This window comes from Ranitomeya variabilis, chromosome 4, assembly GCF_051348905.1.
Source record: "Ranitomeya variabilis isolate aRanVar5 chromosome 4, aRanVar5.hap1, whole genome shotgun sequence".
NCBI lineage: Eukaryota > Metazoa > Chordata > Amphibia > Anura > Dendrobatidae > Ranitomeya > Ranitomeya variabilis.
Window position 1 is genome coordinate 275,999,209 of NC_135235.1, and position 72,089 is coordinate 276,071,297.

General features: G+C 44.4%; 1 long non-coding RNA gene across 2 annotated transcripts; it reads left to right on the forward strand.

Moving 5' to 3' along the window:
• Positions 1-16,573: 16,573 nt before the first annotated feature.
• LOC143768817 (uncharacterized) lies at positions 16,574-51,312 on the forward strand. 2 transcript variants are annotated; one of them, XR_013214045.1, is made up of 4 exons: positions 16,574-16,681; positions 17,297-17,429; positions 49,050-49,148; positions 50,918-51,312. It is a non-coding gene; the product is annotated as an uncharacterized LOC143768817 (long non-coding RNA). The 2 variants fall into 2 exon arrangements; XR_013214044.1 differs by lacking the exons at positions 16,574-16,681; positions 17,297-17,429 and adding an exon at positions 33,113-33,852.
• The last annotated feature ends 20,777 nt before the right edge of the window (positions 51,313-72,089 follow it).

Below are 72,089 nucleotides of genomic sequence, written 5' to 3' on the forward strand. Positions count from 1 at the left end.
TCCATCCATCTATCTGTCCCTCCATCCATCCATCCATCTATCTTTTATCTATCTATCTATCTATCTATCTATCTATCTATCTATCTATCTATCTATCTGTCTGTCTGTCTGTCTGTCTATCTATCTATCTAGCTATCTATCTATCTATCCATCCATCCATTCATCCATCCATCTATCTGTCCAAAAAGTGGCAAAACTAATGAAATGAGACAGACTATAAGCTGATATATGTCCAAAGTGTAAGAGCACACTGTGGCTGTTTCACAGACCAAACCCCTCAAAAAAGCAAAAAAAAAGAGTATGTACCCTACATCACTTAAATAAGTAAATAGTAATAGTACATGTAGATAGCATAAAGTCTTAGGGTACCATTACACAAAACGATTTACCAACGATCACGACCAGCGATACGACCTGGCCGTGATCGTTGGTAAGTCGTTGTGTGGTCGATAGAGAGTTGTCACACAGACAGCTCTCCAGCGACCAACGATGCCGAAGTCCCCGGGTAACCAGGGTAAACATCGGGTTACTAAGCGCAGGGCCGTGCTTAGTAACCCGATGTTTACCCTGGTTACCAGCGTAAACGTAAAATAAAAAAAACACTACATACTCACATTCCGGTGCCTGCGTCCGCTTCCCTGCACTCCTCCTGCATCCTGTGTAAGCGCCGGCCAAAGCAGAGCGGTGACGTCACCGCTGTGCTCTGCTTTCACTTTACGGCCGGCGCTCACAGTCAGTGCAGGGAAGCAGACGGCCAGGGACCTGACGGACACCGGAATGTAAGTATGTACTGTTTGGTTTTTTTTATATCTACAATGGTAACCAGGGTAAACATCGGGTTACTAAGCGCGGCCCTGCGCTTAGTAACCCGATGTTTACCCTGGTTACAAGCGAACGCATCGCTGGATCGGTGTCACACACACCGATGCAGCGATGACAGCGGGAGATCCAGCGACGAAATAAAGTTTCAAACGATCTGCTACGATTCTCAGCGGGGTCCCTGATCGCCGCTGCGTGTCAGACACAGCGATATCATATGGATATCGCTGGAACGTCACGGATCGTGCCGTCGTAGCGATCAAAGTGCCAATGTGAGACAGTACTCTTAGTTTTCGCTATACTGTAAAAAAAAAGGCATTAAAACCATCCCACCATGACAAGGTGTACCCATCAGGTGGTCCTAACCTGTCACTAGTATTAAAACCTCACCTTGTATCAATCGACTTCACTGTGAATACAGGCAGAGCAGGACATGGTCCAGACAAAAGATAAAATGAAAACCTTGCACTCAACTTAGATGCTCAAGTGAAGAATTTAATGTAGTACACCACAAAAACGTTTCGGTCCAAAAGGCAGGACCTTCATCAGTTACGTACTATAGGAACAGTGGAGGGTAGACACGACTGGCGTGTCAGTAGGCACGTGCGACTGTAGTGTCTGTATGCGAATAATAGGTGAGAAGACCAGACCTACTGGTATCTGTTGTTGCTGGTGAGCGTGCCCAGTTCAGACGCGGTGTCCACCGAGCGGTGGACACCCCGTCTGAACTGGGCACGCTCACCAGCAACAACAGATACCAGTAGGTCTGGTCTTCTCACCTATTATTCGCATACAGACACTACAGTCGCACGTGCCTACTGACACGCCAGTCGTGTCTACCCTCCACTGTTCCTATAGTACGTAACTGATGAAGGTCCTGCCTTTTGGACCGAAACGTTTTTGTGGTGTACTACATTAAATTCTTCACTTGAGCATCTAAGTTGAGTGCAAGGTTTTCATTTTATCTATTGTAAGGTGTGGGAACCTACCTTTGCACCTCCATCCAGTGGTGCACGCATTCTTGTTCATTACATGGTCCAGTCAAAGACACCTAACCCTTTCTGAGCTAAGATGGGTGACTCTTTCAGGACCCTGTCCTGCTCTGCCCTTATTCACATTGAAGTTGTTTTACAGAAGGTGAGGTTTTAATACTATTGACAAGTGAGGACCATCCCAATGGTTACACCTTGTCGTGGTCAGATGGCTTTCATGCTTTTTTTTATCAGCATAGAGTTAACAATGTACCTTAGTTTATTTACGTGTACTATTATTATTCACTTACTGTAGGGTATATGTGGAGCGGCCCCCAGACGCAGGGCAGCGGGGTACTCGGTACCGGGTCTCTCTGTTCTGGGGATGTCACGGTGGCCTGACCCGGTCCGTGGCCCTGCTAAGGGGCGCCCAATTAAAGATGTAGATGACGGTGTAGGTCGCAGTAAATAACGAGAAAACAGGGTTGCAGTCTCTTTACCTCTTTACTGAAGGCTTCGGCATCCGCAATCCAGAGCACTGCTAACAGGGCTGGCTGAGACCGGCCGGTCCGAAGGCACATCCAGAGTTCCCTTTGCAGGTGGAAATCAGTAGCCTACCTACTAGCGCCTGGGTGTTGTAGTACTTCCCTGCTGAGCACTACGGGATAGTCCTCACAACTGTCGTGTATGTTTCTGTTCTTTCTCTCCGTCCCCCAGATGATATGGATAGGACGCACCCGTATGATGGGGTAGGCCTGGAGTTATTTTATAGGGACCCTAGAGACGCCCCTCTCCCACAATTGCCTCCGTTGTCTTCATTAGGTGTAAAAGGTGAGACAGCCAACCTATAGATAACTGCCCTGCCGTAGTTCAAAGTAATGCGTAGAGTCTATTACTTCCTCGGCGTTCCGTCCGCCGGCTACGCGCCTCAGTAGGATGTTGCCAATCTCGGGGCACGACTCCTTCTGGTTCTATCGCCTTTGTGCTGTGATCTCGTTTCTCACTTCTCCACAATATACTTCGCTTTGTCCTTTCTTAAGATGCCGCTGCAATGAGGTACAGGCATGGCTCTGTAACGATCTGTCCTGTGCTAGGCCACTGTCAGGATCCCACCCCTGACAGGGACCTCCCTGAGTCCTTCCAAGCAACCTCTTCTCTCACTAGATGTTACCTGGGCAAAACCCAGTCAGCTTCTCCCTAACTTCCTATCCAACCCCCAGTTTTACCAGAGTGTGAGGAATGGCCTAATACATAGAACCTTTTGCTCTCTCTGGTGGCCGGAGTGTGAAGTGTAATGTGTGACTGTGATACCTGGCCAGGTGAACTCCTTTAGTGCCATCAGACGTACCATCATTCTCCTTAGTGGCAGAGCGACATTACTGCAACGACTAGGTCTCTGGGGCGCTGCACTTGCTCATTTTATTTTATTTTTTCATTGGTTTTGTCTAAATAGAAAGTAGCAGTACTCAAACAAACTGTGCAAAAGGTGGACTTTTTGCAAAAGAGGCATTACACCTTTTGCTTAGCATTTTGCTGCTGCTCCATTGTATTTTTTATATATCTATTTATCCATTCATATATTAATCACATATCAAAAATGTTGACAGTGAAGGTGATCAATGAGTGGAACAGGCTGCCAGGAGACGTGGTGAGTTCTCCTTCAATGGGAGACTTCAAACAGAGGCTGGACAGACATCTTTCTGAGGTGGTTTAGTGAATCCTGCGTTGAGCCGGGGTTGGACACGATGACCCTGGAGGTCCCTTCTATCTATCTATCTATCTATCTATCTATCTATCTATCTATCTATCTATCTATCTATCTATCTATCTATCTATCTATCTATCTACAGTATCTATCTATCTATCTATCTATCTATCTATCTATCTATCTATCTATCTATCTATCTATCTATCTATCTATCTATCTATCTACAGTATCTATCTATCTATCTATCTATCTATCTATCTATCTATCTATCTATCTATCTATCTATCTATCTATCTATCTATCTATCTATCTATCTATCTATCTATCTATACACCTGTGTTGTGCCTTTATCCTGTTTGCCAGATACTTGGTGGTGAATACCTAATTTTCTGAATTTATTTAAAAAAATCATGGACAGCCAGCATTTGTATGTGGACACATTACAAAAAAAAATAATAACTTAATAAAATATAAAGATTATAAGGATAAGGTATGATCAGGCCATGTTTTTTTGATATGCACAAGTCGAATCTAACAAAAAAATTGAATTTGGATGAATCTGGATTTTTTTTAACAAAATTTGCTATTTGTTATTATTTAAAATATATATAAAAATGCATTTAATATATCTTCCTTTCTCTTCCCCTAGGAATCTTAAATTATAAGATCCATATATTAAACTTTATAGCAATATAAAAGTATGATGTTTTTCAGACATCAGGCAAATACTTCTCTCTACATGCTCCCCTGTCACAAACATCAAGGGCCCTATTTTGCTTTTTTATGTCTTGTGGTATTTGTCAAAACGGCGCACATGGTTCATAAATTTTGCACCATATCAGATATGCTCTTTTTATTTGCCTTTACCCTTTTGCAACTTTTTAGTGCAAGAAGTCTCATCATTTGTAAACTTGTCACAAAATGTAATAAAAAAATATATATTCAGGCATACATATATTCACCCCAAGAAGGGGTGAATTGACAAAAATTTTGCAAAAATTTTGCAACTTTTTAAAAAGTTGCAATTGATGTATCGGACTCAATCATCTGCAAATCAGAAAACACGCCTATAATGACAAACATAAAAACAAGCAAACAAGCGGATGCACAAAATAGACACAAATTAAAAGAAGTGTATGGGGCAAATGTAAAGCAGGTTAAAAAAAAGACAAAAATAGATGCAAATAGAACTTTACTGCATTTAGACAACTGGTGTTAATAATACGCCATTAGTGGAACAATCTAGTCTTCCTATGTTACAATGGTGTATAAAAACAGATCTATAGAAAAGATCAGATGTCTGAAGTCTTGTTAAAGGCAGAGTAATATAAAAAATACAGGACAAAATGGGACGAGAGGAAATGAAGCCTCTCTCCCGTTCTCCGCTCATCAGTTTTACTATGCTGCAGTATATAAATCCTGTACAGTGGAAATACCAAGTAGTAAGCATCAGCCCATGAATTTTCTACATTCGCGAATTATAAACAGTGAAGTCAGAGGAGAGAAGGCTTCACCTAGGAACAAGTAGTGAGAAAATGAACCTAGGCTTCTGTTTACAGTCATTTTATATATTGTATTCCATTGTTAATCCCCCAATGTGATGGAACAAAGAGGCACCTGAGCTCTGATTCTGGTCTAAAGTTGATATTTCTCTTTTGATATACAGTATAGACTGTCTCCTTAGCTAACACTTCTACAGATTCCATGGACAGCGAGGATCATCAAAGGAGATGTCTTGGACTAAGCCAAAACAGTCGATGGAAACTAAGATAACCAAACAAAAATTTGCAGATTATGGAGTCATTATGCAGAGTCAGTTTTTGGAGAAAGACATCATGCTTGAATCAGTCAGTGGCAGGAGAAGAAGAAGACGGCCAAGAACACACTAGATCGACACCATCAAGAGCGACCTGGGAATGACCAGCGGAGAACTGATAGAAGCAACGTATGATAGAACTGCCTGGTGAGCGATGACCGATAGAATGACCAAGAGTCGTACTTGACGGAACGGATAAGAGTGAGAGAGCTTAAAGGGAACCTGTCAGCAGGATTCTGCACAGTAACCTACAGACATTGTCAGGTCAGCGCCGTTATACTGATTACAAGGATACTTGGTGATGAAATCCGTCTTGTGGTTGTTGTGTAATCTTTATTTTCAGCTTTTAATTAATGATATGCTCGTGCTTCGGGGTGGGCTGTGGAGGGGTCTTCATGTAGTGCTTTGATTAGCTAGTCATAATGATGGCTCAGTGACTCGCCCCCTAGTATACATAATGAATATTATATATAAATACTAAAAAAAACCTTCTGCAGGCAGGTTACATAATTACATGTGTACTGTGTATAATTATTATGGTTGAGGGTATCCTGATATTAAAAAAAAAAATCCATTTGAAAATGGCGCCCATCGCACCTGCGCAGTAGCAGCTATCGGTGTATATAGATGTGATTTGATAGTTACTACTGCGCAGGTGAGTCGCCCACCAGGGAAGTGGGGTACTCAGTATCGGGCCTGTTACTTAAAGGGACGTGTCACGGCCGCAGCGACCCCGTCCGTGGCCCTGGGCGCCCATGTTAAAAGGATAGTCTTTAAAGGGATTTGCAAAATAATAAATGTTCGTGACGCCACCTGTGGTATTCGGTCAGGGATGACTAACGCTGCTCAAAGGGGTCCTCTGGGGTGATGTTATGGCAGCCAGATGGTATAACTTCCCACCGGTGAAGTAGGTCCCCAGGGCTCCTGGTGAATAGATGGAGGATGGCGAGTGGTGCAGTAAAGAACGAAGGGCACAGTTGTGCAGTCTGTTTACCTGGTTTGCTGATGGTAGCAGGTAGCCACAGTCCAGGGCACCAGATCACAGGTACAGGCAGGGTCCAGCCGGCTTGGAAGCGAGTTCAGAGTCCAGCTTTATCAGGTGGAGTTAAAAGCCTTTCTTCTAGCGCTGTGTAGTTACAGTCCCTTACTGCCTATGGCTTTGTAGCAAGGTCCTCTCAGTTATCTCTCTCCTTTGTTGAACTGGGACACAAATTCGTATGACAGGTGACTCGAGTCTTTTACAGGGTCTCTATCACGACCCGGGCTCTATGTGTCACTGTGTCTCTTGGGTGTTAGCGCGAACAGGTGATATATAATCCAGCTGTCCTGCCGGTTTCTGCTATGTGTCTTAGAGTCCCACAAAAGCCTCGGTCTTCTGGCTACTGGTGTCTGCGCTCAATCCGGGATGTAGCCCTGTCCCAGCTATTCTCCCCTGTTGTCACACTCCTGTGCTTTGCTCTCCGGCATGTTAGCTACAAGCTGTCATTCTGTCATGTCGGACGCTGTTCATACTAGGGCATCCGACAGACAGCGGTAAATCCACATACGTCCACTACACGCTCAGTGTCAAGCCTTGACTGGCTTGACAAAGGTCTTCGGACCGAAACGTTGCCGCAGAAGGCAGAATAAATATGTGAGCTGCTTTTCACTATCCGGTGTGGCGCTGTCCTTTTCTTCAGTTTGGATTTGGATGTTCTATCTGGGATGGACCCCCTGGTGAGGACGTGCGCCCTGATGTCCATAGAGACAATATAATTATAGGGTGCGGTTTTACTTTTTTTTTGAAACTTACTCAGTACTCCCGTGACATTATAATAGGCCCAAATAGAAAAAAAAAAGAAAGTTTTTTTTTTATGTCATGGATCCCATGACTTCCATAACCCGCCAGTTGGAGGCGCTGTCCTTACAGGTCACTGAATTGAAGGGGCAGTTCAGCAACAGGGTCTTGTGGTGTCTAATGTGCAAGTGGAAACTGCAGGTAGAGTTGCAGAGCCAAAAATCCCTTTACCTGAGCGGTTTGCTGGGGAACGCAGTAAATTTGTTGTTTTCCGTGAAGCTTGCAAATTATATTTTCGTATGTGCCTGCTTTCCTCAGGTAATGAGGCTCAGCGTGTGGGCTTGGTTTTTTCATTACTGAACGGAGATCCCCAAGCCTGGGCGTTTTCATTACCTTCAGATTCAGCTGCATTTAACTCAGTGGAGAGTTTTTTTTCTGCTCTTGGACTCATATATGATGATCCTGACAGATTGGCTGTAGCAGAATCTAAAATACGTGCTGTCTGCCAGGGGGAGTGAATGGCGGAGGATTACTGTTGTGAATTTTGCCGTTGGGCGGTGGACACACAATGGAATGACCCGGCGCTGCGGAGTCAGTTTGTATATGGGGTTTCGAGAAGGGTTAAACAAGCCCTTCTGATGTATGAGACTCCTGCTTCTCTAGAGTCTGCCATGAGTCTTGTTGTCCGCATTGATTGTCGTTTGCGTCAGGGGGCGCTAGAGACACCGCCTATGGGAGAGGTCGTAGGTGCACGTGAGGTTGCTGCAGGTGAGCCCACGGAGCCTATGCAAATCGCAGGGGTGTCACGTCAGCAAGCCCCCTCGCTCAGGAAGCAGGGAGCCTGTTTTTGCTGTGGTAAAAAGGGGCATTATGTAAATGCTTGTCCTCTGTTTTCTAAGAAAAGCGCAACGGCGGAAAACTACTAAGCTCAGAGGTTGGGGAGGAGGCCAATCTGAGCTTATGCATATCCTCCATGGTGGTCTCTCAATGTATGCTCCCTGCCAGAGTTATGGTTGCTGGCAGAGAGCTGCCAATCACTGTTTTTGTGGATAGTGGTTCGGCCACTAATCTCATTGATGAGGAATTTGCGCGCACGGCCGGGTTCATGGTTGAAAAATTGCCTCATCCTATCCAGGTGGTCCCCATCAATGCTACCTCTCTCCCACAGGGCGAGATTACTGAGTTTGTGGCTGAGGTGAAACTCCACATTGGGGTCCTACATTCTGAGCAGGTTACATGTAGGGTGCTCAGTAATCTTCCTGCACAAATGGTTCTGGGTTTTCCATGGTTATCTATGCACAACCCGGTTATTGACTGGAAAACTCAGGACATGATTCAGTGGAGCGGATTTTGCCAGGAGAATTGCCTGGCCACATGTGTGTCTGCTGTGACTCCAAGCATTCCTGAGTCACTGCTGGATTTTGTGGATGTGTTCTCAGAGAAGGGTTGCTCAGAATTGCCACCACATCGCCCCTATGACTGTACTATTAGGTTTAAACCAGGGGCCAAATTGCCGAAAGCTAGGATGTTCAACATCTCTGGTCCTGAGAGGCAAGCGTTAAAAGACTGCATTGCTGAGAGTCTGAGCAAAGGGCACATCAGGCCTTTGTCCTCGCCGGTGGCAGTGGGGTAATTCTTCATTAAAAAGAAAGATGGCGGACTACGCCCGTGTCTGGATTTCAGGGAGTTAAACCAGATTACGGTTCGTGATCCATACCCTATGCCACTGATACCTGATTTGTTCAACCAGGTGGCTGGTGCTAAGTGGTTTTCCAAGCTTGACCTTAGGGGGGCATAAAACCTCATAAGAGTCCATCAAGGTGATGAGTGGAAGACGGCTTTTAATACTCCTGAGGGTCATTTTGAAAATTTGGTGATGCCATTAGGATTGTCAAACGCGCCTGCAGTTTTTCAACATTTCATAAATGATGTATTCTCGCATGTTCTGGGGAAATTCGTTATTGTGTACCTAGATGACATTCTCATTTATTCATGCGACCGTTATACTCATTTAGAGTATGTGAGGCAGGTGTTACAGCTACTCAGAGAAAATAAGCTCTATGCTAAACTTGAGAAATGTGTATTTTCGGTTCAGGAGTTGCCTTTCTTGGGTTATATTGTGTCTGCTTCAGGGTTTAAAATGGACGCCGCTAAGGTGCAAGCGGTGCTGCATTGGGAACGGCCTGATAACCTAAAAGCACTCCAGCGGTTCCTTGGGTTTTCCAACTATTATAGAAAGTTTATCAAGGATTTTTCTACCATTGCTAAACCGCTTACTGACATGACGAAAAAGGGTACCAATTTCTCCACCTGGCCTCAGGCTGCTGTGCGCGCATTTGAATTTCTGAAGAACAGTTTTGCTTCGGCCCCCATTCTGGTGCAACTGGACGTATCAAAACCATTTACCGTGGAAGTTGATGCGTCTCAGGTTGGAGTGGGGGCGGTGCTGTCACAAGGCTCATCCTTGGACGAGTTGCGTCCTTGCACCTTCTTTTCCAAGAAGCTGTCGTCTGCCGAACGTAATTATGATATCGGCAACAGGGAGTTGTTGGCTATCAAGTTGGCTTTTGAGGAATGGCGACACTTTTTGGAGGGGTCGGTCCATCAGGTTACAGTTATCACCGACCATAAAAATCTGCTGTATTTGGAGTCAGCCAAGCGTCTGTCCCCCAGGCAGGCTCGCTGGGCATTGTTTTTCACGCGGTTCAACTTTTTTGTTACGTACCGACCTGGGTCTAAGAACACTAAGGCGGATGCTTTGTCCAGGTGTTTTCCAGGTTGGAGAACCTTGGGAAGATCCGGTACCCATCCTCCAAAAGGGTGTAGTGGTCTCAGCTCTCATGACCGAAGTTGAGGCTGAGATTGCTGAGGCTCAGGAGGAGGTACCACCAGAGCTTCCCATTAATAATTCGTTTGCTCCATCTTCGCCTAATGGTGTTGGGTGAGCATCATGATGCTGTCCTGGCTGGCCATCCAGGGGTTAGGGGTACCTTGGAGTTGGTGTTGCGTCGGTTTTGGTGGCCCAAAATCCGACAGGATGTGGTCTCGTACGTATCAGCATGTACCACGTGCGCTAGGGCTAAGACGTCCCGCTCTCGTCCTGCTGGCACACTACATCCTCTCGGGGTACCCAGTAAGCCATGGACGGAGATTTCCATGGATTTTATCACAGATTTGCCCTCCTCTGCTGGGAACACGGTCATTCTGGTGGTTGTTGATCGGTTCTCAAAGATGTCGCATTTTGTGTCTTTGCCTTCGTTGCCTAATGCTAAGACTCTGGCTCAGGTATTTGTGCAGGAGGTGGTCAGACTTCACGGGGTCCCATCTGACATTGTGTCTGAAAGGGGTACTCAGTTTGTGGAAAAATTTTGGAAAGCTTTTTGCTCACGTCTGGGGATCAAGTTGTCGCATTTTTCTGCGTTTCATCCTCAGTCAAATGGTTAGACCGAGCGTATGAACCAGAATTTGGAACAGTATTTACGCTGTTTTGTTTCTGACAATCAGGAGGAGTGGTCGACGTTCCTTCCTTTGGCTGAGCTTGCTATAAATAGTCACCGTCAGGAATCGTCTGGGGAGTCCCCGTTCTTTTGTGTTTATGGGCTCCATCCTCAGTTTTGTACTCTGCTTCAGGGGGGTTCTACTGGCGTCCCGGAGGAGGACCAGTTAGGAGCACAACTGGCATCCGTGTGGAGGAGAGTGAAAAAGTGCTTGCTAAGCGTAGGTGCAAGGTACAAACAAGTGGCTGACAGTAAATGTGTGACAGGTCCAGATCTGAGTTTGGGTGACTGGGTGGGGTTGTCCACAAAAAACATAAAACTCAAGATTCCATCCTTGAAATTGGGTCCAAGGTTTATTGGTCCATTTAGGGTTGCTGCCATCATTAACCCAGTAGCCTACCGTTTGACACTCCCTACGGTATATAAAATACACGTGTTCCACAGATCTTTATTAAAAAAGGTGGTGTGTTCTGTGGACACGGCGCCTATGCCGCCTCCAGTCTTGGTGGATGGCAATTTGGAGTTTGAAGTCTCCAAGGTGGTTGACTCTTGAGTAGTGCGCCGCACATTACAGTACCTGGTACATTGGTGTGGTTATGGGCCGGAAGAGAGATCCTGGGTACCAGCCTCGGACATACATGCGGACCGGCTGGTCAGCATGTTTCACCGCCGCCATCCGGACAAGCCGGGTCCTATAAGTCGTGAGGGCCCTGGGGTCCCTCGTTGAAGGTGGGGTACTGTCATGTCGGACGCTGTTCACACTAGGGCGTCCGACAGACAGCGGTAATTCCACATACATCCACTACACGCTCAGTGGTGTCAGCTAGATTTTATCCAGCTTGCTCGGGGTTAATCTAGCTGGTAATTTGGTTGGAGGCTGGGTCACGCCCACGGCCTTTAAATAGTCGTACTGGACTTTGGGTGTCGCCGATTATAGCTTGTGCTTTGTGCCTAGTGATTCCGGTCTGGAGTGGTGGTCTTGTTGTAGGAATATCGCATCTGGTGGTGTATTATCCTTTGTCATATTCCTCCTTCCTATATTTGTATTTGTTTTGCCCTGTGCACATTATAGTGTATTCCTGTGTGTCTGCGGCGTGGTGCGTTTTTCAGTTTTCCTGTCTGTGCTTTCTGTGTGGATTGGTGTGTGGTCTCTTCACTGGGTGGTGGGTGGTGGTTTCAGCTTAGGGGGTGAAACAGGAGACAGGGTCAAGCCTGGCAGCCCAGACATGCACACCTTTAGTGTAACTTCTGGGAAAGGGACAGACAGGGTTTCCCTAGCCTGAGGGATATCGCAGGGCCCGGGTAACCAGCCTTAAGGCTGAGTCACACATAACGATATCGTTAACGATATCGTTGCAACGTCGCGCTTTTGGTGACGTAGCAATGTTCCCGCTAACGATCTCGTTATGTGTGACAGCGACCAACAATCAAGCCTCTGCTGGGAGATCGTTGGTCGTTGGGGAATGATCAGGACCATTTTTTGGTCGCTGATCACCCGCTGTCATCGCTGGATCAGCGTGTGTGACGCCGATCAAGCGATGTGTTCACTTGTAACCAGGGTAAATATCGGGTTACTAAGCGCAGGGCCGTGCTTAGTAACTCAATATTTACCATGGTTACCATTGTAAAAGTGAAAAAAAAACCAGTACATACTCACATTCTGATGTTTGTCATGTCCCCCGGCATCCACAGGGTTAAAACTGCTTTCGGCAGGAGCGCTGCTAATGCACGCGCTGCTGCTGAGAGCTTCCCTGCACTGACTGTGTCAGCGCCGGCCGTAAAGCAGAGCACAGCGGTGACGTCACCGCTGTTACTGCCGGCGCTGACACATTCAGTGCAGGGAAGCTCTCGGCAGCAGCGCGTGCATTAGCAGCGCTCTTGCCGAAAGCGGTTTTAACCCTGTGGACGCCGGCAGGGGACGTGACAGACATCAGAATGTGAGTATGTAGTGTTTCTTTTTTTTTACTTTTACAATGGTAACCAGGGTAAACATCGGGTTACTAAGCGCGGCCCTGCAAATAGTAACCCGATGTTTACCCTGGTTACCCGGGTGCTGCAGGGGGACTTCGGCATCGTTGAAGACAGTTTCAATGATGCCGAAGTAGTTCCCCTGATCGTTGGTCGCTGGAGAGAGCTGTCTGTGTGACAGCTCCCCAGCGACCACACAACGACTTACCAACGATCACAGCCAGGTCGTATCGCTGGTCATGATCGTTGGTAAGTCGTTTAGTGTGACTCCAGCTTTAGTCTACCCAGTACTCCCATGACACCTTCCTTCTGTATCTCGCTATCTGGGAGCTACAGCACCTCAGGCTGTACGGCCCCTCACCCGTCCTTCTGCCTCAGACTGCTCCAGTCTGCTGTCTGGCACCAACTGTCTAATTCTTCCCAACTGCCTAGCAACTGCCTAGCAACTAACTCCTCCTCCCGACAAGAGAGAGCAGCTCCCCTGAAGTCGGGTGTAGAGCTCCCCCTTCTGGCCTGGAGTCAGAAGCGTGTTGTATGTGCTGTCAAAAAGGAATCCTCCATCACTTCCAAGCATGACAACACTCTCCCCATGAGGAAAGCAATGCCACTGTGACAACCAGGACCCTGGGGCATCACACTGACGTCGGCTGCACCATCTTGCCAGAGAAAAAAAATTCTCCTCAAAGATGGCGCCGCCGGTGCATGCCCAATAGCATCTATCGGTGTATATAGAAGTGATCGGATAGCTGCTACTGCACAGGCTATAGGTGACACCTAGTGAAGGACAATGTAGATACTAGTGGGGTGTACCTACTGTATATGTCAATAACATGTAAAGACACAGCACATGAACAGCTGCTTACTACAGCCTCCCTTGTGGCCTCTGACGAGCGTTTTACATGCTTGTTTCTCAAAGGAGAGTAGACAGCATGTCCTGTCTCATACCAGCATTATATACAAAATATACAAAATCCTTTTGTCTGCTGATTTAATAACCACAGTGTCTAATGATTGTAATTCTCTCAGAGCTTGTCTCTGCATGGTTGTGAGATTGTCATTCTGTATATTCTTGGGTATCTTTTTCAAATCCTGAGTCTTGACCTGTCGCTACCTCCTGTCCAGCCCTGAGCTAAGCCCCCAACCCCCCAGAAGGTGAACTGTAATGGAAACTACAGACAATGACAGACAGGGATAAAGTAAACTACACAACAAAGCAAATTATAAGGAAGACATAATATGTGAGTAGGGAGGAACACAATACAAATAGAGAGAAGGACAAACAACAAGGTATACTTCACCAGAACATAAATTAAGATATGAGTATCAACAGCTAAGCCAACACAGGTCCAGTATGCAAGAGGCACGCAAATGCTATATTCAGCATCCAGGGATGTTCTAAGCCATACTTAAAGGCAGAAGGCGTTCCCAGCAGCCTCAGTCTTCAATTGACACTAATCAAAAAGTTAACTCCTGCAAAGCTGAACATCAGAGAGCAAACCACCGCCGATGCCCAAACTCAAGCTGAGCATCAGGAAAGTCTAAAGGTACCATCACATTTAGCGACGCTGCAGCGATCTAAACAACGATGCCGATCGCTGCAGCGTCGCTGTGTGGTCGCTGGAGAGCTGTCACACAGACAGCTCTCCAGCGACCAACGATGCCGAAGTCCCCGGGGAACCAGGGTAAACATCGGGTTACTAAGCACAGGGCCGCGCTTAGTAACCCGATGTTTACCCTGGTTACCAGTGTAAATGTAAAAAAAAACAAACACTACATACTTACATTCCAGTGTCTGTCGGGTCCCCCGGCGTTCTGCTTCCCTGCACTGTAAGCACCGGCCGTAAAGCAGAGCGGTGACATCACCGCTGTGCCCTCCTTTACGGCCAGCCGGCGCTGACACAGTGCAGGGAAACGGACGCCGGGGGACCCGACAGACACAGGAATGTAAGTATGTAGTGTTTGGGTTTTTTTACATTTACACTGGTAACCAGGGTAAATATCGGGTTACTAAGTGCGGCCCTGCACTTAGTAACCCGATGTTTACCCTGGTTACCAGTGAAGACATCGCTGAATCGGCGTCACACACGCCGATTCAGCGATGTCTGCGGGAGATCCAGCGACTAAATAAGGTGCTGGCCTTCTAGCTCCGACCAACGATGTCACAGCAGGATCCTGATCGCTGCTGCGTGTCAAACACAACGATATCACTATCCAGGACGCTGCAACGTCACGGATCGCTAGCGATATCGTTGTTAAGTTGTTCAGTGTGAAGGTACCTTAAGACTGCACATCTGACTCCCTAGTGTGAACAGAGTCTGAAGCCGGCAGGACAGTAAGTGATTTGGGCACGATCGAGTGTGGAAAATTACCAGTAGTGTCAGATTGTTGTTCTGTTAGCAAATCCTCTAGTGCCACTTGCTGTTCCACAGTGCTGGTGAGGCCTGAATGTACCCCTGCCTGGTTATGAAGTTTCTTTAAAACCAGTTTACGGCAGAGGAGGTGCACGTCTTTCAGGGCTGTGATATCAAAGGTACATAATTTAAAGGGAATCTGTCACCCAAAAATCATATATGAGATAAGGCCACTGGCATCAGGGGCTTATCTACAGCATTCTGTAATGCTGTAGATAAGCCCCGATGTAACCTGAAAGGCAAGAAAAACAGGTTTTATTATATTATATAGGGCAGCACGGTGGCGCAGTGGTTAGCACAGCAGCCTTGCAGCGCTGGAGTCCTGGGTTCTAATCCCACCTTGGACAACATCTGCAAAGAGTTTGTATGTTCTCTCCGTGTTTGCGTGGGTTTCCTCCGGGCACTCCGGTTTCCTCCCACATTCCAAAGACATACTGATAGGGAATTTAGATTGTGAGCCCCATTGGGGACAGCGATGATAATGTGTGCAACCTGTAAAGCGCTGCGTAATATGTTAGCGCTATATAAAAAATAAAGATTATTATTATTATATTCACCCAGGGATGGTCCCGCTGCGATCCGGATCCGATGGGCGTCGCAGTCCAGGTCTGGGGCCTCCTATCTTCATACGATGACGTCCTCTTCTTGTCTTCCTGCTGCGGCTGCACAGGTGCCGGGAAAGGTCAGAGAGGCCCAGCGCCTGCGCACTGCAGTACTTTGCTCTGCCCTCAACAAAGGCAGACAAAGTACGCCTGCTCCGGAGCCGTGGCAGAAAGACAAGAAGAGGACGTCATCATATGAAGATAGGAGGCCATCGGACCCGGACCGCAGCGGGACTGCCCCTGGGTGAGTATAATATAACCTGTTTTTCTTACCTTCAGGTTACATCGGGGGCTTATCTACAGCATTACAGAATGCTGTAGATAAGCCCCTGATGCCGGTGGCCTTATCTCATACACGATTTTTGGGGTGACAGATTCCCTTTAAGCCAAGCTTAAGGAGTTCACATTGTATCAAATAATATTGCATATTGTTCTGATTTGTTAGCAAAAGGACACATGGCTTTGAATAGACATGCCTTTAAATAAAATTCTCATCGTATTTCTGTACGTTCTGCCTTGCAGCTATCATTACAACAGATTTTGCTGATTTCTGTCCTCAAAGTCTTTTGGGTTTTTATATATATATTTTTTTTTATAACTTATTATCCTGGCAGAACCTTTCACTGTAAACAAGTTCTGATCTATCCGGAATGTGCTACATTTTTCTCCTCTCTGAAATAAGCACAATAATAAAATTATGGGCTGTTATATTAAGGCAGAACATGTGCTCCCCTTCAGGGGTGATAGATATGTGGTTACAAAGGAGAGGAGCTTTCTGACCTTAACACACCTTTCATTTATACATCTTAGTGCATAAATACATGTCGAGAAATGAGAGGAAAAAGCTAGCAGTGTGAGGTGAAAGGCCCCGGCTGTTACTCAAAACTGTCATTCATCTGAGTGAGAAACCCGCCCACACACTGCAGAGCCCATTTAAGTACATGGATGAATCTTTAACTTCAGAAGTTTTTGGAATGAATTTGCCATATGCGATCTTACCCTTGCTTGAATCGGTCTGCAGTTTCTATTTGGTCCAAATTGAAATCTTCCTGATGGCTGTTATCATGCTCTGAGTTCACTGTAGGCTATAAGCAGGAACAATGGAGCATCAGGTATGATTTCAAATACAATGTTATGCCTACCTGTCCTAGTAATACAAAAACAATTAAAATATTCAGCTCACCCTTGATGGAAACCCGATAAGTTTCTGGTGTGGAGAAGCCTGGAGTCTCATCTCTGCCAGACATTGGTATTGTTTGTGAAGGAAGTGAATCCAGCTTTAATCTATAAACTCAAATCCTTTATTCCATTATTAAAATAGATATGGCAACACTAAGATATGCCTAGGCAAGATTGGGGATGAGAGGTGCAAGGAGGTGAAACCAGACGCATTTTGAATGACTGCTGCGTTTTTAAACTCGGTCCTTCACAAGCACTACCTGTCCTAGTTCCATCCCTCACCTGTCCTGCTGTTTCAGCTCTCTGCCCAATTCTCTGCTTGTTTCGATTCTTTGACCAATTCTTTGTTTTCTCATCTTTGATCTCGTCTTCGGTCTTCTCATCTTCAGTCTTCTTGACTTTGGTCTTTTGTTCTTCAGTCTTCTTGTTTTTCAGTCTTCATCTTGTCTTCTTTTTAGCTTTCTCATCTTCAGCCTTCTCTTCTTCTGTCTTCAGGTTTTTGGTCATATCTTTGGTCTTCTTGTCTTTGTACATTAATGTGTGTCTAGCCCCAGATGACCACTTGAGACATAGAAAAATTGAAAAAAAAAGAAAAGAGGAACAAAGACAGGAAGACTAAGAACTGAAGCAAGTAAAGGACTGGAAGCTACGTCCTCAAACATCTAATGGGACATAGGACAGGTGAGTGCAATCTTATATCATTTTTAAACCCTTCCTGGCCTTACAAAGCATCCATCCCACACATGTGCCATGGCATGGGTGCAACTATCATTTCTGAACCCCTTTAGCTAGGCCACCCTTTTATAAATGTTACTTGGAAGACAGGGGGCTTGTTATCAATTTTTAATTGGGGTAAAGGAGCTTCAAGTTTCACTTCTTACCTTTTCAACTCTGTAGGTATTCTTGACACTGACAAAACATTATTATCACTCTGTGATTATTATTATACAACACAAGTGTGTAGCGGAATACAAGTGTCTTCAGAGTGGTAAATATCACATTTATCATTTTTGGTCCTTCCATTCGCATGTTCTTCTTCTGCCACCTCGTTGCAGACCAAACTCCTTGAGGATTCACGGTTTATTCATTATTTGACAATAAACATTTATGGTCAGGACAGGTGTCCAGCCCTGGTCTGAGGAGCTCAAACAGACTGGCCTCTCAGCTTCCAACCTATGCATGTGTATGAGGCCTGTTTGCATACAATAAGAGAAGGCTGCATGTAAATGAATCAGCTTGGTGATTTTGGCAGTGGCGAATACAGCCTTATAATATCCAAATTTCTACTGGGATAGAAACATAACAAAGATGAAATGATTCTGCTTGAAGATTGATGTCATATTTTAGAAATGTCACTTTTTGAGGACTGACATTTAAGATTTTTAATAGATGAAAGTTCACACTTACACACGGGTTTAAGATTGTACATGAACCTTGTATATCTCTGTGTATACAGAAATGACTTTGTTTATTTCTTTGTAAATTATGTTTTTCACATAAAAAAATATCATTCTATAAAAACAAAGAATCAATATTCTTATGGACAACTTAATCTCATGTGATAATTAATGTGCTACATAGAACATCTCCAAAAAACTTTATCTTAAAATAATGTTGTTTTAGGGTACCGTCACACAGTGCAATTTTGATCGATACGACGGTACGATTCGTGACGTTCTAGCGATATCGTAATGAACATGCATGCTGGATAGTGAGGATGACCCATCTCCTATAGTGCTTTCAGAATGATAATAATGAGGGGACATTTACTCAAAGTGAGTGCATAGCTACATAACTTGAGAATTCGGACAGCTCCAGGACATATTAGATTGATATGTGCACCAAAAGCAGTTTTAATTTCTTATGGGTGATGAGGGAAGCAAAACTATGCTTTTCTGAACGTTTTGTGTAATAGAACAGGTACACTTTAAGTTTTCGAATTTTTAGTTCTAAAGTGGTCTCTATTGCAAAAGCAAACTATCCATACATTAAATAATACAAGCATGACATCACCTTCATTTGCACACTGAACATTGTCATATCTTGATTGACATTGCACAAGCCTGAATTCTGCAGTAATGCTCACATAGTGCCATTGCTGGCTCCGGAAAAAATGCTAGGATGATAAGACAGAGCAATAGAGCTATACAAGTGAGTGTGATGCACCCAGGGCCGGCATCAGCACCCGGCGCACCCGGGCAAGTGCCGGGGCCCTGACAAGACAGGGGGGCCCACTCACGCAGTCATACTTCCATCTGGCCACTTTAACCCTTTCTACCCTTTCAATTTGCCCTGCCTGGCACAAGCATCTTCTCAGTCAGTGCAGGGCCAGGCACATAGGGGTTAACGACACAGCTAGCGTGACATTGTGGGTGGAGAGTTCTCCTGCTCTGCTCTCCTGGCTGTGTGCACTGTGCAGTGCTGAACTAATCAGGCACAGGCAGATTCCGGACTGGAGGAGCTGCTACCGGCACCTGACTGAGTGCCATGCTATATCGCTGTATATTCTGACAGTCTGGGTGACCTGGGGCGGCCATGGGCTGGGCAGCTGCAGCTGACATATATATATATATACACTACAGCAGCCGCCCAGCCCAGGCCCCCAGCACAGCCTGTATAGATACAGTGTATATAATATATATACAGGGCAGGTGCTGGGGGCCTGGGCTGGGCGGCTGTTGAAGTATATACACCGCACAGTACCTCTCCCCTGTATATATACACCACACAGTACCTCTCCCCTGTATATATACACTGCACAGTACCTCTCCCCTGTATATATACTCCGCACAGTACCTCTCCCCTGTATATATACACCGCACAGTACCTCTCCCCTGTATATACACCGCACAGTACCTCTCCCCTGTATATACACCGCACAGTACCTCTCCCCTGTATATATACACCGCACAGTACCTCTCCCCTGTATATATACTCCGCACAGTACCTCTCCCCTGTATATATACACCGCACAGTATCTCTCCCCTGTATATACACCGCACAGTACCTCTCCCCTGTATATATACACCGCACAGTACCTCTCCCCTGTATATATACACCGCACAGTACCTCTCCCCTGTATATATACACTGCACAGTACCACTCCCCCTGTATATATATACTGCACAGTACCTCTCCCCTGTATATATACACTGCACAGTACCACTCCCCTCTATATATACTCCGCACAGTACCTCTCCCCTGTATATATACACCGCACAGTACCTCTCCCCTGTATATATACACCGCACAGTACCTCTCCCCTGTATATATACACCACACAGTACCACTCCTCCTGTATATATACACTGCACAGTACCACTCCTCCTGTCCTGTATATATACACTGCAGAATTTACAATAGCTATCACTCATGTAAGAAGTGAAATCTGGCATTGTACTCTACCTATATTTCTCTGCTGTATCTGGGCATCATGAATCGTGGTATGTGTTAAAGGGGGGGGGCCCACTGAGACTCTTTCGCCCGGGGCCCTCAAAAACCTGGAGCCAGCCCTGGATGCACCCCACACCCGACAGCACATTATGGGACACTGTTTGTATGTAAAGTGCCAGAGCGAAACCGGACAGCAGCTCGGTCATGCCTACCAATCTTGGACACTTTACACCACAATTCTAGGTAAGCCCAAATGCCGGAACTTCCATCCACAGTTACCAGTAAGCTCAGGAGGCACCAAAAACATGATTCCCATATTATTACTCCACCTCCACCAGTCTGCACTGTTGACACTTTTTAGGAAAGGTTCATGGACTCAAGTTGCTGGTGCTAAATTCTGACCTTCCAACAACAAAGAATAGGAATCAGGATTCATCTGACCAGACAATGTTTCCACTGTTCAACGATATAACGTTTGATATCTTTCACCCACTGGACTCTTTCCTTTTTATTGCATTTTATCAGTCGCGGTGCCTGAACTGGTCTGCTGCTATTATAGCTCATCAGAGTTAAGGACAAACCAAACTTTTGGACATATTAGTTTGACTAAAGTGCTTTATTTGGTCTCGGTTTTCTTGACTGCGCACGGCCAGTTCCCCACTTCCATTCTTGGTATCCTACTCTGATCCCTTTCCTTGACAACTTGTTTATATTGACAGATCCCTTTTGTTGGATGTTTTACCTTAAACACATCATTTTTGCTTTATTCTCAATACTGCTGCAAGGAAAAACTTGAAAGTTTATGAAAACCCTGTTAGTCTAGTACCTAGAACCATGCTTGGCTCAAATTTGCTCAGATCACTCAATTTTCTTTTTCTAATGTGGATTCACACTGAAACTGATCTGTAGAACACATGCTCTCCTGATTTTCTTATGTCTTCCAAGGTCAGGTGTCTAATTACCATATATGCAAATTACCTCTTCAAAGAGGAAGAGGACTTGAACTCTAGTGCCATCTCCTAGGAGTAGGAGTCCTGAAAGTCAATACTGACCTTTTAATAAGCCTTGCCATATGACTCATTAAAAAAGGTCAATATTGACTTTTAGGACTGCTACTTCTAGGAGATGGCACTTGAGTTCAAGTCCTCTAACTCTTTGAAGAGGCAATTTGCATATTTAATTCACAAGAATATCACTGCTTTGCCTATAAGTCTCCTTAAATTCATTGCATTGAGATGCCAAGTTAAATATGTCACTCTCCACAAAGAGAAACTTTACCCCTTAAAGGGTCAAAACCGATAAGTCTACAGTCTCTGTGTGACTGCAGACTTATGAATCCCCAAGCGCATGCATTGTGTGCTATGGGGAATCGCCGATTTTAGACCTGGGACCGGAGGGTATTATGAGTTATACATAACCCGTCCATTGTTCACAGGCTCCCTCTCCATACACTCATATGGAGAGAGGCTGCATCTTCTAGTCAGACACGCCCACTGGCCTGCCGCGTCACTAGAGCATGGAGCGAGGCTGCGCCCACTGGTCAGGGTATGTATAACTCATACATAACCTCCGTTCCTGGGTCTGAAACAGGCAAATCTCCACAGTGCGAGCCTTGGAGGGATTCATAAGTCTATAGTCATACAGAGTGACTGTACACTTATCAGTTTTGACTGGACAACCCCTTTAATTTTCATACAGAATTGATCTAATCGTGAAAACACAGGTGTCTCTAATAAAGTAGTCACTCAGTGTGTACAGTTAGGTCCATATATATTTGGACAGAGACAACATTTTTCTAATTTTGGTTATAGACATTACCACAATGAATTTTAAACAAAACAATTCAGATGCAGTTGAAGTTCAGACTTTCAGCTTTCATTTGAGGGTATCGACATTAAAATTGGATGAAGGGTTTAGGAGTTTCAGCTCCTTAACATGTGCCACCCTGTTTTTAAGGGGACCAAAAGTAATTGGACAGATTCAATAATTTTAAATAAAATGTTCATTTTTAGTACTTGGTTGAAAACCCTTTGTTGGCAATGACTGCCTGAAGTCTTGAACTCATGGACATCACCAGACGCTGTGTTTCCTCCTTTTTGATGCTCTGCCAGGCCTTCACTGCGGTGGTTTTCAGTTGCTGTTTGTTTGTGGGCCTTTCTGTCTGAAGTTTAGTCTTTAACAAGTGAAATGCATGCTCAATTGGGTTGAGATCAGGTGACTGACTTGGCCATTCAAGAATATTCCACTTCAGTTTACAGCTGCTTGAGAAAGGTCCACATCCTGGACTGAAACGTCGCACATGGGCCAATAAACCACCTTTATATTTTCCTTTGGTGTGCTGCCTTCATTTTTCTGTAATATATATATATATATATATATATATATATATATATATATATATATATATATATATATATATATATATATATATATATATATGTACATTTATAGTAATATCTTGTCCAGTGCAGTTGCATTATGATTCATTCTGAGGTTGCCGGTGACTGATCAGGCTTTCAGATTACAAAATATCAATAAATGTTTTGCATTAGCTTGGCACATTACAGTATGTTCAGTGATTGTGTAGGTCAAGGAAACCTGTACTGTGCATCCTCAGATAAAAAATAGCTACAGAATTACAGTTAGAATTAGTGTTGAGCATTCCGATGCTGCAAGTATCGGGTATCGGCCGATACTTGCTGTATCGGAATTCCGATACCGGGATTCCGATACTCTTGTGGTATCGGGTATCGGGTATCGCAACAACATTAATGTTAAAATGTGTAAAAGAGAGAATTAAAATAAAAAATATCGCTATACTCACCTCTCCGACGCAGCCGGGACTTCAGCGAGGGAACCGGCAGCGTTGTTTGTTTAAAATTCGCGCTATTACTTGGTTACGTGAATTCCCGGCTTGTGATTGGTCAGGTCGGCCACGTTGCCGGGACGCGGACCAATCACAGCAAGCCGTGACGAAATTACGTCACGGCTTGCTGTGATTGGTCCGCGTCCCGGCAATATGGCCGCCCTGACCAATCACAAGCCGTGACGTCACGGGAGGCTGGACACGCGCCCATTTTAAAATGAGCGCGTCCAGCCCCCCGGCTTGTGATTGGTTGACCGCGGCGCAACCAATCACAAGCCGTGACGTCACGGGAGGCTGGACACGCGCCCATTTTAAAATGAGCGCGTCCAGCCTCCCGGCTTGTGATTGGTTGACCGCGGCGCAACCAATCACAAGCCGTGACGTCACGGGAGGCTGGACACGCGCCCATTTTAAAATGAGCGCGTCCAGCCTCCCGGCTTGTGATTTGTTGACCGCGGCGCAACCAATCACAAGCCGTGACGTCACGGGAGGCTGGACACGCGCCCATTTTAAAATGAGCGCGTCCAGCCTCCCGGCTTGTGATTGGTTGACCGCGGCGCAACCAATCACAAGCCGTGACGTCACGGGAGGCTGGACACGCGCCCATTTTAAAATGAGCGCGTGTCCAGCCTCCCGTGACGTCACGGCTTGTGATTGGTCAGGGCGGCCATATTGCCGGGACGCGGACCAATCACAGCAAGCCGTGACGTAATTTCGTCACGGCTTGCTGTGATTGGTCCGCGTCCCGGCAACATGGCCGACCTGACCAATCACAAGCCGGGAATTCACGTAACCAAGTAATAGCGCGAATTTTAAACAAACAACGCTGCCGGTTCCCTCGCTGAAGTCCCGGCTGCGTCGGACAGGTGAGTATAGCGATATTTTTTATTTTAATTCTTTCTTTTACACATTTATATGGTTCCCAGGGCCTGAAGGAGAGTTTCCTCTCCTTCAGACCCCGGGAACCATCAGGAATACCGTCCGATACATGAGTCCCATTGACTTGTATTGGTATCGGGTATCGGTATCGGATTGGATCCGATACTTTGCCGGTATCGGCCGATACTTTCCGATACCGATACTTTCAAGTATCGGACGGTATCGCTCAACACTAGTTAGAATCTGTTATTGGCTTCAATCTGACAGAGTACAAACTCTCTCTTTTATTAGCTGAAGTTAAGCTTACTGAAGGTTTGCAACAAACAAAAAGCAGGAAAACAAAGTTTTAAAAGCCAAGTAGTGCAAAAAAATTTAATGTAAACTGGAAGAAAAAACTTTCTTTGAAAAGCAGTCTGGTACTCTTTAGGCCCCCATACACATTAAACCAAGGGCGGCTGAACCTGCCAATTATTATAATTATTTATTATTATAGCACCATTTATTCAATGGCGCTTTGCATGTGAGGAGGGGTATATATAATAAAAAAAGGTACAATAATCTTAATCAATACATGTCACGACTGGTAGAGGAGGAGAGAAGACCCTGCCCGTGAGGGCTCACAATCTACAAGGGATGGATGAGGATACAATCAATGGGTTTAGCTGATGGTACGGGCCTACTGATGGTCGGGAGAGCTGTCGATCAGGCAAGTCCAATTTCAGACTGCCGATTGCATGGTTTCCTTGAGATAAGGAGGCGGTCAAAGGGTCAAAGAACATAGGCGTGATCAGCTGAAACAGCACTCCTGTACATGTACTAATTCTAAATTTAAAGGCTATCTGTTAAATAAAAGTTGTTCTGTGTGTACACAAGGAATTACACAATTTCTAGCAATTATATTACTGTTAGGGTATGTGCACACGTCCGGATTTCTTGCAGAAATTTCCTGAAGAAAACCGAAAATTTTCTGCAAGAAATCCGCATTTTTTTTAGCGTTTTTTTCCCTTTTTTTCGTGTTTTTTTAGCATTCTGCAAGCGTAATTAGCTTGCAGAATGCTAAAGTTTTCCAAGCGATCTGTAGCATCGCTTGGAAAACTGACTGACAGGTTGGTCACACTTGTCAAACATAGCGTTTGACAAGTGTGACCATCTTTTTACTATAGATGCAGCCTATGCAGCATCTATAGTAAAAGATAGAATGTTTAAAAAAAAAAAAAAAAATGGTTATACTCACCTGCAGGCGTCCGTTCCTATAGATGCCGTTGTGGTTCAGGACCTTCCATGACGTCGCGGTCACGTGAGCGGTCACATGACCGGCCTCGACCAATCACAAGACAGTGACGTCATCGCAGGTCCTTCACCGCACACCAGCTTTAGAAACCGAAGCGGCAGCATGCACCTGAGAGGCGGGAAGACATCGAAGGTGAGTATAGGACTATTTTTTATTTTAATTCTTTTTTTTTACCAATTATATGGTGCCCAGTCCGTGGAGGAGAGTCTCCTCTCCTCCACCCTGGGTACCAACCGCACATAATCTGCTTACTTCCCGCATGGTGTGCACAGCCCCGTGCGGGAAGTAAGCAGATCAATGCACTCCTAGGTGTGCGGAATCCCCTGCAATTCCGCATTTTAATGAACATGTTGCTTTTTTTTCCATGATGCGATTTTTTCGCGGAAAAAAAGGCTACATTTGCACAAAAAATGCGGAATACACTGAAAATAATGGGAGGCATATGTTAGCGTTTTTTTCGCGTTTTTATCTTGTTTTTATAGCGAAAAAACGCAAAAAAACCGCGAAAAATACTGAACGTGTGCACATGGCCTTATCCTGCATTTTCTCACATTTTCCCCTCTGTAGGCTCTATCTCCTAATTTGCAATTGACTCTGAGCTGCTGGATGGAAACTAGTTGCTCTGGTGTCTTTCATACACAGCACAGCACACAGTAATGTGGGTGTCATTCCTTTTATAACATGCAGAGAAAAGTTGCAGCAGCATGGAGGACAATATAAAGCAGTACTGAGCTGTGTAGATGTGAAAACAGCTGTGGAGTGAGGTACAGGACTTGTTAGAAAGCTCAGTATGATCTTTCCTTTGCTCTCTCTGCTTTTTTCGTCACTCCTGTTGGCTACCACCTCTTCATACAAAATAATTGGAGGTGTGATCTGTGTTGACATTCAATCTAGTTTTGAGCAAGATGAAGTAGAGCTGTTTTTTTTCTGAGTGGATGACAAGTTCTGAAGGCAGTGGGGAAGAGAAGTGGCTTATAAGTGGGCAAGGAAGCAGATATCGCTGATAAGTTACATTACTAAGTTTCTTATTGGCCTTTATCATTGATTTATGAAATCTTTGTTGAAAATACCGTTCCATTTAATATTTTTATTAAGTTGTAATCCTGGACAATAACTTTAAGCATTTTGAAGTGTATTTCATTTGCATTTTTAGCTGCTTATTTTTGTGCTCACTATTACATCAAACAATATGGGAAAATATTTAAAAGTCCATATTTTTTTTAATTAAAGTGTAGCCTGTTTGAGATTTAATGTTTTTTTGGGGGGGCATTTTTCCAAACATTTTATTTTTACGTTGCATAAGCTCTTCTAGAGAAATAAAAACCATATAATAAACCATTTCTGCCGTACCTACAAGAGCATGGTATAATGTATGATATCTGTCAGCGCAATCACTGAGTGAACAGTAAACAGATCTACATCTAGTAGTGATCTGTGAATGTGCCGTATGCTGCATTTATGAGCTCTCAAGGTCGTACTTCCAACATAAGGTCTTTATTATCTTTCTCCCTTCTGATCCTGATAATAAGACTACTAATTATCAGTGAATAATATCTCCAGTGGTGTACAGATTATTTCTGTAATTTTAGCTTTGTGGACCATGAGGGTAATGGACGGTAAAGATCTAGATGTGAATCTTATTGAATGAAGTACAGAGACACATGACATCCACTCCACAAGACATTAATTGAGTTTTCTGGTGAAAACACACTGTCTCTTATCCTCGGGACTAGTAATGGGTGAACCCATGGATGTTAGTGTCTGGCAGGTTCGGCCAAACATAAAAAAAAAAAGTTCAGTTTGGGTACCAGAACAGTACTCGAACCTGGACCCCTTAAGCTCCCTTGCATCCCTAGCGTCCCTAGATAACATAGTAACTAGTGTTGAGCGATACCGTCCGATACTTGAAAGTATCGGTATCGGAAAGTATCGGCCGATACCGGCAAAGTATCAGATCTAATCCGATACCGATACCCGATACCAATACAAGTCAATGGGACTCAAGTATCGGACGGTATCACTGATGGTTCCCAGGGTCTGAAGGAGAGGAAACTCTCCTTCAGGCCCTGGGATCCATATTAATGTGTAAAATAAAGAATTAAAATAAAAATATTGCTATACTCACCTCTCCGACGCAGCCTGGACCTCACCGAGGGAACCGGCAGCGTTCTTTGCTTAAAATGCGCGCGTTTCCTGCCTCCCGTGACGTCACGGCTTGTGATTGGTCACGTGCCGCCCATGTGGCCGCGACGCGACCAATCACAGCAAGCCGTGACGTAATTTTCAGGTCCTGAATGCCTAATTCTAGGCATTCAGGATTTTAAAATTACGTTACGGCTTGTGATTGGTCGTGTCGCGGTCACATGGGCGACGCGACCAATCACAAGCCGTGACATCACGGGAGGCAGGAAACGCGCGCATTTTAAAATTACGTCACGGCTTGTGATTGGTTGCGTGCCGCCCATGTGACCGCGACGCGACCAATCACAAGCCGTAACGTAATTTTAAAATCCTGAATGCCTAGAATTATATCCTTCCTGAGCACCGGTGCCCAAAACTGGACACAGTACTCCATGTGCGGTCTAACTAGGGATTTGTACAGAGGCAGTATAATGCTCTCATCATGTGTATCTAGACCTCTTTTAACCCCTTTCTGACATCAGACGTACTATCCCGTCGAGGTGGGGTGGGCCCGTATGACCACCGACAGGATAGTACGTCATACGCGATCGGCCACGCTCACGGGGGGAGCGCGGCCGATCGCGGCCGGGTGTCAGCTGCATATCGCAGCTGACATCCGGCACTATGTGCCAGGAGCGGCCACGGACCGCCCCCGGCACATTAACCCCCGGCACACCGCGATCAAACATGATCGCGGTGTACCGGCGGTATAGGGAAGCATCGCGCAGGGAGGGGGCTCCCTGCGGGCTTCCCTGAGACCCCCGGAGCAACGCGATGTGATCGCGTTGCTCTGAGGGTCTCCTACCTCCCTCCTCGCCGCAGGTCCCGGATCCAAGATGGCCGCGGCATCCGGGTCCTGCAGGGAGGGAGGTGGCTTACCGAGTGCCTGCTCAGAGCAGACACTTGGTAAGCCTGCAGCCCTGCACAGCAGATCGTCGATCTGATAGAGTGCTGTGCACACTGTCAGATCAATGATCTGTAATGTCCCCCCCTGGGACAAAGTAAAAAAGTTAAAAAAAAATTCCCCACATGTGTGTAAAAAAATATATATATATATATCCTAAATAAAGAAAAAAAAAAATATTCCCATAAATACATTTCTTTAGCGAAATAAAATAAAAAAAACAATAAAAGTACACATATTTAGTATCGCCGCGTCCGTAACGACCCAACCTATAAGACTGCCCCACTAGTTAACCCCTTCAGTAAACACCGTAAGAAAAAAAAAAAAAACGAGGCAAAAAACAACGCTTTATTATCATACCGCCGAACAAAAAGTGGAATAACACGCGATCAAAAAGACTGATATAAATATCCATGGTACCGCTGAAAACGTCATCTTGTCCTGCAAAAAACGAGCCATGACACAGCATCATCAGCAAAAAAATAAAAAAGTTATAGTCCTGAGAATAAAGCGATACCAAAATAATTATTTTTTCTATAAAATAGTTTTTATCGTATGAAAGCGCCAAAACATAAAAAAAATGATATAAATGAGATATCGCTGTAATCGTACTGACCCGATGAATAAAACTGCTTTATCAATTTTACCAAACGCGGAATGGTATAAACGCCTCCCCCAAAAGAAATTCATGAATAGCTGGTTTTTGATCACTCTGTCTCACAAAAATCGGAATAAAAAGCGATCAAAAAATGTCACGTTTCCGAAAATGTTACCCATAAAAACATCAACTCGTCCCGCAAAAAACAAGATCTCACATGACTCTGTGGACTCAAATATGGAAAAATTACAGCTCTCAAAATGTGGTAAAATATTTTTTGCAATGAAAAGCGTCTTTCAGTGTGTGACGGCTGCCAATCATAAAAATCCGCTAAAAAACCCGCTATAAAAGTAAATGAAACCTCCTTTCATCACCCCCTTAGGGAAAAATAAAAAAATTTAAAAATGTATTTATTTCCATTTTCCCATTAGGGTTAGGGTTAGGGCTAGAGTTAGGACTAGAGTTAGGGCTAGGGTTAGGGTTAGGGCAAGGGTTAGGGTTAGGGCTAGGGTTAGGGTTGGGGCTAGGGTTAGGGTTAGGGCTAGGGTTGGGGCTAGGGTTGGGGCTAGGGTTGGGGCTAGGGTTAGGGCTAGGGTTAGGGCTAGTGTTACGGCTAATGTTACGGCTAGTGATAGGGCTAGGGTTATTGCTAGGGTTAGGGCTAGGGTTTGGGCTAGGGTTGGGGCTAGGGTTGGGGCTACAGTTAGGGTTGGGGCTAAAGATAGGGTTAGGGTTTGGATTACATTTACGGTTGGGAATAGGGTTGGGATTAGGGTTAGGGGTGTGTCTGGGTTAGAGGTGTGGTTAGGGTTACTGTTGGGATTAGGGTAAGGGGTGTGTTTGGATTAGGGTTTCAGTTATAATTGGGGGGTTTCCACTGTTTAGGCACATCAGGGGCTCTCCAAACTGGACATGGCATCCGATCTGAATTCCAGCCAATTCTGCGTTGAAAAAGGAAAACAGTGCTCCTTCCCTTCAGAGCTCTCCCGTGTGCCCAAACAGGGGTTTACCCCAACATATGGGGTATCAGCGTACTCAGGACAAATTGGACATCATCTTTTGGGGTCCAATTTCTCCTGCTACCCTTGGGAAAATACAAAACTGGGGGCCAAAAAATAAGTTTTGTGGGAAAATAAAGATTTTTTATTTTCACGGCTCTGCGTTGTAAACTGTAGTGAAACACTTGGGGGTTCAAAGTTCTCACAACACATCTAGATAAGTTCCTTGGGGGGTCTAGTTTCCAATATGGGGTCACTTGTGGGGGGTTTGTACTGTTTGGGTACATCAGGGGCTCTGCAAATGCAACGTGACGCCTGCAGACCAATCCATTTAAGTCTGCATTCCAAATGGCGCTCCTTCCCTACCGAGCTCTGTCATGCGCCCAAACAGTGGTTCCCCCCCATATATGGGGTATCAGCGAACTCAGGACAAATTGGACAACAACTTTTGGGGTCCAATTTATCCTGATATCCTTGTGAAAATACAAAACTGGGGGCTAAAAAATCATTTTTGTGAAAAAAAAAGAATTTTTATTTTCACGGCTCTGCGTTATAAACTGTAGTGAAACACTTGGGGGTTCAAAGCTCTCAAAACACATCTAGATAAGTTCCTTAGGGGGTCTACTTTCCAAAATGGTGTCACTTGTGGGGGGTTTCAATGTTTAGGCACATCAGGGGCTCTCCAAATGCAACATGGCGTCCCATCTCAATTCCAGTCAATTTTGCATTGAAAAGTCAAATGGCGCTCCTTTCCTTCCGAGCTCTGCCATGCGCCCAAACAGTGGTTTACCCCCACATATGGGGTATCAGTGTACTCAGGACAAATTGTACAATAAATTTTGGGGTCTATTTTCTCCTGTTACCCTTGGTAAAATAAAACAAATTGGAGCTGAAATAAATTTTGTGTGAAAAAAAGTTAAATGTTTATTTTTATTTAAACATTCCAAAAATTCCTGTGAAATACCTGAAGGGTTAATAAACTTCTTGAAAGTGATTTTGAGTACCTTGAGGGGTGCAGTTTTTAGAATGGTGTCACACTTGGGTATTTTCCATCATATAGACCCCTCAAAATGACTTCAAATGAGATGTGGTCCCTAAAAAAAAATGGTGTTGTAAAAATGAGAAATTGCTGGTCAATTTTAACCCTTATAACTCCGTCACAAAAAAAAATTTTGGTTCCAAAATCGCCAAGATCCGTTGAAGCGTTCCAGAGTTATAACCTCATAAAGGGACAGTGGTCAGAATTGTAAAAATTGGCCTGGTCATTAACGTGCAAACCACCCTTGGGGGTGAAGGGGTTAATGCACCCCATGATCCTGTTTGCCTTGGCAGCTGCTGCCTGGCACTGGCTGCTCCAGGTAAGTTTATCATTAACTAGGATCTCCAAGTCCTTCTCCCTGTCAGATTTACCCAGTAGTTTCCCGTTCAGTGTGTAATGGTGATATTGATTCCTTCTTCCCATGTGTATAACCTTACATTTATCATTGTTAAACCTCATCTGCCACCTTTCAGCCCAAGTTTCCAACTTATCCAGATCCATCTGTAGCAGAATACTATCTTCTCTTGTATTAACTGCTTTACATAGTTTTGTATCATCTGCAAATATCAATATTTTACTGTGTAAACCTTCTACCAGATCATTAATGAATATGTTGAAGAGAACAGGTCCCAATACCGACCCCTGCGGTACCCCACTGGTCACAGCGACCCAGTTAGAGACTATACCATTTATAACCACCCTCTGCTTTCTATCACTAAGCCAGTTACTAACCCATTTACACACATTTTCCCCCAGACCAAGCATTCTCATTTTGTGTACCAACCTCTTGTGCGGCACGGTATCAAACGCTTTGGAAAAATCGAGATATACCACGTCCAATGACTCACCGTGGTCCAGCCTATAGCTTACCTCTTCATAAAAACTGATTTGATTGGTTTGACAGGAGCGATTTCTCATAAACCCATGCTGATATGGAGTTAAACAGTTATTCTCATTGAGATAATCCAGAATAACATCCTTCAGAAACCCTTCAAATATTTTACCAACAGTAGAGGTTAGACTTACTGGCCTATAATTTCCAGGTTCACTTTTAGAGCCCTTTTTGAATATTGGCACCACATTTGCTATGCGCCAGTCCTGCGGAACAGACCCCGTCGCTATAGAGTCCCTAAAAATAAGAAATAATGGTTTATCTATTACATTACTTAGTTTTCTTAGTACTCGTGGGTGTATGCCATCCGGACTCGGAGATTTATCTATTTTAATCTTATTTAGCCGGTTTCGCACCTCTTCTTGGGTTAGATTGGTGACCCTTAATATAGGGTTTTCATTGTTTCTTGGGATTTCACCTAGCATTTCATTTTCCACCGTGAATACCGTGGAGAAGAAGGTGTTTAATATGTTAGCCTTTTCCTCGTCATCTACAACCATTCTTTCCTCACTATTTTTTAAGGGGCCTACATTTTCAGTTTTTATTCTTTTACTATTGATATAGTTGAAGAACAGTTTGGGATTAGTTTTACTGTCCTTAGCAATGTGCTTCTCTGTTTCATTTTTGGCAGCTTTAATTTTTTAGATAAAGTATTTTTCTCCCTATAGTTTTTTAGAGCTTCAATGGTGCCATCCTGCTTTAGTAGTGCAAATGCTTTCTTTTTACTGTTAATTGCCTGTCTTACTTCTTTGTTTAGCCACATTGGGTTTTTCCTATTTCTAGTCCTTTTATTCCCACAAGGTATAAACCGCTTTCAGTGCCTATTTAGGATGTTCTTAAACATTTTCCATTTATTATCTGTATTCTTATTTCTGAGGATATTGTCCCAGTCTACCAGATTAAGGGCATCTCTAAGCTGGTCAAACTTTGCCTTCCTAAAGTTCAGTGTTTTTGTGACTCCCTGACAAATCCCCCTAGTGAAAGACAGGTGAAACTGTACAGTATTGTGGTCGCTATTTCCTAGATGCCCGACCACCTGCAGATTTGTTATTCTGTCAGGTCTATTAGATAGTATTAGGTCTAAAAGTGCTGCTCCTCTGGTTGGATTCTGCACCAATTGTGAAAGATAATTTTTCTTGGTTATTAGCAGAAACCTGTTGCCTTTATGGGTTTCACAGGTTTCTGTTTCCCAGTTAATATCCGGGTAGTTAAAGTCCCCCATAACCAGGACCTCATTATGGGTTGCAGCTTCATCTATCTGCTTTAGAAGTAGACTTTCCATGATTTCTGTTATATTTGGGGGTTTGTAACAGACTCCAATGAGAATTTTGTTACCATTTTCCCCTCCATGAATTTCGACCCATATGGACTCGACATCCTCATTCCCTTCGCTAATATCCTCCCTTAAAGTGGACTTTAGACAAGACTTTACATAGAGACAAACCCCTCCTCCTCTCCGATTTTTACGATCCTTTCTAAACAGACTGTAACCCTGTAAGTTAACTGCCTAGTCATAGCTTTCATCTAACCATGTCTCAGTTATTCCCACTATGTCAAAGTTACCTGTAGATATTTCTGCTTCTAGTTCTTCCATCTTGTTTGTCAGGCTTCTGGCATTTGCGAGCATGCAGTTTAGAGGATTTTGTTTTGTTCCAATCTCCTCGCTGTGGATTGTTTTAGAAATGTTCTTACCTCCCTTCTGAGTATGTTTTCCTGGGTCTTCTTTGTTCAAGTCTAATGTTTTTCTTCCCATCCCCTCTTCTTCTAGTTTAACGCCCTCCTGATGAGTGTAGCGAGTCTTCTGGCGAATGTGTGTTTCCCAGGTTTGTTGAGGTGTAGCCCGTCTCTGGCGAGGAGTCCATCGTACAAGTAATTCACACCGTGGTCCAGGAATCCGAATCCTTGTTGTCTGCACCATCGTCTTAGCCAGTTGTTCGCATCAAGGATCCTGTTCCATCTCCTGGTGCCATGCCCGTCTACTGGAAGGATAGAAGAAAAAACTACCCGTGCATCCAGTTCCTTTACTTTCTTCTCCAACTCTTCAAAGTCCTTGCAGATTGTCGGTAGGTCCTTCCTTGCCATGTCATTGGTGCCAACATGTATCAGAAGAAATGGGTGGACGTCCTTGGAGCTGAAGAGCTTTGGTATCCTATCGGTCACATCCTTGATCATCGCACCTGGAAGGCAGCATACTTCTCTTGCGGTTATGTCCGGTCTGCAGATGGCTTCTTCTGTGCCTCTCAGTAGTGAGTCTCCTAGTAGTAGTAGTGTGCCTCTCAGTAGTGAGTCTCCCACCACCACTCTTCGTTGCTTCTTGGCTGTACTTGGCTGTACTTTTGGCTGTACTTTTTGCTGTCACTTGTTGCTGTGTACCATTTTCTTTTTTGCTTGCTGGTAGTTAGTAGTTAGTGTTGAGCAATACCTTCCGATATTTGAAAGTATTGGTATCGGATTGTATTGGCCGATATCCGAAAAATATCGGATATCGCCGATACCGATACCCGATACCAATACAAGTCAATGGGACACAAATATTGGAAGTGATCCTGGATGGTTCCCAGGGTCTGAAGGAGAGGAAACTCTCCTTCAGGCCCTGGGATCCATATTCATGTGTAAAATAAAGAATAAAAATAAAAAATAGGGATATACTCACCCTCTGACGCGCCCTGGTTGAAACCGCTGCAACCGGCAGCCTCCGTTCCTAAGAATGAGCGAGTTTAGGACCTTCGATGACATCGCGGCTTGTGATTGGCCACGTGACCGCTCATGTGACCGCTCACACGACCAATCACAAGCCACGACGTCATCGCAGGTCCTAAACTCGGCATTCTTAGGAACGGAGGCACCGCTAAGAGCAGGGGCCGCCGGAGGGGTGAGTATATCAATATTTTTTATTTTTATTCTTTATTTTATACATGAACATGGATCCCAGGGCCTGAAGGAGAGTCTCCTCTCCCCCAGACCCTGGGAACCATACGCACCGCACACTTCCGATTCCGATTTCCGATATCGCAAAAATATCGAAACTCGGTATCGGAATTCCGATACTGCAAATATCGGCCGATACCCGATACTTGCACCTGGAATATGCAAACTATCCTCCTCCTCATGCTTGAATCCCTGGTTTCAATATGGGTTCAAGATGGGTTCTTCCATCCCGTGCACAGATCATGTTCCTATCCTTGTCTTAAGGTACTGTCACACAGTGGCACTTTCGTCGCTACGACGGTACGATCCGTGATGTTCCAGCGATATCCATATGATATCGCTGTGTCTGACACGCAGCAGCGATCAGGGACCCTGCTGAGAATCGTACGTCGTAGCAGATCGTTTGGAACTTTCTTTCGTCACTGGATCTCCCGCTGTCATCGCTGGATCGTTGTGTGTGACAGCGATCCAGCGATGCGTTCGCTTGTAACCAGGGTAAACATCGGGTTACTAAGCGCAGGGCCACGCTTAGTAACCCGATGTTTACCGTGGTTACCAGCGTAAAAGTAAAAAAAACCAAACAGTACATACTCACATTCCGGTGTCTGTCCCCCGGCGTTCTGCTTCTCTGCACTGTGAGCGCCGGCCGGCGGGAAAGCGAGCACAGCGGTGACGTCACCGCTGTGGTTTCCGGCTGGCGCAGACACAGTGCAGAGAAGAAGAACGCCGGGGGACAGACACCGGAATGTGAGTATGTACTGTTTATTTTTTTTTACTTTTACGCTGGTAACCACGGTAAACATCGGGTTACTAAGTGCGGCCCTGCGCTTAGTAACCCGATGTTTACCCTGGTTACCCGGGGACTTCGGCATCGTTGGTCGCTGGAGAGCGGTCTGTGTGACAGCTCCCCAGCGACCACACAACCACTTACCAACGATCACGGCCAGGTCGTATCGCTGGTCGTGATCGTTGGTAAATCGTTATGTGAGACGGTACCCTTACTCTGAGAATGACCGTGACTACTCCATAGGGCAGCAGGAACGTTAATCCTATTCTAACATAAAGACACAAAGGGAAACAGACAAGGATAAAAGAAATAGCAATCTCTCAATGCATTCGCAGGGAAAAGGGAAAGGAAAAGGTGAGGCTAACCAAATAGGAGATAAGGTAAATGAAGACACTCAAACACACTTCCAAATAAATCTCCAGAGACGACTCCTAAACAACCTCTCTTCACACAGCTCACACCTACAGCTCCAAACCAGGTTATAGCAAGCTATTACTGGCAACTATTCAAGCTACGAAGTGAGGATTTATGGAAAAAATCAGAACAGTTGACATAACTCAGAACAGAGAGCTTTAGGAGACAAACAGAACTGTTTAACCCTTGGAACAAGAGATCATGGGAAATCTACACTGCTAACTGGAAGGCAAGGCACATCCAACCAGTGCTGGTGCACGTGTAGCCAGACACTGTGATTTTCTGACCCCTTTTTGTCGTGGTATCCCCGTGACACATTGCAACCTCACCATAACAAGGATATGAATGGCTACTCTGATGTGGTTCTCAAAAGTTCATCTGTCACCAATCCACACGTTATCATGCAAAAATACCACTTCATTTGGAATCTTTGCAAAAAAGCCACTTTTTTTTTTTTTTTACATTTTTCAGCGGATGTTGCTTTGTGCTTTCTTTGTGCAGCCTGATATTACTTTAGGCTATGCATTAAATACAGTTTGAGTCCATTTTATTCTTGTGTTTTGGTTGCGATTTTTAGGTTCAGTGGCCTTCATTTTCAAAATGCAGCATGCCTGAGGTATGGAGTTTCTTTCTGGTATTCTTCCCGCAGATTTCTCAATAGGATTTGACGAAAAGCCAGTAAAAAACACAAGTACAAAGTGACACTAACAAAAATCAAACTAAAACACCTTGAAAAACACATGAATGATACATATCAGGAAAATGCTATTATTTTTTTTGTATGCTTTTTAATATACAAGAAATATACTCTGTGGGAAGAAGCCCTGAAAAGGATTCACCAAATTTTGTCATTCCTCACACTACAGTATTATATCTCTATAAATGGTGCACTTATAGTTTTAGGATACTGTCACTGTGATATATGGAGACTGCTGAGGCATAAAAATGCTGGAGAGCTTTAACCTGAGTCCTTGGATAAATGGACAAAGTATATGTAACATAGATGTGCATTTCCCATCTGCTTCTAGATAAGCTTATGCAACATTACATATATATGTATATATAAAGATATATATATTTTTTCTTTTAATGGCCTTTGGTTCGATCTCGAGCAATGGCGACTTGATGGAGGAACGATCTATAGGAAGATCGATTTTGTGCAAGTCTACCAGGGTCTTCTCCACCGTTATCTTGATATATTCATATTTACAGAAGGACATATTATCCTGCTAATTTTGTACAAAATAGACTTTATACATAGTAATAAAAAAAAAATTAAGCTACAATATACCAATGCCTTACAGCACACCACACCAATAGTCACACAATATTTGTATATTTATTGTGCACCATTATTTTTTCAGAATTTAGGTTTCATTTTATGCAGCGGAAGGATCTCTGCAAGAACGACCTCTCTTCCAAAAATCTGTACAAGAACAGTATAAGTCGTGAATTAAGACGATAGTCCTTCTAAATTAAAGGATTGGAGTTCTGCCGTGACTTTGTCTATTGCATTATAGTAGTTATAAATGATGTGATGTTTGTAATGTCGCTTTAAACCCAACCCAACTGTCTACCTTCCCAACTTATGAAAACAATAGAAAACTTTTCATCAGTTCTATATTTTAACATTTTTTATTTGCACCCCATCTATCTAGCTATAATTATTTGAGGTTCTGATTATAGACAAGTGGGTTGGACCTGTCTTATATGGAATAGGTCAGTGTTTTGTGTTATTGCTATATTTATGACTTTTTAAATGTTTTTAACTAGCTCTTTGGATTGTTGTTATACAAATACAAAATATTTTAAGGTGATTCCTATTGTGTACATACCTTCTTTTTTCTTTATTTCTATATTTTAACGCATTACCAATGGTAAGAAGAATGAGTTGTTGGCTCAAAAAGGCTACACCGATCAGAATTGTCACAAGCAACTCCTCTTCTTGGAATGCTGAAGTCGCCTTAGTCTTCATGCTTTATCTCCTATAGAAAGATCTTTACTTACAACAGGGCCCCCTGGGTTGCGCCCATGGAGTAGCTGCTTGGCCAGAAGAGCAAGCTTGAGGCAAGAGTCATGCAGTGAAAATAGCAACAAAATTAGGAGATATTGCAAAGTCGGAAAAGTAGCTGGGGTCAGTTACTAGGTGGTCAGTCAAAGTGGAGTCAATTTTAGAGGAAATCAGAAAGTGAGATGAAGTCAAGGATCATAAACCCAGTAAGGTTCTACTTTCTGGTGTAGTGCTTGTGCCACCCAGTGGTTCTAGGATCACTGCCAATAAAGTAAGTGCGGGTGTACTTGATGATGACAGAAATAGATGTTGCAGAAGCAAGGTCAGGAAAGTTTGTTACAACAATGTACCAAGCACATACAAAAAAAATGTAGAGGGAACTCATCCAGTCAGTTTCTTAGTTTCCAGTGAAGACATGGATAAAGATAAAGAATCCAAAACTTCTGTTGATTGATGAAACAGATTTTACAGAACATTGATGACCAATAATAACCAGATGTTTAAAACAACTGTGTTGTCCCGAGAAGACACTTAGTAGTTTATAGTTACGGTAATTTCTTCAGTGACAGCAATGCAGAAATATTGAACACCTACTTCCAGGTTTCCCAACTAATTACAGATAATCACTTGTGGGGTCCTAACAGGGGGACATTGGGAAGGGTCCCTTCTAACTAATCACTGGGTTATCTGTGTAATGAATGCAGGACAGGAAAGATCCTTCAAGGAGACACTCTTTGGAACTCATCTCAACTTTGAGCAAGAAAATAACTTTCTAAAGAGAGTACCCCCCATCAATTAACTTAAATTCCTTAATTGGAATTTCCATTAATCTTCAGCAGGTGGTTTACAAACAGCAGAATAGCCACACTTATTTTTATCCCTGTTAGAATGGGGCAGCAGGTCAGATTCTCAAATGCCCTTCGATTCATTTTCTATGGAATTATTGTAAGAAAACAAGAGCAACACTTGGCCGCCCTATCAGGAATATATGTCACGGCTGAGCATGTACACTACTGCTCTATTCTAATGGGGATAAAAGTGTCCGGTTATGACCATCAACTTAATGGATCCCCCCACTGATCAACAAGTTAACACATATTCTGCAGATAGGCGACAACTTGCTCTCATTGGACAACCCCTTTAATTACTGTTATTAATTCCCACTTTTGAGCACAGCTTATGCATGTATTAGCCCAGTTTATGCCCAAATTTACAGGAATTACTTTTTAAAATTGGGGACATTCTCAGAAAATTTGGGACAGATGACAACCATAATCTGTATGGACCTGGTGGTTAGGTGCACCTGGAATGACCTGATGGTTAAACTAAAAGACAGGACAAGCTCTGGGAAGTGGGAACTCTGCTGACCGCAAATCCTGATCCTATAACACACACACTAGAAATAGCTGTGGAGCGTACCTAACTCTCCCTAGACGCCTCTTTGCAGCCTAAGAGCTAACTACCCCTAAAGATAGGAAAATAAGCCTTACCTTGCCTCAGAGAAATTCCCCAAAGGTAAAGGCAGCACCCCACATATATTAACTGTGAGTTAAGAGGAAAGTCACAAACACAGGGATGAAACAGGTTTCAGCAAAGGAGGCCAGACTTACTAAATAGACTGAGGATAGGAAAGGGATCTATGCGGTCAGCACAAAAAACTACAAAAAGCCACGCAGAGTGTGCAAAAAGACGCCCGCACCGACTCACGGTGCGGAGGTGCCACTCTGCAACCCAGAGCTTCCAGCTAGCAAGGCAATGTCATGTTAGCAAGCTGGACTAGAACTTAGCAAGTACTAAGAAATATATTCAGTACACAATGAACAACAAATGAACCAGCAGGGACTTAGCTTTTGCTGGAGTAGACAGGTCATCAGAAAGATCCGAGAGAGATCTGAACCAGTACTGATACATTGACAGCTGGCATGGAGTAACGATTTGAGTGGAGTTAAATAGAGAAGCCAGCCTAGCTGCAAACGAGGGCAGCTGAGGAAGCAACTTCAGAACCAGCAGTTCCACTCACAGCCACCAGAGGGAGTCCATGGACAGAACTCGCCGAATTATCATTCATGACCACAGGAGGGAGTTCGAGAATGGAATTCACAACAGTACCCCCCTTGAGGAGGGGTCACCGAACCCTCACCAGAGCCCCCAGGCCGATCAGGACGAGCCAAATGAAAGGCACGAACCAACTCGGCCGCATGGACATCGGAGGCAAAAACCCAGGAATTATCCTCCTGACCATAGCCCTTCCATTTGACCAGGTACTGAAGTTTCCGTCTCGAAATACGAGAATCTAAAATCTTCTCCACCACATACTCCAACTCCCCTTCGACCAACACCGGAGCAGGAGGGTCAACGGAGGGAACCATAGGCGCCACATATCTCCACAACAACGAACTATGGAACACATTATGGATGGCAAAAGAAGCTGGAAGGGCCAAACGAAACGACACAGGATTGAGAATTTCAGAAATCTTATAAGGACCAATGAAACGAGGCTTAAACTTAGGAGAAGAATCCTTCATAGGGACATGACGAGACGACAACCAAACCAAATCCCCAACACGAAGTTGGGGACCAACACAGCGACGGCGGTTGGCGAAACGTTGAGCCTTCTCCTGGGACAATGTCAAATTGTCCACTACATGAGTCCAAATTTGCTGCAACCTGTCCACCACAGAATCCACACCAAGACAGTCCGAAGGCTCAACCTGCCCTGAAGAAAAATGAGGATGAAAACCAGAATTACAAAAAAAAGGCGAAACCAAAGTAGCCGAACTGGCCCGATTATTAAGGGCGAACTCAGCCAATGGCAAGAAGGTCACCCAATCATCCTGATCAGCAGAAACAAAGCATCTCAGATAGGTCTCCAAAGTCTGATTAGTTCGTTCGGTTTGGCCATTTGTCTGAGGATGGAAAGCCGAAGAGAAAGACAAATCAATGCCCATCTTAGCACAAAAGGACCGCCAAAACCTTGAAACAAACTGGGAACCTCTGTCCGACACGATGTTCTCCGGAATGCCATGCAAACGAACCACATGCTGGAAAAATAGTGGAACCAAATCAGAGGAGGAAGGTAATTTAGGCAAGGGTACCAAATGGACCATCTTAGAGAAGCGATCACAAACCACCCAGATGACCGACATCCTTTGAGAGACAGGGAGATCTGAAATAAAATCCATGGAAATATGCGTCCAAGGCCTTTTCGGGACTGGCAAGGGCAAAAGTAACCCAATGGCACGAGAACAGCAGGGCTTGGCCCGAGCACAAGTCCCACAAGACTGCACAAAAGAAGGCACATCCCGTGACAAGGAAGGCCACCAAAAGGACCTAGCCACCAAATCTCTGGTACCAAAAATCCCAGGATGACCAGCCAACACCGAACAATGAACCTCAGAGATAACTCTACTAGTCCATCTATCAGGGACAAACAGTTTCTCTGCTGGACAACGGTCAGGTCTATCAGCCTTAAACTCCTGCAGCGCCTGCCGCAAATCAGGTGAGATGGCAGACAGAATTACCCCCTCTTTGAGAATACCAGCCGGCTCAGGAACTCCCAGGGAATCAGGCACAAAACTCCTTGAAAGGGCATCGGCCTTCACATTCTTAGAACCCGGAAGGTATGAAACCACAAAATTGAAACGGGAGAAAAACAGCGACCATCGAGCCTGTCTAGGATTCAACCGCTTAGCAGACTTGAGATAAGTCAGATTCTTGTGATCCGTTAAGACCACTACGCGATGCTTTGCTCCCTCAAGCTAATGTCGCCACTCCTCGAACGCCCACTTCATAGCCAACAACTCCCGATTGCCAACATCATAATTATGCTCAGCAGGCGAAAATTTTCTAGAAAAGAAAGCACATAGCTTCATCACAGAGCCATCAGAAGATCTTTGAGACAAAACAGCCCCTGCTCCAATCTCAGAAGCATCAACCTCGACCTGAAAAGGGAGCGAAACATCTGGCTGACACAACACAGAGGCCGAAGAGAAACGACGTTTCAACTCCCGGAAAGCCTCAACGGCCGCAGAGGACCAATTCACCACATCAGCACCTTTCTTGGTCAAATCAGTCAACGGTTTAACAACACTAGAAAAATTAGCGATGAAGCGACGGTAAAAATTAGCAAAGCCCAAGAATTTCTGAAGGCTCTTCACAGATGTAGGCTGAGTCCAATCATAAATGGCCTGAACTTTAACAGGATCCATCTCGATAGTAGAAGGGGAAAAAATGAAACCCAAAAAGGAAACCTTCTGAACTCCGAAGAGACATTTAGACCCCTTCACAAACAAAGAATTAGCACGAAGAACCTGGAACACCATTCTGACCTGCTTCACATGAGACTCCCAATCATCCGAAAAGACCAAAATATCATCCAAATATACAATAATGAATCTATCCAAATACTTTCGGAAGATGTTATGCATAAAGGACTGAAACACAGATGGAGCATTAGAAAGCCCGAATGGCATCACCAGGTACTCAAAATTGCCCTCGGGCGTATTAAATGCTGGTTTCCATTCATTGCCCTGTTTAATACGCACAAGATTATACGCCCCTCGAAGATCTATCTTGGTGAACCAACTAGCCCCCTTAATCCGAGCAAACAAATCAGACAGTAGAGGCAAAGGGTACTGAAATTTGACCGTGATTTTATTGAGAAGGCGGTAATCTATACAAGGTCTCAGAGAACCATCCTTCTTGGCCACAAAAAAGAACCCTGCTCCCAACGGTGACGACGACGGGCGAATATGCCCTTTCTCCAAGGACTCCTTTATATAACTCCGCATAGCGGCGTGTTCCGGCACAGATAAATTGAAAAGCCGTCCCTTAGGAAATTTACTACCAGGAATCAAATTAACAGCACAATCACAATCCCTATGAGGAGGTAGGGCACTGGATTTGGGCTCATCGAATACATCTCGGTAATCCGACAAAAACTCAGGGACTTCAGAAGGAGTAGAAGGAGAAATTGACAACAACAGAACGTCACCATGTACCCCTTGACAACCCCAACTGGACACAGACATTGATTTCCAATCCAATACTGGATTATGAACCTGTAGCCATGGCAAACCCAACACGACCACATCATGCAAATTATGCAACACCAAAAAGCGAACATCTTCCTGATGTGCAGGAGCCATGCACATGGCCAACTGAGTCCAGTACTGAGGTTTATTCTTGGCCAAGGGCGTAGCATCAATTCCCCTTAATGGAATCGGATACTGCAAGGTCTCCAAGAAAAAACCACAGCGCCTGACAAACTCCAAGTCCATCAAATTCAGGGCAGCGCCTGAGTCCACAAATGCCATAACAGAGTAGGACGACAAAGAGCAAATCAGAGTAACGGACAAAAGAAATTTAGGCTGTACAGTACCAATGGTGACCGACCTAGCGAACTGCTTAGAGCGCTTAGGACAATCAGAGATAGCATGAGTGGAGTCACCACAGTAAAAACACAGCCCATTCTGACGTCTGTGTTCCTGCCATTCAGCTCTGGTCAAAGTCCTATCACATTGCATAGGCTCAGGCCTCTGCTCAGAGGACACCACCAAATGGCGCACAACCTTGCGTTCACGCAAGCGCCAATCGATCTGAATGGCCAAGTACATTGACTCATTCAGACCAGCAGGTGTGGGAAACCCCACCATAACATCCTTAAGGGCTTCAGAAAGACCTTTTCTGAAAATTGCTGCAAGGGTTCACTCATTCCATTGAGTAAGCACAGACCACTTTCTAAACTTCTGGCAATATACCTCCGCTTCATCCTGACCTTGATACAAAGCTAGCAAGATTTTCTCTGCCTGATCCACAGAGTTAGGTTCGTAATAAAGCAATCCAAGCGCCAGAAAAAACACATGTACATTAAGCAATGCAGGATCTCCTGGCGCAAGGGAGAATGCCCAGTCTTGTGGGTCGCCACGTAACAAAGAAATAATGATTTTTACTTGCTGAATGGGGTCACCAGAGGAGCGGGGTTTCAAAGCAAGAAACAGTTTACAATTATTTTTGAAATTCAGAAATTTAGATCTATCTCCAAAAAACAAATCAGGAATTGGAATTCTAGGCTCTAACATAGGATTCTGAACTACATAATCTTGAATGCTTTGTACCCTCGCAGTGAGGTGATCAACACAAGAGGACAGACCTTGAATGTCCATATCTACACCTGAGTCCTGAACCACCCAGAGGTTAAGGGGAAAAGAAAGACAAAACACACTGCAGAGAAAAAAAAATGGTCTCAGAACTTCTCTTATCCCTCTATTGAGATGCATTAACACTTTGCTGGCCAGCTGTACTGTTATGGACCTGGTGGTTAGGTGCACCTGGAATGACCTGATGGTTAAACTAAAAGACAGGACAAGCTCTGGGAAGTGGGAACTCTGCTGACCGCAAATCCTGATCCTATAACACACACACTAGAAATAGCTGTGGAGCGTACCTAACTCTCCCTAGATGCCTCTTCACAGCCTAAGAGCTAACTACCCCTAAAGATAGGAAAATAAGCCTTACCTTGCCTCAGAGAAATTCCCCAAAGGTAAAGGCAGCCCCCCACATATATTAACTGTGAGTTAAGAGGAAAGTCACAAACACAGGGATGAAACAGGTTTCAGCAAAGGAGGCCAGACTTACTAAATAGACTGAGGATAGGAAAGGGATCGATCTATGCGGTCAGCACAAAAAACTACAAAAAGCCACGCAGAGTGTGCAAAAAGACGCCCGCACCGACTCACGGTGCGGAGGTGCCACTCTGCAACCCAGAGCTTCCAGCTAGCAAGGCAATGTCATGTTAGCAAGCTGGACTAGAACTTAGCAAGTACTAAGAAATATATTCAGTACTCAATGAACAACAAATGAACCAGCAGGGACTTAGCTTTTGCTGAAGTAGACAGGTCATCAGAAAGATCTGAGAGAGATCTGAACCAGTACTGATACATTGACAGCTGGCATGGAGTAACGATCTGAGTGGAGTTGAATAGAGAAGCCAGCCTAGCCGCAAACGAGGGCAGCTGAGGAAGCAACCTCAGAACCAGCAGTTCCACTCACAGCCACCAGAGGGAGTCCACGGACAGAACTCGCCGAAGTATCATTCATGACCACAGGAGGGAGTTCGAGAACGGAATTCACAACAATAATCTATCCAGGCTTCGATGTAGACTTTGAGGGTCCTCTGACATTACTCTCATGAACCTTAACACCTGTGATGTGCCAGAACAACCAATGGAACATGACCAATTATTGTCTATCAGATGTATACAGAAAATGACAGAAAAAAACATCCATAGGTCGTTGTGGCCAGGGAAATCTGTATTTAATTGTTATAGTCTATCTAAGTGTGCTAATATGTAAACCCATAGAAAATTAAGTGCCGTACCTCTGACTTCAAGGTGACTTGTTTAAATGCCTTTATGTTCTATCCTTTTATCATTAAAAGCAGATAAAATGAGTATCAATTATAAATGGGTAATTAGAAAGCGTAATAGTCTCCTAATGACATCTGTAAAATAGATTTTCTGTAATTCATGGACAGAAATTTGAAGGGTGGACTTTCCTCTATCCCACTGATATTACTGCAACCTCCTAATGATAGATGTACAGATTCTGTCTTACAACATAATTTAGATTAATTCCATCCTTCATACTGTGGGGGATGAATTGGTACAGCCCGTATAGTGTTTTAACGATCATAAGACTTATTCAAACATTTGGGTCATATGAAGTTTGTTTCCAAAATAAAAGATGAAATCTGTCAATGTTATTTTACAAAAATTGTAGATATTTACGCTTTCTGGTAGGCATTAGGTAGCGTTCACACAGGCACTTGATTTTTGTGTTAAAACACTGCAAAGTTAATTTCCACAGGTTGCACAGTACCAAAACAAAATCATAAACATAAATCCCTAGCCATGTCCAGGTACTAACTAAACAGTACAGACATTGGCTTCTCATACACAACTAAGCCAGTCCCAATTTGGTCAAATAAAACAGCAATCGTCCATAACAACCACTGAAACTTGAAGTTTGGCACACACAGCCTGTGCAGTCTCTTCTCAGAGAGATTTTGGCTTGTCTCTCTGTTCAGCATCAATACAAATCCAGTCCGCTCAGCCTCCCCAGCAGACTGACTTAGATGAACACCTTACCTAGTTATATACAGAGCTTAGCTTCCTGTACCTAATCAGACTCTGCAGAGCTAGGATTTAACCTTACCCTATCAGATTTGCTACATATCCCCCCCTTCTGCCAAAAGCCAAGGGCTGGGCACCATCTGCCAACCCACAATGTCAACAGGGGTTCACTCTACCAAAACCAATTGGCTGACATCTCCTGGGGAAAACCATTCACGCAGGGCTCTGCTATCTACAGATTACACACAGAGCTCTGACACAGAGCTCAGACAACATGCAATGCTCTGCAGCCTGCATATCACACACACAAGCTCTGCCGCCTGCATATCATGCACACAGACTCTCTGCTACACATGCACTTATGCTGGTCTAAGCTCAATACACTACATCCTCCTCTCTATCCAGTACAGTGAGAGGAAATTCACCCTTCTCATCAAGTGTACATCCCGCACTTCATAACCTTGTCACTAAACATCATTTGGCCTTGTCACCACAGAACAGTTGGGGCAGAATTCCAGTTCCACTGTATGAAAAGCTTGCCTACTCATTGTACTTCTAGTATCTTACTGTAGGTCAGTATATGAGGCTCCTCTCTACCCCTCCGCCGCTCAGCATGCCCACACCGCTCACGATTCTATCCCATCTTGGGGAAACACTACAGACACACTATCTCTATACTTAATACACTAAGACTACTCTCCTGAACTCTGCTCCCAGTTCCTCCGAACCTACCATATTACATTATTCTTCTTGGTGTTCATACATTTAAATAAAATATATCTAGGTGACATTAATTATATGGTAATGATGTTATTGTCAGTATTAGACAACGGGGCTAATTAAGTTATTCCTGAAACTGTTGATATCATAGTAAGTTTTATTGTCACTTGTTTATATGTACAGTACACTACACACCACAGTCTGTGCATATGTCGACCTGGGCCATAGGATAGTTCTTGGCATCTCCACAGATATACCTTACCCCAACCCTCTTCCCAGGGACTAACATATACAGAAGTGTGGTCCTTTCCAGGGTCACCAAACTCCCTGAGTCCCAAAGTCCCATCACTTGGACAATGTTCACAGTCACCTGGTATGTGTGAGACACTGCAGGCAGGGAGAGAGAAGTAGGAGTTGCGCCGGCCAATGCTGCAGTCCATTGGTTCTGAGACTTTGTCAGTTCCACCATCTCTCTATACTGATGCTATGATGACCTCACTCCTAGCATTGTGGACCTTTGTTCTCCCTCACATAATTCTACTTAAAGAGACAGCTTCCAGCTTCCCTTAGCCATACCGGTGATACCATGGCACACAGCGATGTCACCTTCCAGCAGGACAGCCCCTCCATGCTTTCAAACCGTGATTGAAATTTTTGCAATTCTGTAGCCAGCTTTACTCTGGATCTTTAATCTTTACACTGCAATTGCCTATGGTCTCTGGGGCATCACACCCGCATTTCGTGCACCAATTGTAGGGATTCATTCTCTCAGGAAGGCATTAGGTGTCATTCACACAGGCACTAGATTCCTTTGTCCAAACAATGTGACCTTTAATTCCACAGGTTTCATAGCACCAAAACAAAACCATAGACATAAATCCCTAGCCTTGTCCAGGCACTAACTTGATAACACAGACCCTGGCTACTCATACACTGGTGAGCTAGTTCCAATCCAGTTAAAAAAAACAGATATTGTTCATATCAACCACTGATACTTGCAGTTTGGTACTTGTAGTTGCAGTTTGGTGCATACTACCATCATCACTGGATTTCGTCACCATGTGGCAGTCGGAAAGTGAGAACAAAGGATGAAATTCTAAGAATTAATGGGAGAAGTAGAGGTCACACCGTAATTCGGGCAACGATGATAGTGTTGTGGCCATTAAATAGGCAACTTTTGCTATTCATATAAAGTAGACGGATTGGGTTACGTAAAGAAAATCCGTCAGAGCAATGTAAGAGTTAAATGCCGGCATTGCACTCAGTAACACTCTTTTAATCTCTTAACTGATGGATACGTCTATTTCTTCTTGTGTTGAAAGACAATTTAATAATACATATTAAGGCAGCGCACCAGCAGTTTAGATAAGATTGATGTATATCTCTCTTATAACCACCGCCCTGCCACGCACACATACTGCGGCTGAATGCAAATCCTACCAGATCAGAAAAAGAAAAAAAAAGAATTTTTAGAGTCTGAGGAAGGAGTAGGTAGACGGAGATAAATATTACGGGAGTCCATGGGGTCACATTACCTTTTCGCATTAGAAAGAGGAAATTGTGATTTTTATGGTGTTTTTATATTACAAAACCTGATTAAATCAGTCACATTTACTAAAAAGAATAGATAAGGGAACTGCACACAAAGCATTTTACTCACTTTCAAAATTGCTACAGTTACAATCTTATCAAATAATTGGCACATTCCTACCCCAAGTGTAAGCCCTACCCTTAATCCAGCCCCCTCAAACTGAGTGTGGTGACACTTTTAGATGGGATTTACTCAAACCTCAAGTAGAGATAAGAGAATCGATTCATGACAAATTAAAATCGCTTTGAGTAATTAAAAAAAGAAATTCAGGTTTTTTTTTGGAATTCGGTACAGGTAAATCCAGTAAAACACTGGATTCTACAGGGTGGGAATGAGATGATGGGTGCATCTTGTTGAGGTGGGATGGTTTTTATGGTTTTTGTTTAAAATTATGTTAACTAAGTACCCAGTTACTCACATGTACTATTTATCTTTTACTGATATATTAGCTGTATGGTATATGCTCATTTTTGTATTTTTCTAATGGCCACAGAGTGAACGAGCGAAAACACTTTGCATGTATATCAGCTTATAGTCCAACTCCGTTTTTTGGTTTTGCCATTATATAAATAAATAAATTAAATTCTCACCTCTCACTCTGCTCAGTCCTCTGGGCCTCTTCTACTTGTCTCTGGTCGTCTTCCACCTTCATCTGATCCTTTTTTGCCTTCACGTAGGTTTTTGGCACCTACAATACTGACTGATGTCAGCGTTGAAGACCACTATGAAAATGGAAAAGAACAAGAAGCACCTAGAAGAGGAAAGGCCACAGAGAGGTGAGACTATATACTGCATATTTTACAATGTATTTTTTTTTGGAGCTGTGACAGTCACAACCTTTTAAGGTGAGCAACTCCATAACTCCCTTCTCATGTGTATTTTATTTATTTAGTGGACTTCGGCTCAAGGTCTCACCATGGTGACTTGCATGATGAACGATCTGTATGAAGATAGACCTTTTGCAAGCCTACATCGGTCCAACTGAGTCTTCTCTGCCATTATCTTGATATCATCAAGCCATCGGGGTTGCTGGTCTACCTCTTCGCCTTGTTCCTTCTCTTCTGTTAACCTTGATGTCCTTCTCCAGTGATTGCTCTCTCTTCGTATAATGTGTAATCTGTATTGTCATCTGCACCTTTTAATATCACCCTATGGGCACTTGCCTCCCCCTCTTTTTTTCTCGAATTTGATTTTTTTAGCAGATTTGCTCATCTTTAACCCCTACCTTTTTTGCCTGGGACAGTCCATATCTGTTAATTTGTTATTTGCTTAGATACAAGAGAAGCTAGATCACTAGATGACATTGGTGTGGTGAAATCTGGAGGAGTGTGATTACTTCACTGTATTTTTTGTTGGTTCTATTTTGGGATACATATGACATTTTTATTGATTTTTCTTGCATTTTTTGGGACACTTTGGTAATCCAAAAATGGCCATTCTGGTCTTTTGATTTTTTTCACTTTACTGCATTTATCATTGAATTTATTTAATTTTTTTAACTATTTTTTTTTTACATTTTCATTTAGTCTTGAACTTTGATTGCTTGCACTGATACTGTAATCCATTACAGCACATGGTTAAATTATTTATGGTAACTATTATGAAGCAGCACAGACACAGGCTGGGCTTCAAAGGAATATCAAGATGGTGCTGATGAAGACTTTTTGTGGGCCTCTGGCTGTCAATGAAACCCTTGTGTCTAGGGCTGGCCATCTACTGAGCTGGCTAACATCCTTCAAGAACATGCATGTTGCATGGAGGGAAACTTTTGACGAACTGACACTGGTTGTCACATTATACACCTTCATCAACCCAGTGCCCCCCAGCAAAACCATGCCCCTTTTCCGCATAAACCATATCAAAAGAAAAAGCAGGTCAAAAACTAGACGACTAATTTGTGCCAAATTTTGTTCCAACACTTTTCTAGAATGGTTCCGTTACAGAGTTTAAGCCCAGTCCTTAAATTAGCAGAATATAGGCTGTTTTGGAAGAGTATGTAGATTGTTAACAAACTAAAGGATTGGTCATCAGTGTATAAGGAATATATTATTATATATTTATTATTATGGGACATTTGTGTAATTTCTTAGAATTTTCTTCCATAGACTCAATGTGAATATTCACTTTAAACATACGGTGATCTATTCAGACACCTGTCAATCTCAAAGCAGCGATCAGTCCTCTGCCTCCATGTAATTGATAGGTAGCATTCACTGTTACCTTCAACACCTCTTCATTAATTGTACGCCCACATTAATCTGCATTTATACTTTTATAAGAACGGCAAAATATTTTTGCAGGACAGAATTTCAATGAGTCTTCCGGCATAAATCCTCTCTAAGTGCCTTTTGTAGTTCACTGAACATACAAAACCCCATTACATTTTCATGTCAATATATTTTATTTTTTATTTTTTTGCCGAAGCATAAAATAGCTGTCGAAAATAACAACGCGTTCTTGACGGGAGAAAAGGGAAAGGAAAAGGCAATTTGTACATTTTTTTTATCATCTAAATGAGTCTGTATTTTTTTTTTTTTTTTTACAGCCAACCTGAATTCAAAGATCGCTTCTTATCACCATTATGTTTAAAAGGTTATCCTGATGGGCCAACAAGTGAGAGAAATTAACTGCCCAGAAAACAATTTCCAGGAGCTCCGAGGAGTGGAATGTTTTGCTGAAATGGAATGAAAAAGCCATGCTGGGAAAATGTGAACTCGCAAAATCTGAACAGAACTCAATTTACATAAAGAAACATTGTAAATATGCCCGGGAAATAAATGGAACAGCTCTCTGGGTGGACGGACTCGTCAAATTTGCTGTAGGATACTAATAAAAATTGCAATTAAGAAGCATTTTTGATTCTAGCATCTGTAAATCATATTGGCCAGCTGGTCCAAAATATCCGCTGGCGATTCAAAAAGTTCAGAAAAAGAAATTACACATAGTAATAAAACTTTTATAAAATGACTTCTGATGACTGTGACGTCCTTTCCAATGTGGTTGCGCAGTTATTAAACTCTCTTGATGGCTAGCCCTATTGAATGACAGAGAAACCTTATGGGGAAGTGTATATTTTGGTGTAAAATATCAATTAATTGAGATGTGCGAATCCAGAGCATAATAAAAATAAGTAAAAGATATAAAAAAAAACCTTAGACGCACCTTACTGCTTAGCTCTCTGGTCCCTCTGCTCTCTGGTCCCTCTGGTCCACATGTCCGGTCCTTCAGACCACCACCACTCATGCAGAAACCGATAAACGTCTGCGCATGACGCGCAAGGTCACGTGCTTGGGAAGAATCCTCATGGGCCTCATCAAATCAAAAAGTCCACCTCCAGTCTGAGGATTTCAGTGTAAGTGACTGTGATTTGAAGATGTGGCAAGGACCGGATGGTTAATATTAAGGAGTGGAAGAGGCAGAGAAGTGCGTGGTAAAGAGAATTTAAGGATTTCCTTTATTTTTTAACATTTTGATGGTCTTTCATGTTTCAGAAAAAAAAGGCAGCCAGCGATGGTAATTTTCCTGAATCCAGTCCATTCCTACTTTACAGAGAAATCAGAGTTTGAATTGATATGCAAATGAGGCTCAAGAGCTATAGTAGACCTGAAGCCTATGTCACTCCAGCTCTCTTCCCTGCCCAGTGCTGCCTCCAACTGCTTGACTGAAAGCCTCTGCGTTGTGTGACTTCAGGCAAAGGAGCCGTCGGTCGTTCAGGAGTAGGTGGCACTAGAGAGGGAATAAAGCTTGAGTGAAAGAGGCTTCAGATCTACCATAGCTCTTCAGCCTCATTTAAACAGACTGGCCATATAAAGGTATTGCTGGACTTGTCTTTCAAAGAGGTACATGCACATATAAATAATTTGGAGGAGGGTGAACTTCTGCTGACAGACTCCCTTTAAAAAAAGCTGATAGGACATACCAAACGCTTAATTTAAGTGTTATAAAAGTTCCAAGTTTAATATTTACTTTCCTGTTGCTTTTGGCCATAGGAACTAGGTAAATATACTACTAACCCATTCCTACTGGAAATGATTTAGGTAATCAAACACCAAGTTTTCTTTTTATCCCGAAAATTATTTTTTTCTCAATACTCATCCAAAAAGATTCTTAAAGATTATTTTAAAGACACTTTATAGAAAGAAATCTGTGTGTTTAATTGAAAATTCGGTATCACTATGTAAAAATTATACGTTTTGTAGAAATCCACAAGGGAAAGGAAGAAGGAAAAAGGGAATTAAGATGTATAGATAAAGCATTTTACTGTTACCCTGAATCTCTTACAGTAATGGAGAAGGATTAAATGGTATTTAGTTATGTGCAGCGTAAAGGAAATGGATTTCCAGTGCGATGTTCTAAGAAATGCATATATTACCTATTCGGTAATATATGACTGTCGAAGTTGCAATTACAGAAAAATATTATATATCAAGTGGCTAATACAACAATGAAAGGTGGACCTGGAGACTAGTGTTGAGCATTCCGATACTGCAAATATCGGGTATCGGCCGATATTCGCTGTATCGGAATTCCGATACCGAGTTCCGATATTTTTGTGATATCGGAAATCGGAATCGGAAGTTCCTATAAGTTCCCAGGCATGTGCGGTGCGTATGTTTTCCCAGGGTCTGGAGGAGAGGAGACTCTCCTTCAGGCCCTGGGTTCCATATTCATGTAAAAAATAAAGAATAAAAATAAAAAATATGGATATACTCACCCCTCCGACAGACCCTGGACCTCAGCGGTGCAGCCGGCAGCCTCCGTTCCTAAGAATGCAGTGAGTGTAGGACCTGCGATGACGTCGCGGCTTGTGATTGGTCGCGTGAGTGGTCACATGAGTGGTCACGCGACCAATCACAAGCCGCGACGTCATCGAAGTCTGCCGGTTGCAGCGGTGACAGCCAGGGCTCGTCCGAGGGTGAGTATATCCATATTTTTTATTTTTATTCTTTATTTTTTACATGAATATGGATCCCAGGGCCTGAAGGAGAGTTTCCTCTCCTTCAGACCCTGGGAACCATCCAGGATCACTTCCGATATTTGTGTCCCATTGACTTCTATTGGTATCGGGTATCGGTATCGGCGATATCCGATATTTTTTGGATATCGGCCGATCCAATCCGATACCGATACTTTCAAATATCGGAAGGTATCGCTCAACACTACTGGAGACCAAACACAAACTATTTAGGTACATGTCTACCAACCATTAAAAATTCAAGAACATATTAAGAAAGTTCTCTTGAATAATTTAATAAATATTTTCAAATAATGCATCCAAGAAAATTGTGGAAAAGAAGCACTCACCAGGTATGCTATTGAAGAGTCCTTTATTTCCAGTACTTTGGACCAGGATCTGACTGAGTGGAGGGCAGGGTGTGTGCAGGGGAAGGTAGGAGAATGACGGCCATTTCGCATAGCTGTGCTTCAACGGGTTCAACTTGAATCCATTGAAGAGCAACTGCGAGAGACAGCTGTCATTCTCCTTCCTGCCACTGCACACGCTCTGCTCTCCCCTCAGGCAGATGCTCATCCAATGTACTGGAAATAAAGGACTCTTGAATAGCATACCTGGTGAGTGCTACTTTTCTTGGATGCATAATTTGGACCTCCAGTGTGAGCACCACCTATATATACGACACAAAAATTTGCTATGCAAGCAAGGGTTTTAAAGGTATGTACACGGCTAAGTTGGGACTGGGGTCTAATAAGCTTTTCTGGTCATTTATTAATGAATATTTCACAAAGTGACTATAAATGAGGAATACTCTGTATGACTATAAAGCTTTAGCCTAGGGAGAGCATTAAACCCATACATTTTACCTGGAGGACCTTTGTCCTGCTATATCTGTTAGAGTTTTGATGATCTACTGTCGCCAAGCTTTAATACTCTTCACACTCTGGGAATGTCTACTACTGTGAAAAAACCCTGAACTTTTTAATTCATGATCAGGAAGGGGACAACAGGGAGCAGTCTGTGGGAGTGGAAGCAGACCATGTGGAGCAGTCAATGAAAAAGGAAGGCCATAATAAGTATCAGTTTGTGAGCTAGTAAGGGGGCCATGGGGAGCAGTCTGTGAGACAAGAAGGGGACAATGAGAAGTAGAAAGTGGGAAAGGAAGGGGACTATGGGGAGCAGTCTTTTTGAGAAGAACCAGACAATTGGGAGTAGAATGTGGGAAAGGAAAGGGACAATGGGGAGCAGTCTGTGAGAGAGGAATAGGAAAATGAGAGCAGTCTGTGGGAGAGAAAGGGGACAATGGGGAGTAGAATGTGGGAAAGGAAGGGGACTATGGGGAGCAGTGTGTGAGAGAGAAAGGGGACAATTAGGAGTAGAATGTGGGAAAGGAAGGGGCCTATTGGGAGCAGTCTGTGAGAGAAGAAGGGGACAATGAGAAATAAAATGTGGGAAAGGAAGGGGACCATGGAGAGCAGTCTGTGAGAGAGGAAGAGGACAATGGGGAGTAGAATGTGGAAAAGGAAGGGGCCTACGGGGAGCAGTCTGTGAGAGAAGAAGGGGCCAATGAGAAATAGAATGTGGGAAAGGATGGGGACCATGGAGAGCAGTCTGTGAGAGAGGAAGAGGACAATGGGGAGTAGTCTGTGGAAGAGGAAGGGGACCATGGAGAGCAGTCTGTGGGAGAGGAAGGGGACCATGGTGAGCAGTCTGTGGGAGAGGAAGGGGCCTATAGGGATCAGTCTTTGAAAGAGGAATTGAACAATGAGGAGCAGTCTGTGGAAGAGGAAGAGGACTATGGGGCGCAGTCTGTGGGAGAGGAAGGGGCCGATAGGGATCAGTCTTTGAAAGAGGAATTGAACAATGAGGAGCAGTCTGTGGAAGAGGACTATGGGGTGCAGTCTGTGAGAGAGGAAGGGGACAATGGTTAGCAGTCTGTGGGAGAGGAAAGGGATTATAGGGAGCAGTCTGTGAGAGATGAAAGGGACTATGGAGAGCAGTCTATGAGAGAGGAAGGTCCATGTGAAAAGAAAATGTTTGTAACAGTACAGGGAGTGAGGAGAAAGCTGTCTAAAAGGGGGTTTTATCTATCTTTCCTAGTCTCAGACTCCTATTTACTTAGAAACCACTCCCATATGTATTAATATTATCCCTTTTCTACATTACACCACCGGGATTGTAGTCATTAACCCCTACTTGTTCGCAAACACAAGAGATATTGACATTACCTTCTGCATTACATATTTTTTTCTGTTTTTCTCTTTTTGTAGTGTAAATTGGGGAATGTGGCCCACTCCTTATCCAATCATCTTTCCCACACTATGTTTTAATTTCGAGCAATGCATGTTTTCCATTTACTTACTCATTTGGATGAAGCCTGGTTTGGCACATGAAGAAATAGAACATATAGTGGTTAGGGTCCATCCATATCTAGGTACACCTTGACGGGGTTGGATGACTTTTGCGCTCGTTGATCAAAAACGCTAAGTACCTTAAGTTTTTAACATTTACAGCAATACCGGAGTCCATGTATTGATTAGTCGCAGTGTACTGATGCACAATGTATGATATGTTTGTATATTGTCCACACAACGTCATTGTGCACCACTAATTTAATACTACAGGTGTGCAGGCCCCCTTTTCCCCATTTTTTGTATTACTTTCTGCTTTGTCCCAACCCTTGGGATGTTATCATAAATCCATTAATTCCAATAGCTAATTATGGCAAATGATTTGGAGCAATACATCAATATTTATTGTCTGCTGATGTGAAATGAAGCTAAATTAAATTGTTCAATGATACATTATATAAATTGCATTGTAAGTGTAACACCTCCGGCAACAAAATGTCCAGGAATAAAAGGAAACCACTGAAGCTGAATAGAAAAGTACTGAATGTAATAAGACAAAAATAAAAGCATTTTAAAACGATGTAGGCTGAGCGTTTAGAGAAAAGATAAGAAAGATGTAAAAATGTAAAATGTAAAAATGAAATGAAGTTAGCAAAGTTTTCCATAGGAAAACAAATCAAAATCAAAATAAAAAAAACTATATATATGTATATAAAGACCAAAGATAAAAATAAAATAATATGATCATTGGAATATAATTGTGGAGCACAAAGAGATAGCTGATAACGTGTGCCCACTACTTAAAGGAATGAATATTCACCGCAAACACAGTGAATATTCATTTCTCTTTAGCAGCGGGCACACATGATCACCCGACCGCCGCAGCTGCTGGCATCGAAACAAGAAGCTGCTATGGAGTGCAGGGACGGTAAGTAGGGTGGTTTATTTTTTTAATGTTTTTCTGATGTGGGCCATTCATACCAGGATGGGGATGAGAGGGCCATGCAGACCAGGATAAGGATGAAGAGCCATGCAGACCAGGATGGGGATGAAGAGCCATGCATACCAGAGTAGGGATGAAGGGCCATGCAGACCAGGATAAGGATGAAGAGCCATGCAGACCAGGATAGGGATGAGGAGCCATGCATACCAGGATGGGGATGAAGAGCCATGCATACCAGGATAGGGATCAGGAGCCATGCATACCAGGGTAGGGATGAAGGGCCATGCAGACCAGGATAAGGATGAAGAGCCATGCAGACCAGGATAGGGATGAAGAGCCATGCATACCAGAGTAGGGATGAAGGGCCATGCAGACCAGGATAAGGATGAAGAGCCATGCATACCAGGATGGGGATGAAGGGCCATGCAGACCATGATAAGGATGAAGAGCCATGCAAAACAGGATGGGGACGAAGAGCCATGCATACCAGAGTGGGGATGAAGGACCATGCAGACCAGGATAGGGATGAGGAGTCATGCATACCAGGATAGGGATGAGGAGCGATGCATACCAGGGTTGGGATGAGGAGCCATGCATACTAGGATGGGGATGAAGAGCCATGCATACCAGGGTAGGGATGAGGAACCATGCATACCAAGATAGGGATCAGGAGCCATGCATACCAGGATAGGGATGAGTAGCCATGCATACCAGAGTAGGGATGAAGGGCCATGCATACCAGGATAAGGATGTGTCAGGACTCTGAACATTTTTTATTACCTTTTTGTGCATTACTGCCCTTTTCCAAGATGGCGTCTTTGGTCTCATGTGCACTGTGTCTTCCTGCTATAAAACTCCACCCCAGCCTTCAGTTTGTGCTAGAGTATTCTGCATCCAGCTCCTGACCTCTGGTGACTCCCTGGCTATATACCTGCTCCTGTGAACCTGTGAGGTTATCCTGCTACTCTGCTCTGAGTTCCTGCTGCATACACCAGTTCCAGTAATCCTCCTTCATCTGCTGCTCGTGTTTACTTCCATCTGCATTTGCTGGTCATGTAAGCTGTTGCTGCTCTGCAAGGACCTGAGACTATTACCCAGACCTCCCTGGTTGAGCTAAGATATTATTTGAACTGCCTTATAAGCATATCTATCTGTGTTTTGGACTAAGCAAGGACTTATTCGTGTCAAGTATCCTCAAGAATAATTGTGCTTCATAGACTTTCTGCGTGATTGCATTTTCCTCTGAAGTGTCCTATAGACTGCTGAGCTGCATTTGATATTTGCACCAAGTGTTGTGTGATAGAAATATATATAACATGTAGATCTCACTTGCATGTATACTCCTCTATAATCATATATACTCATATACTCACAGCTAATATATACATTATAATCAATGGTTTAAAATGGCTGACATGAACTAATATAAGCCAGATTGTATGGGGTTTTTCATCCCCAAAGCGGAACAGTGTCAGGTGTATTAACTGCTGATCAAATGTCTCAACTTTGTCCTAGATACAGAGCTCAATTCTAGTTGCTTGGTCAGCAGTCATATGAGCATTAATCACAATATTCCATATATGTTTAGATAACCAATGACACAGGAGCTAGACAATATGGTAATTAACTAACCACCCCTAACAACCCCTAACCACTCCTTTCTATATGCTATCATAAAAACTATGTATGTACAATAAAGTATCAGTATTGATGAAATGTTATTGACACAACATGGTGTGCAGTCTCATTCCTTGAGCGCTCAAAATACTCAGTCTTATTGGGAGTGGCCACAGCACACACAGGGATAAATTTATCCAACCCAAAAATTTCCATATCAAATGGCGCCCAACAGTGGGGCAAAAGGACGAAATGCACCCTACTGACCGGAGAGACGGAGGTGTTAGCCACGGCCTTGGTTCACGGGACGGAGACTGCGCAGCTCCATAAGTAAGGTAAGAAAATTTTATAATCTTACCTGAAAGTCCCCTGTGCCCAGTCCGGGTCTATGCCTCTTGCCGGTCAGGTGTGGTCACCAATTCCCAGGTAGTGTAAAAAGTCTGAAGCCTGAATCCAAACCCTGGGAGGTGTCTGCTGTGTGCCGTGTATGTGTTCTGTGTTTGTGAAAAATCCGGGAGAGGAAGGAAAAGTGACTTTTGTTTGTGGTGGCTGGGTAACAGACCGCAGGAGGTCAAATCGCTCGATAAGTTATTGCAGGATTCCCGTGCAGAGGAAGGACAGGTAGTCCTGGGGCAGGTAGTCCCATGTTCCAGGCACGGGTAGTGATAACTTAGAGGGCTACTGCAGATTCCCGTAGTGCCGGCGATCCAGTTAGGACGACCGGACCGGGGTGGTAGATTTCCCGCTTGTTGTGCTTCTCACTCACTCAGGCGGCCCAGGCGCAGGTGCGTCCAGTGCGATTTGCAGTAGTCTGTTCCCAGCGCAACCTGCACGTGTCACAGAATTTAAAAGGGCATCTCCCGGATTGTCTGTTTCTGTTTGGTTCGATTCATGTATCGCTGCTTTTACAGTTGTAAAAGAAAGTTGTTTTTTTTTTTCTTTCTTCTCTCTCTCCCCTGAACTTCCTCTTTTTCAGCTGCGAGCAGAGATGCATTGTAAATCACACTGTCACATCTGTTTTTTTTTTCCTAACTGTTTTCAGCTGCAATGCCGGCTATGTGTTTTTGGGAAGAAGTGAAACAAATTGTATCTATCATTTTTGGTGCGACATACGTGTTTTCAGATACGTGATTTTAGTGACATTGATTGCAATAGCATACGAAAGGGGGAAGTGTGTGTCTCTAACTGCGTTGAGCGCAGAGAGAGGGGAGAGGGAAAATATATATATGGGTTTTTTTATTGTTTTTTTCATATAGTTTTTTTATTAAAGTTTTCTAAAGTTTTTTTTCTTTTTGTATCAAAATTTTGAGTTTTTGGTTGTGAACTAAGTTTTTGACGTTTTTATCGTTTTGGGGTTTTTCTGAGTTTTTATATACTCATTTTTAGAGGTTTTTTTAGTGTTGTTTTCTTTTTCCTTTTTGTGTGTTTTTCATTTTTTTTGTTTTTGCCATGGGGAACAAAGTGGCCAGGCAACAGCAGGGTCTTTTTATTTCCTGGAGAGAAAACAGCCCCCAGATAGTGGCAGAACACGAAGGTGTTAAGTATGTGAAGAATTTTGGAAGGTATAAAGTACGTGAAATTCATAAGAATGGCAGATTTCAAGCTGCGGAGTGGCATGACGTAGAAAGGAAAATAAGGGAAGTTAGCTGATGTTAAATTGCTGAATGCTAATACATGGTATGAAGTAGCAGCAGAGCTTACATCGTTTAGGTGGTACAGAAAGTTATGTGAGCAAACCAGGAAGTGTTTTTTGTGTGTATAAGATGGGAAATATTGGATCTGTGCAGTCTGCTTTTAGCAGAATCCATGGTATAGGGAGTTTTTGCACAGTATGTGGTGCACCCCGTCTCTCCCTACAGGGAGAAGGCATCATTGCTCCACTCTATTGTTCTCATTCTGTTGTCAGTCTTTTCTCTCCGCATTCTTCTCTCTCACTCTCTTTTCCTCTCCTTTTTCTCCACACTTTTCTCTCTCTCCACTCCTCTATTCTCCTCCTTATCTCTCTCCTCCACACCTCCCATCTTCTCCTCACTCTCTCTCTCTCCTCCTTCTCCACTCCCCCACCACACCTATCTCCTCCTTCTTTTCCTTCTCCACACCCATCCCTCCTCCTCTCTCCACCTCCTTCTGCACACCCTGATTCTCCCCGTTTCTCTTCACCACACCTTTCTGTCTCCCTCTATCTCCTCATTCTCCTTCTCCACACCTCTTTCCTCCTTCACTCATCTCCACATTTCGCTCTCCCCTCCATCTATTCCTTTTCCTCTCCTCTTCCTCCACACTTTTCTCTTCTCTCTCTCTCCCTCTCTCTCCTTCACACCTTCCATCTTCTCCTCCCTCTTCTTCTCACCCTCGCTCTCTCCTCCTTCTCCACATCCATCTCTCCTCCCTCTTCTCCTCACCCTCTCTCTCTCCCCATCTTCACCTCCCTCTTCTCTTCCCTCTTTATCTCTCTCCACCTCCTTCTACACACCCTGATTCTTCCCGTTTCTCTTCACCGCACCTTTCTGTTCCCTCTATCTCCTCATTCTCCTTCTCCGTGCCTCTTTCCTCCTTCTTCACTCATCTCCACATTTCTCTCTCCCCCCCTTCTATTACTTTTTTTTCCCTCACTCATCAACCCCTCCTCCTTCTTCCTCTTTCTTCCTCTTCGTTGCCGGCTGGGCCAACGCCCAATTCAAACAATATGGTGCTTACAGCACAAGGTTCCCCTTTCTATGCCCGTGGCACAGTCCAGCCATTGCCAGTTGTGATATCGGGGAAAGAAAGTGAAAATCCCCCCCCCCCTGCAGTGGGCAGCCCCCAGACATATCAGGCAGCAGACAGCTCAGCCCTGGGTGCAGAGGGGGGGAGGAATGATATCACCATGTATTGATAATGTACAATTTCAGCACCGGTCAGAGCTGCCTACATTCACACCAACATAGAACTATAAGCCTAATCCATCATAGCTTCAGCAAGGGGGGAGACATCCTCACATAAAAAAGCAACTTCTAAGTCCAAAATCAGCCAGTGTATGACCCCAGTACAAGCTATCACAACTATTCCTCTGATGAAGATGAAGAGGGAACATCATACATGCTGTCCAGTACTAGGAGAAGAAACCCACAGGCACCAAGAATGCAGGGGCAGATAGAGGCACCACCATTACACTATGTGCACTGCACTTCAAGTCAGATGACAATCTTCCAGACCCAGGGATGCATCCCATGCCATTTTACTGAAGAATGTAGCAGAACCAGTGAACATATGCAGCCACCTGGAATGATCTCTGGGCCATAAATGGAAATAGAAGCAGGTGATGCACTCTGGCCAATCATGAAGGAACAATTCAAATTTCCAGCAGAATTAGATGTACACGCTTGGGAGTCAGGGCCACAGCTAATTGAACAACTCAGAGAGTGGGCCAAAGGCAGGCTGGCCAGACAGGCCCTCAGCTTACATGACATGAGTTAGGAGAGGACAGAGTCTGTGAAGAAGTTTCATGGCAGAGTAATGCAAGTATTCCAAGACTTGGGCTTCACCATTCATGACCAGATACACAGGCAAATGTTGGCACAGGCCTTTGTGCATGGACTGAGACAGCCAATTAGGAAACCACTGATAGTGGCTAGGCCTGAGAACAGGTCAATAGCAGTGGACTGACCCAGCAAAATGTTTTATGTGCGCCTAGGAGACTGTTTATTGCCAATTGTCACCAAAACTGCCGCCATTATAGCACCACAAAGAGCGCGAAGAAGGAAACGGGTGCCGTGCTGCTGAGAACACCAAAAGGGGAGCCAGAGGTGAAGATGCTGCAAAGTGCCGAGCGACACACCGGAAGAACCGCTGCAGACTCCAGAGAGGAGACACCGACCTCAATAAGGTTAGCAAAGGGGAGAAGCTATGTCAGACCAGGGGGAAGAAGTGATGGCAGATGCAGCCGCAGCCCCTGTAATGCCCCAAGACCTTGGGTTGGATGCAGCCGCCGGTCTCATGGCACCCCCGGGCCTCACCACGAATGCACCTGCAGGCCCCATCTTACCACCGCAGCTTCAATCAGCAGGCCGGACCCCGCTGCCACTACAGTACCCATCATGCCGTTGTCCACAGTAGCCAAAGGGATTGAGTCCCAACCAGGGGTGCAGAAGACGGCCCCTGTCATGGTGACCACTGACCTGGAAGCGCAACCACCCTACAAGGACAGAAGAAGTGTCAAATGTTACATCTGTGGCAAGTTTGGCCATTACCAGAACCAGTGCAAAGCACCCACGCCCCCGAAGAGACTGGAGCCATGCAATCCAAGAGTTGGTCCAGAGAAACAGGTCAAGGAAGAAGTGCAGAAAGCAATGAAGTACCCCGTCCATAGGAAAGAGGCAAGCAAGCCAGGTCCGCAAGACACTACGCTCCTGACATGTAAAACTTCATCTGCAAGACCAATACCTCAAATTACCCTTAAAGTGGATGGCGTTGTCAGATCCAACGTGGTGCAGCCAGAAGTGTGATGACACCTGTGGAACTCGCTGATCCTACCTGCTTATCAGAATCCTCTGTGCCTCGCATGGGCATTGATGGTCAAGTCAGACATTCTCAGCTTACAAAGTCACTAAGCGGGTGCACTCAAACAGGACACTCTATCCTGCCCCAGTTTGTTGTGTCCAGGACCTTCCACTCAACCTGCTGGGAGTGAACCTACTGCAGATGCTGAAGGCAACCACAGTGTTCCAGGAAGATGGGACAGTGACACTTTCTTCATCCCTGACCCAAGAAGAATCATGCTGGCAGCCCTACAAGAACCTTAAGCAACCGATGAGGCCTACTCAAGGAGGTACTGGACGTAGTACCAGAAAGTCTATGGTCTAAGGGACCCCAGGACGTGAGAAAACCTCAAGTTGCCCCAGTACCGGTGTCACTCAAGACAGATACCCCGTACCCTCGTAAGGCCCAGGCCAGGCCTAGAGTCAAGCTGCCTCTGACCAACTGAAGGTCTACCTGGAAATAGGAATTATTGTTCCTTTCACATCGCCTTGTAATACCCCGCTTTTCCCCGTCAAGAAAAAGACTGTAAAAGGAGAGCCAGCCAAGTTCAGAATGGTATATGACCTGAGAGCTGTGAATGACGCCACGGTGTTTGAAACTGCAATTATGCCGAATCCGCACACTCTGCTCTCAAATGTGCCTGCCACAGCAAAAGTGTTCACAGTGAACAACCTGGCTAATGTTTTCTCCAGTGTTCCCCTTCATCCGGAAGACCAGTTCCTGTTTGCCTTAATGCACCAGGGGGGACACCACACATGGACAGTGATGCCACAGTGGGCCCAGAACAGCCCTTCACAGTCCTCACCAACTGGGTCAAAGAACAAGCAGAAGTAACCCTGCTACAATCATGGACAATCTACTCCTTTGTGCAGTTGACTTTGACACGTGTAAAGCCCATTCCTTGTATCTCCTACTCTACCTGGCGGAGCAGCACTGCAAGATCTCAAAGAACTTTTAAAAGTCCAGTGGTGTCTGAAGCGAGTTACGTTCCAGAGACATTGTATTGCTCACCAGGCGAAACACCTGACAGATGACCGGAAGACCCCAGTGGAGAAGATGGTTCCTCCAGCCACTCAAAAGGTGCTACAGGCCTTCCTTGGTCTAGTTTCGTATTGCAGAGCCTGGGTCCCTGATGCCTCAGTCCTAATGCAGCCTCTGTGTGAATACGTCAGCGTGACCCCGTTCCTCCAGACAGATGTGGCCTTCAGTTCGTTCAAGAAGTTAAAAGGCTCTATAGTCTCAGCGCCAGCACTAGGCCTATCTGACTACGAGAAGCCATTCTGTCTCTACTTGATGAGAAAAGAAGGCCTTGCTACTGGAGTCCTGACGCAGCTTCAGGGGGGAAAGCAGAGACTTTTGGACTACTTTTCAGCTCGCCTGGATCCAGTTGCAAGGGGAGCCTCTTCCTCCCGCTTGAGAGCAGCAGTTGCAGCACACGCCCTCCTGGACAGGACTACTGACATCAGTGGAAAAACCATTGGAAATCCTGGCTCTGCATGACATCTCAGCAATCCTCAACCAAACCCAGCCAAAACATCTCTCCACCGCCAGGCATCTTCGCCTCCAGTGCTCTCTACTCCTGCCCGACAATGTCACCATCTCCAGAAGCACAGTCCTCAACCCGTCCACTCTACTCCCACTCCCAAGGGGGGATACAGATATGGACCCTCAGATAAAAAGTCTGATCAAAATCTGCATGATACCTTCTGCAGGGATCTGAATTTGCTCCGGACGGATGACCATGATTGCTTCAGCATCATGCAACAGGAAACAGCAGGACTACCCAAGGTGGCAGAAGAGCCACTGACTAACCCAGAGTTGATCCTCTATGTGGATGGCTCCAGATTTGCAGATGATGAAGGAAGATTCCACACGGGATGTGCAGTGACCAGCAATCAAGAGATCCTGTGGTGCAGAAGTCTGCCGCCCAGTCTGTCAGCCCAGGAAGCCGAATTGATAGTGCTGATGAAGGCCTACCAGATGGCAGAAGACAAGACTGAGAAAATGTATACCAATTCAAGGTACTCGCATGGCATAGCACACGACTTAAGACCCATCTGGGCTGCAAGGGACTTCATCACAGCAAGCGGAACAACCGTGAAGCATCATGGAGCCATTAAGGACCTGCTGAACGCACTTCAACCTCCAAAAGTGGTGGCAGTACTAAAAGTCAAAGCGCATGGAAAACTAAACACAGTAGAGGCACGAGGCAACAACATGGCGGATATGGCAGCCAAATAAGCAGTCAAAGGAAGACAATATGGAGAAGTGGGAGAGGTCGTAGAGCCGGACGGCTACTACATGACGACTAAAGACAAGAAACCTGACCAAATGACGTCCTGCGATCTGCTCAAAAAAGCTGCAAGAGCAAGCCCCAAAGGACAAGAAGGAATGCTGGATGCAGAAGAGAGCAACACATGAAGAAGGAAGGGTATACTCAATGGACTACAAACCCTGTTTGCCCCGAAGCATGTACCCTATGGTGGTCCAGTGGGCACATGGGCCCACACACAGATTAAAGACACAGATGAATGATCTGATTGGTGCTTACTGGTTCGCTCCAGGGATCTCCACCCTAACAGCCAAGTTCACTAGCAGCTGTTTGACCTGCGCCAAATGCAACCCTGGAAAAATGGAGACAGTTCCCACCCATCATCTTGCCAGACCACTGTACCCCTTTCAGAGGATCCAGATAGACCACATCCAGATGCCGCCAAGTGGAGGTTTCGAATATGCCCTTGTGGTCGTGGACATGTTCTCAGGACGGCCAGAAGCTTTCCCAGTGAGGAACCAGTCAGCAAAGACTACTGCAAAGAAGCTATTCTCAGAGATGAGGTATGCAGATATGGGGTCCCAGAAGTGATAGAGAGTGACCAGGGACCCGCATTCACAGCAAATCTCACACGAGAGATCTAGTCAGCAGTAGGGTCAGACTTAGGCCTACACACTCCCAATCACACTACTCAGTGTTAGGCACACTTCCAGAGGCCCAGGAAAGCTGTCACCGTACGAAATTTTGTTTGGGTCTAGCCCCAGATTAGGGGTATCCTTTCCCTCAGCAGCTGATTATGTAATATGATACTTTGTCTGCTTATGTAATTGAACTCACCAAGAAACTTGCTAACATCCATTCTCAGTTTTTTTCTTCATTGCCAGATCCAGATTCTGTGTCCGGTACGCACTCCTAGAAGCCAGGAGACTGGGAGTTGGTGAAAAAAAAAGTTTGTAAGGAGAACACCACTCGATCCCAGATTTGATGGTCCTGTTCAAGTGCTGCTGATGACACCAAACTCTGTGAAACTGGAGGGAAGACCCACTTTGATCCACTCATCGCATTGCAAGAAAGCTCCCCTACCAGAAGATTACATCCAAGCCAGAATGATGTTGTGGCCTGACCGAATAGATTACCTACCTGATAAAGACTACACATCGCTCACTACACATGCTATTGACTAAGAGGCTGATTGCAACAAACCCCCGTTAGGGACAGATCTCCTGACCGCCCATTTGCGAAAAGTCTGTACGGAGTGGGGCGCAGGCATTAGGCTTGTGTCAGTTCATCGCCAGCACAAAAGAGTTGCAGCGCTTTGGGACAGGAGGCTAGGATTAGGGCAAGTGATATCTAAGGGGGGCTTGTGATAGAAATATATATATCATGTAGATCTCACTTGCATGTATACTCCTCTATAATCATATATACTCATATACTCACAGCTAATATATACATTATAATCAATGGTTTAAAATGGCTGACATGAACTAATATAAGCCAGATTGTATGGGGTTTTTCATCCCCAAAGCGGAACAGTGTCAGATGTATTAACTGCTGATCAAATGTCTCAACTTTGTCCTAGATACAGAGCTCAATTCTAGTTGCTTGGTCAGCAGTCATATGAGCATTAATCACAATATTCCATATATGTTTAGATAACCAATGACAGAGGAGCTAGACAATATGGTAATTAACTAACCACCCCTAAACAACCCCTTTCCACTCCTTTCTATATGCTATCATAAAAACTATGTATGTACAATAAAGTATCAGTATTGATGGAATGTTATTGACACATGGTGTGCAGTCTCATTCCTTGAGCGCTCAAAATACTCAGTCTTATTGGGAGCGGCCACAGCACACACAGGGATAAATTTATCCAACCCAAAAATTTCCATATCAGTTGTGGACATGAGTTTCTCTCTGCACCTGTTTGAATCACCGTGTGATAATATAGACTTTACCACTTATAAAACTGTGTCATGTAGTTGTCTTTTTCCACGCAAAGAGTCTCCTGAGTTATCCCCTATAATTATTACAGGATACTCTAGCCTAAAAAAAAAAGGAGACTGCTGGAACAATGACTGCAGAAAGCAGATTAGAGCAGGTGTTTTCCATAATTAGATCACTACAGAAAGATGTTGAAGGTCTGCAAAAGAAGTTTGGAAGCTTTGAACACAATCAACAAGTGTTTGGACAGACTTTGCAGGACTTAAGCACCCGCATGGCAGCCCAGGAAAACAAACTTGCTGGCATAGAGTCCCAGTATGGATGGGCTTTTCAGGACATAAGCACACAAATAGCTGCACAAGCGACTTTTCCCTCTGGGCAACCGCCACCAGCTAGCCCACCTAAGTTACCCCATTCAGATTTAATGGTGATCGCGACAAATTTTGTGGCTTTGTGAATCAATGTATGCTATATTTTTATGTGCATGCTGACCGTTTTCCTAATGATAGATCCAAAGTATTGTGTGTAATAATGCTGCTGACCGCACGAGCGCTCGCCTGGGCGAATCCGACGATTGAGTCTCGTGACCCATGGTTAAATAACTTGGATGATTTCTTGGCCGCTATGGCATTAATGTTTGATGGTCCTAATCGCCGTGCAACCGCTGAATCTGCTTTATTGTCATTACGCCAGGCAAAACGTTCTGTTATTGAGTATGGTACTAAATTCAGGAGATTAGCGGTAGATACCAATTGGGACAGTTATGCACAATTGCCTATTTTTAAAAGGGGTCTGTCTAATATTGTAAAAGATGAACTAGTTCGCTCTGAGTCACCACAAGAGCTAGGGACATTTATACAGCATTGTGTGCGCATTGACATTCGCCTTACTGAGCGTAGGCACGAGAAGTTTGCCGCATATAACCGTATTTCTAACTTTTCCCTTCCTTCCAAAGAGCCTGCAGGTAAAACATCTCGGGAGGTGGAGGAGGTGCCCATGCAAATTGATTCCGTTCAGAGGCGCGAGATCAATGAGCGCTGGGAGCATCGCCTTCGTGCAAGTCTATGTTTCTACTGCGGCCAGTCTGACCACTTCTTGATCAATTGTCCTAAGTGTCCTAGATGGCCTAACAAGGTGCTAGCAGCAGTAGGGGAGTATCACAACTGTGATGATGAATCTGACATCTCTGAATGTAGCCAGCCTTTAAATGCTGTATTCCATTCACTTTCTATGACTTCACCCCCCAAGGAGTGTCCTGTGTTCAGGACAGTGGATTTCCAGTGCAGCTATGATTGACTCTGGTGCAGGTGGCAATTTCATGGATATCGCATTTGCCAAGGAACATGGTATTGAAATTCAGCAAAGAGCCTCTCCAATTACCATGGAAACAGTGGATGGGTCACATTTAATCTCTGGGCCTGTGGATCAGGAGCCCGTACCCCTTGAAATTTTGTTGGAGCCTAATCATTGGGAGCAACTTTCTTTCTTGCTAATTTCTTCTCTTCATTTTCCTGTGATTTTAGGCATTCCTTGGTTGCGTTCTCAGAACCCAATTATCAACTGGGAGACCAAGGAAATTATCTTTCCAACAAGGAGCAACTCAGCGTTAACAGAAGCTGTCCGAGTCCACGGCTTCGGAACCACATGTACAGGTATTTTCTTTACCTCCAGCATAAAAAGAGTTCTCTGACATCTGTGACAAGAAGAAAGCAGATCAGCTTCCTCCACAGAGGCATGATGACTGTCCCATTGAGTTGCTTCCTGGGGCAGCTATTCCTTTTTGTAACGTATACCCTTTGGTGGCACCTGAGCTTCAAGCCTTAAAGGAGTATAATGATGAATATCTGGCCAAAGGCTTCATACGTCCTTCTTCCTCACCAGCAGGGGCACCTATCTTTTTTGTAAAGAAGAAGGATGGGACCCTGAGACCCTGTGTTGACTATCAGGAACTCAATAAGGTAACCGTACAAAAACGTTACCCTTTTGCCCCTGATTCCCAAATTACTGGAAAGAGTCCGCCATGCTAAGGGGTTCTCTAAACTGGATCTTCGTGGGGCTTATAATTTGGTGCGTATTCGCCCAGGGGATGAGTGGAAGACGACATTCAGATGCCGGTATGAACACTTTGAATCTCTTGTGATGCCCTTCGGGCTTTGTAACACCCCTGCAATGTTTAAACACCTTGCTAATTTCATTTTCAGAGATTTGTTGGACCAGTTTGTAGTGATCTATTTGGACGATATACTAATCTTTTCTGACTCTCTACAGGAACATGAAGAACATGTCAAAACTGTTTTAAGACGTTTGAAAGAGAACCATCTGTATATTAAAGGGGTTGTCCACTACTTTCAATTATCCCCCCAATGTATCCCCCCGGGGCCCCTGATGAATTGTGTAAATACCTTGCATTGCCTTTTTCCCCTGTGAGCGGCGCTATGCTGGTGGCTGAGTCCGGGTCACGTGACCCCCAGGCTGCAGCCACCGCTAATTTCCGCCGACGTCACGTCAATTTCCAGACTCTGGAAATTGACGTGACGTCAGTAACAGGCGTGTCCCAGCCGCACAGTCAGCAGTCACTCAAGAGTGACTGGGCTGTGGGCGGGACTGTGCTGTGCTGGGGGCAGGCGGGGCTGTGCACTGCAGGTGTCTGGTGCTGGGATCTGCTTGCTGAGATGTGCGGCGGCGGCGGCTGATCCCGTGGCTGCGGCCGGTGCCGCGGCGGCGGCCGGTCCCGCGGCGGCTGGTGCGTCGGCGGCCGGTGCGTCGACGGCCGGCCCCGCCGCGGTGGCCGGTGCCGTGGCGGCGGCTGCGGCCGGTGCTGAAGGTGGCTGTGTGGTGGTGGTTGTCTCTGTGTGCAGGCATGTCCGATGGGACTACAAGTCCCATCGGGCTCTGCCTGCTACAGTGACAGTGAGTGACACATTAGCCAATGATGGGACAGTAGTAGTCTCATCATCCGGCTAATGTGTTGAATGTAAAAAAGAAAAAAAAAACACATATACAGTACATACATACATAGAACACATACAGGACATGCGCCATGCAATGACATGCGCCATGCGACGACATGCTGCATGCGACGACATGCGCCATGCGACGACATGCGCCATGCGACGACATGCGGCATGCGACGACATGCGCATACAGTACATACATACAGTACATACATACATACATACATACATTACATACAGTACATACATATAGACATACAGTACATAAAACATAGAGTACATACTCACCATCACTTGTCACTTTGATCCCCGAAGCCATTGTCATCTGTAAAAAATATTAAAATAATAAACAAACACTATACTCCCTGATCCGCAGAAATCCAATTAAAACGAATGTCCCACGACGATCTCCCGTGGAGAGCAGGAGCATCAGCTGACGCAACCACTCACCAGGGGCACCAGGAACACAATGAGGGGAGGAAGGTATCCTTCCACAATGTATTCCCCACAATGTATTCCTACGCCCCTGTGAGAAAATAGTCCCTAGTCTCACTTTATGGCATGCTGTATGAGAAAGTTCCCACGCAGCTTTTTGCCATAAAGTGAGACCAGTGAACTTTAGTAACCTCAGTGATACACTGCAGGAGCCATTGCCTCCTGTCAGTGTGTCACTGAGGGTCCTATAGAGTGGTGACATCAACCCTAACCCTAACCGTAAACGTGACAGAAATACGTGACACTTTAATACGTGACACTGAAATACGTGGCACGTGGTACTTACATACGTGGCACTTAAATTTGTGGCACTGAAATACGTGGCACTGAAATACGTGGCACTTAAATACGTGGCACTTAAATACGTGGCACTTAAATACGTGGCACTGAAATCCGTGGCACTGAAATCCGTGGCACTGAAATACGTGGCACTGAAATCCGTGGCACTGAAATACGTGTCACGTGGTACTTAAATATGTGGCACTTACATACGTGGCACTTACATACATGGCACTTACATACGTGGCACTTACATACGTGGCACTTACATAAGTGGCACGTGGCACTTACATACGTGGCACTTATATACGTGGCACGTGGCACTTACATACGTGGCACTTATATACGTGGCACTTATATACGTGGCACTTATATACGTGGCACTGAAATACGTGGCACTGAAATACGTGTCACGTGGTACTTAAATACGTGGTACTTAAATACGTGGCACTTACATACATGGCACTTACATACGTGGCACTTACATACTTGGCACTTACATAAGTGGCACGTGGCACTTACATACGTGGCACTTATATACGTGGCACTTATATACGTGGCACTGAAATACGTGGCACTGAAATATCGTGGCACTATGTCAGAAAATGTTCATAAAATGGTTAGGGGTGAGGTTAGGGGTAGGGTTAGGGTTTGGATCCCTTTATCACCCTGATGGTGGTGGGTGGTGTTTCAGTGTTTTTTTCTGTTTTTTTTCTATAAAAACGCATGCGTTTTTAACGCAAACGCATGTGCTTAAAAACGCATGTGTTTACATAGACAGCAATGCATTTTTTTGCGGCAAAAAAACGCAGCTAAAAATTACTACAGGTTGCATTTCTGCAAATGAACGCGCGCGTACAAAAACGCATCAAAACGCATGCGAAAAAACGCATGCGTATTTAATGTTAAGTATAAGAAAAAAAGCATGCGTTTTTTAGCGCTAAAACGCAGCGTCCAAAAACGCAAGTGTGAAACCAGCCTCAGTGCCGGAATTGGCGCATCTTACAGATGCGCCATTTCTGGGGTGGCTGCAGACTGGTATTTGTAGCAAGGGGGGACCAATATCCATGGCCCCTCTCTAGGCTATGAATATCAGCCCGCAGCTGTCTGCATAGCCTTTCTGGCTATAAAATATAGGGGGACCCCACGCCATTTTATTGGGAGGGTCCCCCTATTTTAATAGCCAGTAAAGGCTACGCAGACAGCTGCGGGCTGATATTCATAGCAGGCTACAAATATTGGCCCCCTGCCGTCGGCTTTCCCCCTCTTGCGCAGAAAAATGCGCGGGAGCCCACTCCGTTTTTTTCAGTTTTTTATTAAATTAAACGCTCATTAAGGCCTGTTTCACACTTGCGTCGTCACAGGTCCATCGCTATGCGTTGGG